Source organism: Chenopodium album, chromosome 3, assembly GCF_948465745.1.
Source record: "Chenopodium album chromosome 3, dcCheAlbu1.1, whole genome shotgun sequence".
In the NCBI taxonomy this organism is placed as follows: domain Eukaryota; kingdom Viridiplantae; phylum Streptophyta; class Magnoliopsida; order Caryophyllales; family Amaranthaceae; genus Chenopodium; species Chenopodium album.
In genome coordinates, this window is record NC_137836.1 from 61,163,872 (window position 1) to 61,235,960 (window position 72,089).

At 37.4% G+C, this 72,089-nt stretch overlaps 2 protein-coding genes across 2 annotated transcripts; both read left to right on the forward strand.

Moving 5' to 3' along the window:
• Positions 1–16,008: 16,008 nt before the first annotated feature.
• LOC145625168 (uncharacterized) lies at positions 16,009–16,935 on the forward strand. Its single transcript, XM_081678244.1, has one exon. The coding sequence runs from the start codon at positions 16,009–16,011 to the stop codon at positions 16,933–16,935; it is 927 nt and encodes a 308-aa protein (XP_081534370.1).
• A 3,525-nt stretch (positions 16,936–20,460) lies between these two features.
• On the forward strand, positions 20,461–36,201 carry LOC145614401 (uncharacterized). The gene is made up of 5 exons (XM_081669455.1): positions 20,461–21,000; positions 28,880–29,340; positions 30,897–31,518; positions 34,699–35,168; positions 35,535–36,201. Exons 1-5 carry the CDS (start codon positions 20,493–20,495, stop codon positions 36,096–36,098), a joined length of 2,625 nt encoding a protein of 874 aa, XP_081525581.1. The 5' UTR covers positions 20,461–20,492; the 3' UTR covers positions 36,099–36,201.
• The last annotated feature ends 35,888 nt before the right edge of the window (positions 36,202–72,089 follow it).

The window sequence follows — 72,089 nt, forward strand, 5'->3', positions numbered from 1 at the left end:
TGTGTGGCAGCGACCGATACAAGAAGACTTCTAAAGGTAGCTTAGTGCCTTTGAATGTTCTATTTTATTTCCCTATCACACCTAGGTTGCAAAGGCTTTTTGCAACTAAAAACATTTCTGAGGAAATGACATGGCATGCTAAAAATCCTCGAGTTCAAGGCACAATGGCACACCCTAGCGATAGTGAAGCGTGGAAACACCTAGATAGTTGCTTTCCTGAGTTTGCCTCTGAACCTCGTAATGTTCGACTTGGCCTATGTACGGATGGATTTTCTCCACATGGTCAGTTTGGGGGACAGTATTCATGTTGGCCTGTCATTTTGACCCCTTATAACTTGCCTCCGTCAATGTGTATGAAAAGACAGTTCATGTTTCTTTCGTTACTCGTTCCTGGTCCTAAAAACCCTAAGGGCAACTTGGATGTTTACATGCAGCCGCTCATACACGAGTTGAAACAGTTGTGGGAAGTTGGGGCAAATACTTACGATATTTCGAGAAAACAAAATTTCAATCTTCGAGCAGCCATCCTATGGACCGTTAGTGACTTCCCGGCTTATGGTATGTTATCTGGTTGGACCACAGCCGGTAAGAAGGCTTGTCCATATTGCATGGAGAAAAGCAAAGCATTTTGGCTCGAAAATGGTGGTAAGGTTTCTTGGTTTGACTGCCATCGTCAATTCCTTCCGACAAATCATCCTTTTCGAAATAGTAAAAATGCATTTTGTAAAAACAAAGTCGAAAAAGGTTCATTTCTCAAATGCACGCCGTCTGTCATTTCTCAAATGCAAGACCAGATGGAACACAGGGTGCAAACTCTCCAAACTCAAATGGAAGCCCGAATGGCTGAAATGGAGAGGAGATACAAGGAGAGTTTCGATGAGATGATGAGTCGTCTCAACAACAACGACTCATGTTCCACCATTCATCCTCAGCATCGATACCCTAGGAACGACCCGGGTGGTGGTGGAGCAGGCCAGGGTTTCCAGGAGATTGCGTAGCTTAGCTTTAGTCTAGCATAGAATCACTCTAACCTAGCTTTTGTTTGGTATAGATACCAAAATGTGGACTATCTTTTGTACTATGACATAATTATTATATATATATGTACATAACCATAACCCTAATTTCGTAGGTCGGTAATTAATTTTTTTAAAACAACAATTTTAGGACTCAATATTTAGTTTTAAAACATAATTATTATATTATTTGTCGATTTATCCTTAAAAAAATTCAGGTTTGAAAATGCAGAAAATTACCAAAATTAGTTTTGGGCTGGAAATACAATTTGCGACGGAATATTTCGTCGTAATTTACATATTTGCGACGGAATTTTCCGTCGTACAATATAATTTGCGACGGAATTTTCTGTCGCAAAATATGTAAATTACGACGAAATATTCCGTCGTAAATAATAACTTGCGACGGAATTTCCGTCGTAATTAATATTTTGCGAGGGAATTTTCCGTCGTAAATTATATTTTGCGACATAAAATTCCGTCGCAAATTATATTTTACGACGGAAAATTCCGTCGTAATCTAAGGTTTGCGACGGAACTTTTTCCGTCGGAAGTTTGCGACGGATCTTCATGAAAGGCCAATTCCAAGTCCGACGATTTTATTTCCGTCGTAAAGTTGGTTTACGACGGAATTTCCGTTGTAAAATGGCCATTTTCCTACAAAGGGTTTTCCGACAACCATTTACGACGGAATTCCGTCGTAAACCAATTTTACGACGGATTTTACATAGTTTACGACGAACTTTTTCCGTCGCAATTTTGCTGTTTTCTTGTAGTGAATCACGCTTAATAAGATAATTAATAATCTTGTTTAGGCTAATATAATTATAATTCAATTGATCGCCAATAATAGATTTGTTTGTACATTAATATTCAACTAACATAGATTAAACAAATTTAGGGTTAACCTATTGATTGTATGTTAGTCAGAAAGCGCACATGAATACGAGAAGAATAAAGTAGAGGCCTATTTTTAGGGCAAGTTTAATCTCTTTTAGGTTGGATTTGTACCTTCATCCCCGAACTTCCAGTCATTGTTCCAGACCTATTGGAGTTAACAATCTCCCGGATCGTTAAGGGGGTGTCACCTTCACCCTGTGAACGGTACAAGTTCCTAAAACTTGTTGACGACTCTTTTACTCTAGCTTCCTTCTCTTTAAACGCCACCATGCTTAAGTGTATGATCACAGTGGGGCTCAAGTGTGGGATGCTTGAAATATTCCCTACTGTTTTTTGGCGACTCCACTGGGGAGGATTTCTATTTTAATTCCAAAAAATTATTTTGGCAATGATTTAGAATGAGTGGATGAGACTCGAAAAGTTCTATAAGTATTTCATGTGCGTAATTTTGATTAACATTATTGGCATAAGCATAAAAAGGTTCGCATTGGAAAGACCATCCGTAATGCGTAAAAAACATAGGATTTATACACATAGAGATTCCATCTTTGTTTCTAATGCATTGATTGGCAGATGAATCTACCAGAGCTCACACCATCTTTGTTTCTAATATTTTTTAGTTCTAATGGCATTAGGATTGATAATTAATATTTTAGAAAAATAGTGAATTTGGTTTGAAATAAAAACAAATGTTTTATTATGATAAATCTGATTTAAAATTGATAAAACGGAGTTTTTATCGCTTAATTATATCAAGAAAAGGATTCCGTACAAAAGCGAGTTTATCTTTTAAGCTATCGCATAACGACAAGCCTGTCTCCAAACGACAGGGCTTGTCGCCATGCGTGATTCCCGTCGCATGGCGACAGGCTCTGTCTCTCGCGACATTAGCTGTTTTGTAACACCCCAATAATTCTCCCTTTTTCAAACCACTTACTTTAAATAAAATAGTGGAGAACCATTGACATGTTACCGCCACGTATTAAAACGTTAAGGCTTTATCAAAGTATCGCAGCGGAAAAACAAACTTAAGTATTTAAAATAACACAATTTAGAAAACGAATAAGTCAAAGCTTACAAATTGGAACCATATAAGGCCCTTATTTAAAACCAAACCAATATTAAAAATCCAAAACATAAATGAAATTGCAAAGCATAAATAATTTCAAAGAACGAATACACTCAATCACACCATCCCTTGACAATGCGATTGTCAAATCCCGAACTGCACATCATCAAGCTAACCTGTGCAATACTGCTCCCCAATAATACAAGTGTAATAATTGGATCATCACAGGGTCATTGAAAGGCGAAGGCCATGACCAAAAGAAAACACACACAAAAGCACGCAATCAGCAAAGCTGAGTACATACAAGCTACAACATACCAAACCTAGCATGCTCAATTAATTAAAGTAAATAAACATACAACACGAATTCATTAATCAAGACTCCACACTTAGACAATTTAATTGACTCAACATACTTACTAAATTCCAAACACTTGACTCATCATATTCAATTTAATTAATTTAATTTAGTTTGGAGTAAGCAATAGACCAGGTTGTCCAATCCAGGTCCCAAATGACCATTTGAAATAAAAGTTTAGCGCGATGCAAGAATGGGCGCGACTCCATTCTCACAAAGTTAGTCTAGGATAATCAACATTACTAGCTCAATTAAATAATGTAGTTCAAAACTACATAACACATTGTACTCTGAAAATAACCTTTATCAACTCAACCTCGAATAATAATACAAACCTTTACTCAACTCTTTATCCCGTAAGTGTGCCATGCTCATTGTTCTATACCTAGCCTTGGACATGGGTAATTCGAATAAAACCAACAAGTATAAAAACTTGAATACTCCCAATAACTAGAAAACACCTTGAACCAGACCACATACGGGTCAATTCCCACTGTAGGGGACCATAGAAAAATAAATAATAAAGATTGTACCTCATTCTTAACTCATGATCATTGTCTCATTACCAACATGCCAAGGACTAAGGTCTATAACGCCGAGCCTCAAACCCATAACAAAATAAATAATTCTCAACCTTTTGATCTCACACATTGATCAAATAACCATTCACAAATTAATTTATAATATCTCAATATTGGCACATGTTCCCAAACAACATAACAATTCGATTCATAATGTCTCAACTCTTAAAGCACATACTAATAACCCAAATATAATCATATCTCAACCCAAAAATAATACTCTGCATTAATAATCCTAAAACCTCAAGAACAATACTCCCTATAGCAATAACATTAAAAAAAACCCCAGAAATATAACACAATCATTCAATATAACAATAGTAGCAAGACAATTAAATCAGATCATATCATAAAATTATATACGTCAATCATATATACATACACTCAAGCATATGAATATCCAATTATACAATAATAATATAAGGTAATAATTATACAAACAATTAATCCAATAATTCAACATGTTTGCATCCATAATTCCATACAAACATAATCAATTCACCAAAACATGTCTCATAAACATAAGCACATGAATTAATTAAATGTATAACCAAACAATTTTCATCCAAGTGTTCTCTAATCATGAAACTAAGTTCTTTTCTTTGGTACCTAAACATTACTACTTACAACGAAGTAGACATGTACGTACCTCATACAAACAATCCTTTTGAGCCACTTTTAATCACTTAAAATTCTTCTAGGGAATAATCACTTCCTAGAAAACAACCAACAATTAATATTACTATCCCAAGTAATTTCCAACAATATAATATGATGAAAAACTTATTAAAATAAAAAAACACATATTTATATGCTTAATTAACTTTAAACATAATTAATTTTATTAATCAAACTCAAGGATAAAATTTTAAAAATAAAAAAACTTCGTTAAAAATGAAAAACTGCCCGAAAATCATATTTAGAGGCAGAATTTGGCCACGAGAGGGTGGTGCTCACTACCAAAGGTAGTGAGTCTTTTTTAAAACATCGTTTCCACATGGAAAACACTACTTTTTTGTCAAAATCGGATGAGTTCAGAACCTGATCGGGATTAAAACGGGATTAATATTAACGAACCGAAATCTAAACATTAAAATACGAATTTACGTGTTCAAAATAATCTGGAAACTAATTAGTAGTATAATCACCAAAATTTCAAAACATCATTACTATAAAAGCCCTAAATCAATTGTTCATAAAAACCCTAAAATCATGATTTTCAATAATTAAAAACCCTAGGTTATTAAATTTACAAAATCTGAAAATTATAACATTTATAAAATCTGAAATTATAAAGTTGAATCATCAAAATACAATTTGATACCAATTAAATTGATTCAAACAATAAAATCAAAACCCATAAATAATTATAATTACACAAATTAATAAAACAAAAGAGAAAGGAAATAAAACTAACCTTTTGTGTGGGGAAATTTTGGGGATGTATGGGGTATTTATAAGAGAGAGAGTGGTGTAGGGTTAGTTTTAAGATTGGGCCTCATAAAATTAATGGGCCAATTAAGAAAAGAAAGTGGGTTTGGTTTGTTTGCTGGATATAAATTAGTGAAGAAAGGTTCATAAAAAGTTCTTTGTAATAAAATCGTTCATCAAACCCAAAAATAATTTGAAACTTTTGAAATTAAATCCGAAAAAAATACAAATAACTATTATGAATAAAATATAATTTCATTAATAATATATTTAAAAATACGGGGGATTACAATCTACCCCTCTTAAAAGAAGTTTCGTCCCGAAACTTAGCACAAAATCCCATAAATTGCAAAACTTTTGCATAAAGCCATTTCAAAAATTACAAAATTATATCCCAATTGTGTCATAATATCGACACTAATACTTTATCACCATTCCAATTTACGCACTTCACTAGATGCGTAAACAAATAAAATCGCTATGAAAAGCATGAAAACACCATAAAATAGCATAAAATAGGGTAAAAAGCGTGAAATTATACGCATTCTACCCCCCTTAAAGAACAGGAGTTACGCCCTCGTAACTCACCTCATTAAACAACTTAGGTTATCTCTTTCTCATATCATCCTCGGCCTCCCAATGGCTCATGTTTTCCTCACTTTTCGAGTATACCAAAATATCATCAATAAAAACAACTACAAACTTGTTCATGGAATACTCGATTCATCAAGTCTATAAAAATTGCAAGTGCATTGGTCAACTCAAAAGACAAAACTGTAAACTCGTAGTGCCCATATCTAATCCTAAAAGCAGTCTTAGGTATATCCTTATCAGCCACTCTTAATTGATGATACCCCGAACGTAAATCAATCTTGAAAAACACACTAGCTCCCTTCAATTGATCAAACAAATCATCGATCTTGGGTAGTGGGTACTTATTCTTTATTGTGACATTATTTCAACTCTCTATAATCGATCCACAATCTCATGCTCCCATATTTCTTCTTCACAAAATACATCCAAAACTCATTCACAATTGGCACATCTTCCACATTCACTTACTACTCATTTTCAAGTCTTGCACACAACAAAAGAACAAAGGATGCCCCTTACGTACAAGTTTTGACAACTTTAACGCAGAAATAATCCCAATACCATTTGGTTTCCCAAAACGTCTGTAATACACAATCTCCCCCAAAGAACTCCTTAAGTAAACATTCTTTATCTCACAATCAATCTTATATTAGCTTATAAGTGGCTAACCAATCTATTCCCAAAATGACATCAAGGTCATCCAACTCAAATTCTATAAGATCAGATGGAAAATCAGTCTCTCCAATCCTCAAAGGTAAACCCTTATGTATCTTGGTGCACCTCACAACCTCACTAGTAGGCAAACTAATAAGCAAGTCAATCGAATTTGGTTCAACTAGTCCTAATAGCAGCAGCTAAAGCATCATTGTTAGCCATCCTCCTTCTCTACCTAGAAATGTAACACACTCTTAGGCTGACATCAGCGCGAAAAAAACTCTTCTTGCTTAATAAATCACATTCATAATCATCAAATATATATATTAAGGTAGAAAGGTGGACACGGCCACACAATCGCCCCTAATAAGTCACTTTCAAAGGAAATGATTATTTATTTTTAATCATTCCTACGCACACGAAAATTAAATAAAATAATTCCCTTGATTCAATTCCACCAAAATTCATGCATCAAGTGCATAACATCATTAAATTAACACACATTAGTAGACACATAATTACATGCTTCACACAAATAAATTAAATCATTTAAACATTTCACATTACACAAAGAATCTCATTCCATTCCATTCCATATGACATGCTTTAATCCTTAAACATGATACTAAGTGATCACTCAAGTTTGCACCATTACATGAACATACACAATTAAATAACTTGCATGATCACTTCATACAATATAAAAGCATTAAGTAATTAATTACAATGCATAAAGAAATAAATAATCTATTCTATACGCCCTTTCTAATGCTACCCAAATCTCACCGATAAGCAAAATAAGCACACAAGTTAGGAATAAAAATAAATAATTAAATTCATTTTATTTCAAAATAACAAAAATACTTTGAAAATATATAAAACAAATAAATAAACTTTTTTTATTAAATGCCGAAATAAATATATTAGAATAGAATAATTTTTGAAAATCTAAGTTAACTTTAAATAAGGTAGTCGAATAAACTCATTAGATTTAAAACGTTAGGCGCCTAAAAACTTTAAATTAAATTTGGTGGTAATTAAATCGAACCTAAGCTCCCAGATACCACTTTGTAACACCCCAATAATTCTCCCTTTTTCAAACCACTTACTTTAAATAAAATAGTGGAGAACCATTGACATGTTACCGCCACGTATTAAAACGTTAAGGCTTTATCAAAGTATCGCAGCGGAAAAACAAACTTAAGTATTTAAAATAACACAATTTAGAAAACGAATAAGTCAAAGCTTACAAATTGGAACCATATAAGGCCCTTATTTAAAACCAAACCAATATTAAAAATCCAAAACATAAATGAAATTGCAAAGCATAAATAATTTCAAAGAACGAATACACTCAATCACACCATCCCTTGACAATGCGATTGTCAAATCCCGAACTGCACATCATCAAGCTAACCTGTGCAATACTGCTCCCCAATAATACAAGTGTAATAATTGGATCATCACAGGGTCATTGAAAGGCGAAGGCCATGACCAAAAGAAAACACACACAAAAGCACGCAATCAGCAAAGCTGAGTACATACAAGCTACAACATACCAAACCTAGCATGCTCAATTAATTAAAGTAAATAAACATACAACACGAATTCATTAATCAAGACTCCACACTTAGACAATTTAATTGACTCAACATACTTACTAAATTCCAAACACTTGACTCATCATATTCAATTTAATTAATTTAATTTAGTTTGGAGTAAGCAATAGACCAGGTTGTCCAATCCAGGTCCCAAATGACCATTTGAAATAAAAGTTTAGCGCGATGCAAGAATGGGCGCGACTCCATTCTCACAAAGTTAGTCTAGGATAATCAACATTACTAGCTCAATTAAATAATGTAGTTCAAAACTACATAACACATTGTACTCTGAAAATAACCTTTATCAACTCAACCTCGAATAATAATACAAACCTTTACTCAACTCTTTATCCCGTAAGTGTGCCATGCTCATTGTTCTATACCTAGCCTTGGACATGGGTAATTCGAATAAAACCAACAAGTATAAAAACTTGAATACTCCCAATAACTAGAAAACACCTTGAACCAGACCACATACGGGTCAATTCCCACTGTAGGGGACCATAGAAAAATAAATAATAAAGATTGTACCTCATTCTTAACTCATGATCATTGTCTCATTACCAACATGCCAAGGACTAAGGTCTATAACGCCGAGCCTCAAACCCATAACAAAATAAATAATTCTCAACCTTTTGATCTCACACATTGATCAAATAACCATTCACAAATTAATTTATAATATCTCAATATTGGCACATGTTCCCAAACAACATAACAATTCGATTCATAATGTCTCAACTCTTAAAGCACATACTAATAACCCAAATATAATCATATCTCAACCCAAAAATAATACTCTGCATTAATAATCCTAAAACCTCAAGAACAATACTCCCTATAGCAATAACATTAAAAAAAACCCCAGAAATATAACACAATCATTCAATATAACAATAGTAGCAAGACAATTAAATCAGATCATATCATAAAATTATATACGTCAATCATATATACATACACTCAAGCATATGAATATCCAATTATACAATAATAATATAAGGTAATAATTATACAAACAATTAATCCAATAATTCAACATGTTTGCATCCATAATTCCATACAAACATAATCAATTCACCAAAACATGTCTCATAAACATAAGCACATGAATTAATTAAATGTATAACCAAACAATTTTCATCCAAGTGTTCTCTAATCATGAAACTAAGTTCTTTTCTTTGGTACCTAAACATTACTACTTACAACGAAGTAGACATGTACGTACCTCATACAAACAATCCTTTTGAGCCACTTTTAATCACTTAAAATTCTCCTAGGGAATAATCACTTCCTAGAAAACAACCAACAATTAATATTACTATCCCAAGTAATTTCCAACAATATAATATGATGAAAAACTTATTAAAATAAAAAAACACATATTTATATGCTTAATTAACTTTAAACATAATTAATTTTATTAATCAAACTCAAGGATAAAATTTTAAAAATAAAAAAACTTCGTTAAAAATGAAAAACTGCCCGAAAATCATATTTAGAGGCAGAATTTGGCCACGAGAGGGTGGTGCTCACTACCAAAGGTAGTGAGTCTTTCTTAAAACATCGTTTCCACATGGAAATCACTACTTTTTTGTCAAAATCGGATGAGTTCAGAACCTGATCGGGATTAAAACGGGATTAATATTAACGAACCGAAATCTAAACATTAAAATACGAATTTACGTGTTCAAAATAATCTGGAAACTAATTAGTAGTATAATCACCAAAATTTCAAAACATCATTACTATAAAAGCCCTAAATCAATTGTTCATAAAAACCCTAAAATCATGATTTTCAATAATTAAAAACCCTAGGTTATTAAATTTACAAAATCTGAAAATTATAACATTTATAAAATCTGAAATTATAAAGTTGAATCATCAAAATACAATTTGATACCAATTAAATTGATTCAAACAATAAAATCAAAACCCATAAATAATTATAATTACACAAATTAATAAAACAAAAGAGAAAGGAAATAAAACTAACCTTTTGTGTGGGGAAATTTTGGGGATGTATGGGGTATTTATAAGAGAGAGAGTGGTGTAGGGTTAGTTTTAAGATTGGGCCTCATAAAATTAATGGGCCAATTAAGAAAAGAAAGTGGGTTTGGTTTGTTTGCTGGATATAAATTAGTGAAGAAAGGTTCATAAAAAGTTCTTTGTAATAAAATCGTTCATCAAACCCAAAAATAATTTGAAACTTTTGAAATTAAATCCGAAAAAAATACAAATAACTATTATGAATAAAATATAATTTCATTAATAATATATTTAAAAATACGGGGGATTACATGTTTTAATTTATTTCGTTCCAAATTCTGATTTGTTTCTATCGATTCCGGACTATTTTCTTATAAATATGGGTCGTATCTCCCCGTCCTCATTCATATACAATTCACAATCATCCACAATCTCTCTTCTCTCTAAAGCTAGAAGCTTAATCTCTCTCTATTCTTTTTCTAACCCCCCCCCCCCCCCCCCCCGCCCTTTTACAAAATTCCACATTCACAAGTTCTAGGCACACCTAGCTAGCCAAGTTTGAAGTTGCCTTCGCCGTAGACTTAAAAGGTTGATAATTTCTGAGGGTTTGGTCCCAAATCACTATTTTAATTATTTAATTTAATTGTTTGATTTAATATTTTCCTTGAAGTTACTAATGCGTGTATTTTGTTATTAGAAAGAGATACGAGGCATCGAAGTAATATAAGTAATCTAATTATTCTTTTTGATATAGAAATCACGCTTTTATTATTTTAATTATTCCTAGTATCATGTTAGGATGTTTTATTGCTTCCTAGTATCATGTTTAGGGTAATAACTAAGATTTCTAATATCATGTATGTTTCTATTTTTTCTTAATATCTTGTTAGTATCATGTTATGACTAAAGCTTTAATATTTATTGTTTAGTGATATGCTAGGGTTTGTTATTAACTTGTTAGTATCATGCCTAGGATCTTGCTAATATTAATATGTTGAGAACATTATTAGTTTGATGGTGATTGTTATATTGTTTCTTGATTATTATTGTTGCTTGTTATTGCTTGATCACGCCTTTTATGAATGTTTAAAGGGAATTTGTACTTGTAATCACGCTTAATAAGATAATTAATAATCTTGTTTAGTCTAATATGATTATAATTCAAGTGATCGCCAATAATATTTTTGTTTGTGCATTAATATTCAACCAAGATAGATTAAACATGTTTAGGGTTAATATATTGATTGTATGTTAGTCAAAAAGCGTACATGAATATGAGAAGAATAAAGTAGAGGCCTATTTTTAGGGCAGATTCAATCTCTTTTAAGTTGGATTTGTACCTTCATCCCCGAATATCCAGTCATGGTTCCTGGCCACTATGGAGTTAGCGATATCATGGATCGTGAAGGGGTGTAACCTTCACCCTATGAACGGTTTACAAGTTCCTAAAACTTGTTGGCGTCACTTTTGCTCTATCTCCCTTTCCTTTGGACGCCACCATGCTTAAGTGTATGATCACGGTGGGGCTTAAGTGTGGGATGCTTGAAATATTTACTACATCTGTAAAGTCAAACTTAGTTTGTAGAGGATTGGAGGTCGAGGTTCTGTGTGATTCTTGTGCAGTGGTATGGAGCTGGAAGATGCTCAACATTTATTTATGGGTTGCTCTTTTGCAAAGTATGTTTGGAAGACTTTCCCTTTGCATATTTTCTCTGAACTTGATGAATATATTCCGCTGCATGCGACACAAGATTCAAAAATATATCGTGTTGTTTCATAGCGAGGAAGGTTGACATAGTGAATGAATTAGTATATTTGGGAGTGTTCTTTGGAGCCTTTGGTTGACAAGGAACGGAAGGGTATTTAATAACAATGGTGGTTATTTGGTGGACTTATTCATAAATAATTATACCAATGCTAGCTAGGGAATGCTTAGCTGTTTGGAAAAGGGTTGATTTAAGAAGCTCGATTACTACTCGAGATGTGGGTGTCAATGATGTACCCCCGGGTCTTGCAAGGATGGATATTGGTAATGAAGGGGATATCATTTTAAATAATCCACAAGATGTACGTTTGAATATGATTGTGATGGTTGATGGATCCTGGAAGAATAGTACGAGAAATGCAGAAATGGGATGCACATACTATGTGGACCAATCTACATTTTTAGTGGGGGGAGGCACCTTTGGAAAAACACACTCACCATTACAAGCAGAACTTTTAGCGTGTTTAAAAGTCATCCTATGGGTGAGGCTGAAGAGTTATGACAGAGTTATGGTTTGTACAGACTCTTTAGCTATTGTCCAATTGCTCCAAAACCCCAAACAAAGAAAGCATAGACTTCTTTGGACGATTGGGACCCTAATTCATGAAGGGCAAGGTTTGAAGAATTGCATTTTCTGAAAAGTTGGAAGGGAACAGGTTGCAAAGGCTCATGATATTGCTAATATGTGTAGGATTAGTTTGCACAATTTTTCTACCTAGTTTTGTTATTATTACAAATAAATGATATAGCCGATTTTTAAAATAAATGTACTCTGTAACACTTAAAAAGATAGAGAGTTTCTCTTCAACTATCATAAAACAGTTTTTTCTCTCTCTAAAAATTTGAGAGCCTCTCTCACTAAGTTGTGAGTTCTTTTCCTTGGTCAAAGAGCTAATGCATGCAATTCTATTGACCATTTCATTCTTCTCCAATCTCTGAAGCTTCCTTGCTTTATTTGCAAAGGCAAAAGCCTTTCCATATCTCCTCTTCGATTTTCTGGAGGATTAAAGCCTGCATAATTTTCTTCACCACAAGAATCACCAATCAAGTTAGCTAAATTTGTCTGCTACATTTCTAGAGCCCCGGACTCAAGTTAATTAATTGTTCTGTGCGTGCTGAGCATTTATTACATCTGTCGTGCATGCAATCGAGGAGCAAGAACTGAAGAGACGTTGTTCCTTCTATAAATGCTCTGGGTATATTGCTGCAAAGAGTATATTCCCACAAACGACAACTTTTCTAATTACTTCTCCTGCTATTTTATTCTTCTTTCTTGTTCTCTAGTAATAATTCTCTGATAATGGAGAATAATAACAACGACTCAGTGTTTAGGATGGGGGATTTAATTCCCTCGTCTAAAAATAACCAATCACATGACCGCATAAATTATTTATGGTGTGTAATTGGCAGCTTTATAGGACATAATCCACCACCTGTGGAGTATGTCCAACACATTGTTAACTCGAGGTGGGTTCGACGAGGTGATATAAGGGTCCACAAAATAGGAATTTATTTTCAGTTTGAGTGCAAGGAACCTCTTGATCGCCAAGGAATCATTAGGGAGAACACTGCGATTTTCGATGGAAGGGTGATTGTTTTCAGAAGATACCAACCTATCGATGTCCCTCAACACATCGAGTTCTCTATGGCTCATATTTGGGTAAGGGTTTATGGTTTACCTTTTCCTTTTTTAACTTCTCAATGGGCTCGTCGTATCTTTGAGCGTATAGGGCACATAGATATGTTGGATCAAGTGAGTGATCGTGCACCACGCTTTTCTGAACTCCGTGCGAGGATGGTGATTGATCTCTCGCAACCTTTAATTTCGGGATGTTTTATCCCTGTCTCGGAGGAGAAGGTGGTGTGGGTTCACTTTAGATACGAAGGTATCTTCAAGTTCTGCAAGCAGTGCGGATTAGTAGGACATTCAACCAGAAGATGCAACTTAACTTCTCAAGTTGCGAGAAGAAGGCTTCGACAGAGGATGGCAGCGAGGGAGCAAAGCGGCCTTCGCATTTTGTATGGTCCCATGGACCAACCATATTATACTAGTATGATTCGTGGGCTGCCGAATAGGTACATTTTCAGGAATACGGCCGCAAATCTTCGACGGCTAGAGGAACCTGAGGACCTATATGCGGAGATGCGTCGACAAAGAGATAATGATCTCACAGGTTAGGAGTTTGACCAATCTTCACCTATAATGATACGGAGGTGTATTATTCGGGTAATGACGATCCGGAGGTGGATTCACAAGATTACGGAGATGTGGATTTTACTCCAAATCTAACGCCTTCTCCAAGCCACCACTATGGGCTGCAGGGTGATCCCTATGCCCAATTTTATCCGCGGCAGCAACAAGGGCCCAGAAGAGGCCCAAGCGAAGGTGAAGAACCAGCCATGACTTGTCTTGGTGGCTGGTTACATATCTCAACAGGGTCACCGCCAAGATGGAGCCCAGCCCATCACCAACATAGGGTCGAACTTCCCCCACCGTTACCGCAAAACAGGTTCGCAAACTCCACCTTTGAGGTGGGGGAGTCTTCAGGGGCAGGTGGTCGACAGAATCAACAAGACGGGCAGGGCTCGAATCTGTTCAACACGCTGGGAATTTCGGAATGGGCAGCAACGCCTTTTACGCACTTAAGCTATGCAGCATCAACAGGTTTGCTACAGGATGTTGCTAATAATGGTTTGGCTTCGCCGCCACCGACTAGTGTTCCGCCGCCATCGCAATTTCTGCTTGAGCCCCCTCAACCAAGGGTAACGCGCATCTCCTCACCTAATTCTGCTATTTTACCTTATGCTAGAAATATTATTGAAGCAGGTCGTAGGCTCGTACACTCACTCACAAATAACAGAGCTACTTCAAGGGTTTTCCCGGAGCCTTTGCCGTGTAGGGAACCGTTCTTTGAGCCGGCTTTTCCCCACATGCCGACAATGGAGTTTGACCCTCCAAATTCTCCGGCATCGCAAGATCAACTCCTCAATGAGCCGCAAATGTTAAGCTCGGGTTACACGGGTGGTTGGCCGAGGAAAAGGGTAAGGGAAGAAATTCATTATATGTCTCGTTCTTGTGATGATGGGTCGGTTAGGGAAATCTCTTTTGCTTTGGATTGGGTGGCTCTAAAAAGGCGTCGGACTTTGGAAAGGTGGTCAGAAAAAGGAGGATTTAGCTTATGGAAAAGGGACAACAAAATGGGTTTTGAGTTCAAGTCGAAGGCAATATCGGATGTGGATATGGCAAGACAATGGGGGGTGAAATTGCGCTCTCCTCATCTCAAGAAAGATAAGGGGAAGCGGAGAATGCAAACCTCCTCTTCTTCCTCTTATTCTAGTCCTTCGAAAAAGAGGAGGAGCGAGGAAGTGACTTCAAGACACACTAGTGGAGATGATGACATGGAGATCGAAGTAGAAAATGCAATAATGAGTTCGATGGATGATTGTTTTGGTGAGGCGGCTGCACCAGATCAGCCCCCGATGGATATATGAAAATTCTATCTTGGAATTGTAGGGGTCTCAATGACACACAAGCCCCTACACATCCTTACCTAGTGTGGTTAATTTCTACTAAATTTCCTACTTTCTTATTCTTGTCAGAAACTAAGATGCCTTTTAATGATGTTAAGCTTTTAGTTGAACCGTTTACTCCAAATTTTTCTTATGGAGTAGACTCGGAAGGTACTAAAGGGGGACTAGCGGTTTTTAGTTGGTTTCATGGGGTTTGTAGTTGCATAGTCCTTAACCCGAACTTTATATTATGTAATCTCAAAGAAGTGAATGGAAGTAATAGAAATGTTTTATTTTTGTACGGAGAGCCTAAGGTCGAGGAGAGACCTAGAGTACGGGGTGAACTTTCTACTTTGCTTTATTTAACCCCAAATTGTCTAATAATTGGGGATTTTAACCAAATTGATTCATTACAAGACAAGTTGGGTGGTTCTACTTTAATTAGGGGTCTTAATGATTTTGTGGATTGGCGTTTGGAAAATGATATTATGGATGTTCCGTTCTCGGGTCCTCGGTATACTTGGACGAATAAGAGGTTAAATGGTGGCCTCATCATGGAAAGGTTGGATAAATCCTTATGTTTCTCAATGGTTCGATGATTTTCCAGATGGGAGAGTTTACCATGAACCGATTATGGTCTCTGATCATGCAGCAATTGTGTATGATTCGGACCCAATGCTTCCAAGGTCAAATCGACCTTATCAAATTGAAAGATGGTGTTTGCAATTCTCAAATATTTATTCGATGATTGGTAATATTTGGGAAGGTAATGTAAATGGCTCAAGTATGTTTGTTCTTGCCAAATATCTTCACTCCTTCCGTGCTCAAGCCCAAAAATGGTGCCTCGATAACAAAACTTTCTGGGGTGTAAATTGGAGAAACGTCACTAGCAACTTGACATTACAAGGATCGTCGATTACCACCCTTAGGGATGGTGAAGATTTTGTGAGGGGAATCAACAACCTAATCCCGAACTGCCCAATTGATTTCCAATACTGGAAACAACGCCTTAAGGATAAGTGGATAAGGGAGGGGGACATGCCGTCTCCGATGTTGTATAAAAGGGTCAAACAGAAGCAAAAAAAGAGAGAAATTATCTCCATCCGGAATGAGGAGAATCAGTGGGTTTCGGGGCATGATCAGGTGGCCTCGGTTATTCAAGATTCCTTGAAAAATGTCTTCATTCCGAGCTTGACTGGTAGAGGAAGTACGGAGGAAGACATTGATCTCCTATTCCGAGAAATGGCTTTTCCACAGTTAGGTGTAGCTGAGGCTGTTGCCCTTATCAAACCTTTCGATCCTCCGGAAATAAGAAATGCTATGTTGTCTATTCACCATCTTAAATCCCCGGGACCAGATGGGATTATCGCGGAATTCTTTCATGTTCATTGGAAAGTAGTTGGATCCTCTGTGGTTAAGGCAGTGCAACATTTTTTTCAATACTGGTTTTCTCCTGAAAGAATTTAATGCCTCCCTTTTGATCTTGATCCCAAAAGTGGAGTGTGCGGAGATTGCGGCGCATTTTAGGCCTATTAGCCTTTGTAATACGATTTATAAATGCATTACTAAGTGCATGGTCAATCGTATGAAAAACTCGCTCCCGCTTTTGATTACAGAATTTCAACATGCTTTTGTCCCAGGATGGTATATGGAGGACAATATTCTTTTGAGTCATGAGTTAACCCATGTCATCAACAGTAATAATGTTAGATGTCCTCTTGCGGCCCTCAAGATCGATATGTCAAAAGCTTATGATCATGTAAGTTGGATTTTTATCTTAAAAATCCTAAGAGCGTATGGTTTCCCGGAACAATGGGTTAGATGGGTTGAGCAGTGCATTACGACTGTGTCTTATGAGTCCATAAATTAATGGTAGGGTGACGGATTCTTTCACCCCGGAATGCGGTTTACAACAGGGAGACCCTCTTTCTCCTTATCTTTTTCTTTTCTGTATGGATGTGTTGTCTAGGATGCTCCTATTAGCAGAAGATTTCAATTTAATCCAAGGTATCAAAGTCACTAGGAGATCCCCGTCGATTTCTCATTTGTTTTTCGTTGATGATGCTATGATCTTCTTCAAAGCTACCAATGATTCCTGCCAGCATATCGCAAACTTATTGGCTCGCTTTGAAAAGGTTTCAGGTCAACAATTAAATTTCCAAAAGTCCTTTATAAAATTCAATTGTGCTACTTCGAATCAGGAAAGGGAGATTTTTAAAAAAATTTTGAGGATGGAAAATAAGGAGAACTTGGGAATACATCTAGGAGCTCCAATTGATTTTACCAGGAAAAAAGTTGATACCTTCAGGTACCTGGTTGATAAAGTAGCTTCAAAAGTGCTAAGCTGGAGTTCTTTGAGGCTTTCACAGGCAGCAAAGCTGATCTTGATAAATTCCGTCATCATAAGTATTTCGTCCCACATAATGAAATGCTTCCATCTTCCTATTTCTATTGCAAAGGCCATCGATTCCATCATTGCGAGATTCTTCTGGGCCTCCAATGGGGATAGGGGCATTCACTGGGTCAAGAGGGATATTATCCACCTGCCAAAGGGAATGGGCGGTCTGGGTATCAGGTCAGTTGAAACTCTAAATGATGCGATGCTTTTTAGACAAGTCCAAAGAATGCATTGCAATCCACATCTTCTAGTTTCCAAGATTTTCTATAAAAAAGAGTCTAGTCCTATGTACACTGGAAGGGCCTTTTCATCAACAAGGATAAACTCGTCATGGGGAAACAAAGGGCTACAAAGGGCAGCTAATAGATTAATAGAGGGTTTTTCTGAAAAGTTGGAGACGGAAGTCAAATCAAATCTGCAAATATGTAATGGGTGGGTGGGGATATCCCAATGATAGCTTCTAATCAGAATTTGAGAGGAGTTGGCACGGGTTTGGTTAGTGATTTCATATTAAGGGACCCAAAGAGATGGGATATCCAGAAGGTGAGAAACTACTTTGAGTGGGATAGTGCAAAAGATATTCTGAACTTGGAATTATCAGATTCACAGGAGGAAGATGTCCTATACTGGGGACACCATAAGACAGGTAATTATTCAACCAAGACGGGGTATGCCTTTCTTCAAGGTATAAAGAAGGTTGAGTTTGATAGAGGTCTGGACCAGGAATTCTACAGAATTTTGTGGCGACTTAAGATCCCACCAAAATGGAGTCTTTTCCTTTGGAAATTGGTGATGAATGGGAAAGCAGTCAACTCAAATCTACACCATAGGGGTATTACGGTCCATTTGGGTTGTGAAATGTGTGGTGGGGAAGAAGAAGACATTGAGCACCTTTTCAGAGATTGTGATTTAGCTCAGAGTGCGTGGGAAGAAAGCTCTTTTTGTCCCACTTTGGAATTAGCTGAACCAATGATGATGCGTCATTGGATTCAAAGATATATCCTGCTTTTCTATAGCGAGGATGGTATCCATAGCGATAGAATCGCTAGCTTTATAATGATGCTATGGTGTTTATGGACCAACAGGAATGGAAAGGTCTTCAGAGGAGATGGGGGCGACTTGCAAGCCTTACTTCGTCATATTGGAAAAGCAAAAGAAGACCTAGAAAAATTCAGAAACAGGCCAGTGTCCGCTACAGGGAATGAGGGAGGAACCAGACCGCCAGGCTATGACTACGCTGTAATTGGTAGAGAAAGCTTCATCTTAAGGTCTGGTGGGGTGTGCTCTCAGGGAGTCACAATTCTCATTGATGGTTCGTGGCAGAGAAATACCGGAAATGCTGGAATGGGCTGGGTTATTCAGCAAGATACAGGGGACCAGACGATAGGAAGAGGGCACTTTTGTAGGGTAGCTTCTGCCCTTCATGCAGAAGCTATGGCTTGCCTTGTGGCAATCAGGTGGGCTTCCTCTAAACAGTGGCAGCGGATAGTGATCTTCATAGACTCGTCTATGCTGGTCAATTTCATTGGAAATCGGCAGAATCCAACCATCGACATCTTGTGGACAATAAGGGATATTCAGGAAGAGGCTAGGGGGTTTCAGTCCTGTATTGTGTGGAAGGTAAGTAGGGAACAGGTCAAACAGGCACACTTGGTGGCTAATGACTGCAGAACCTCGATGAATTCTTTTATTACTTAGTTTCTTTGCTCTTCTGTTGTCAAAAAAAAAATAAAATAAAAAAAAAAATAAAAATAAAAAGATAGAGAGTATCATTTTTTTTTTGTACGGTCCAGTCACTACAATTTATTTATTCTTACCAAGCAATGGCCTAGTGGAAAGGAATGGACCGTTCCCCCCTACTCTTAAAATGTATAAATTGCAAGGCTGGATTGATCCGTGAAAAGATACGACAAGGCAATTTATCTTACTTACCTAAAAAACTTTACTTGTTAGACCTCTGTTTTTTTTTTTTTTTTTTTTTTTTTTAATTATTTGCAACAAATAAACAGATTTATGTTTCACAAATAACGCTCTTTTATTGCAAATAATAAAAGACGCAGGTTGAATATATATATATATATATTCTTTATTAATTTATTCTTACGTTAAAAATTTTGTTTTTTTCACTATCCATAGATGCCAAACCTACATTCTTGGATTTTCTCGTTAATTAAGTTAAGCCTCATTTAAGTTTTGGCTTTTTATTTTTGCAAAAGCTCTACCATGGCCTGCCATTGCAACCTTTTAACTCTTTTAATATTCGTTGCTGCAAAAACAGTTATTGAATAAAGCACAATTATTGAATAAATCTCATGTTGCTCACGTTTCATGATTTTGAACTAGTTTTATTCTTCTCTATTATTGGATCTATGTGTCGTAAAGGATAGAAAAGACTTATTTCTTCCACTTTAATTTTAAGATATAAAGCCAATACTCATAATATATATAATCAAAAAGAGAAGCTTATTCATTAAAAAAGAATAAAAGGTTATGAACAAAGCTATGTAACAAGTAGTAATAGATACGGAATTACTTATTATATATTGTGTACGTGAAACCATGCATTATCATAAAAATATAAACTACCTTAGACACTCAAAAAAAGAAAACAATAGACAACTAAATAATGGAAACAGAGCTTTACAATGCCGCACTATCAGGTAATGTAAGCTTTCTAAACGATGCACGAAACAAAGAACTAGAGAGTGGCAGTGAGGAGTATTTTCTTAAGCAAACTGACCACAAAAATAACATCCTTCACTTAGCTATTCAATATAAGCAATTCGGGTTCGTAGAAGTTGTTTTAAAGGGCTTAATATCTAAACAAGCCATTGATAAGCTGATAAATCAGATGAACGAAGACGGAAACACCCCTGTCCATGTCGCTGCTGAGGTTGGCGACATGGATATTTTTAAGCTACTCCATGACTATGTGTACGGAGAGACGGTCCAAGAGGAGAATAGCGCGTTCGCGATGAAGAATGGAGAGGGCAACATACCATTACATGTTGCACTTATCCATGGCAATGTTGAGGTTGCTAGATTGTTGGTAGAGAACCATCCTGAAATGGTTAGTGATATCAACAATTCTAAAGAGACTCCTCTTCATCTTGCTACCATGCACCAACCTATTGGTAAGTATGAACTTCTACCGTAATTTTTTTTTTTTATTATTATTATTATTTTAAATTTTTTTATTCAACTTCTACCGTATTTTATCTTGACTGTATTTGTTAATATACAGAGGTGTATAATATATAGAAAAAACATACTTCCTCCATTTTCTTTTAGATGCAACACACCCTTTAGCGCGTTAATTAAGAAAGGTGGGTTTACATGATATAATAAACTTTAAAATAGGATGAGTGGTTGTTAGGAGTGTAATTTAGTGGGACATGTGCTTTAAATAAGGAAAATAATATAGTTTTTTTTTTCTAAAGTAACATTTCTTTTATAGTGTGTTGCAAGTATTGTGACATTTTCTTTATAGGGAAGTGTTGCAAGTAAAAGAAAACGGAGGAAGTATAAACTTTTTTTTTTTTTTTTTTTTTTTTTTTTTTGTGAAAACATACTTCCTCCGTTTTCTTTTAAACGCAACACACACTTTTTCATGGTATTTAAGAAATGTGGGGTTCACATGATATAATAAACTTTAAAATGGGATGAGTGGTTGTTAGGAGTATAATTTAGTGGGCCATGTGCTTTAAATAAGGGAAATAGTATAGTTTTTTCCTTAAAGTAACTTTCCTTTTATAGTGTGTTGCAAGTATTGTGACATTTCCTTTTTAGGGAAGTGTTGCAAGTAAAAGAAAACGGAGGAAGTATAAACTTATCAAGCTCTTATTAGATTCCTCACCAAAAAAAAAAAAAAAAAATTTAAAAAGAATAAGATTAACACAAAGTCTTATATGCGGCTAGCCGCATGGTGTGACCATCCAATATGAGGGTTACTTTGTTAGTGTTATAGGGGTTACTCGTTCAGTTTTACCAGGGTTACTTCGTCAGTATAGTAGGGGTTACTTTCTCAGTATTACAAGAGGTTATCGGGTCAGTGTTACAGGGGTTACTTTGTTTTTTAATAAGTGGCCATATGGTGTGGCCAGCCACACACAAGACGCACTGTAATATTAATATTGTACTCCCTCCGTGTTTTTTTAAGTGATACACATTGATTAGCACATAGTTTTAGGCAATTTAATTGACTTAAATAAAATAAGAGGTAAGTGGGGTAGTGGAGTATTAAAAAATTGTTAAAGAAAGATAGTGGGGTTAATAGTTTATTGAAAAGTAATGAATGTGAGAGGAAATATATAATAAAAAAGTAGTAGTGGGTTTGGGTGGGGGCCATGAGAGGAGAGATATATAATATTTTAATGTATTGTTTTGCCAAAAAAGGAAATGTATCACTTAAAAAAACACGGCCGGAAATGGAAAATGTATCACTTAAAAAAACACGGAGGGAGTATAAATTTTATATTTTAAATGTCATTATATATACTATCTTCATCAAAAATTAATGTATGAGTTGAATTTTTGTACTACACACATAACTTACTTGGATAATTTTTTTTACTAATATATAATAGTAATTGTCGAATACAAAAGCTTCTTTTTCCATTGAATTCAATAAAGTTAATAAATGAGAGAGAGTGAGATGCAATTTCTTCCCTAACTTATTAACTTGGAAAATTTGTGAACAAGATCCTTTTAAGTAGACCTTTTGGTGACAAATTGGGATATCAATGGGGCGGGGCGGGGCGGATGTTAACCTTCCCATCCCCATCCCCATCCTCGTAGCGGGTCCAGAACTCATCCCTATCCCCGTCCCGGTGATTACAAATCCAAAACCACCCTCGCCCCGCCCCCCACTTGAATATCCACCCCGGCCCCACCAAATCCCCACCAAAAACCCGCCTAATCCCCACCCAAGATCCGCCTTTCAAATACACAATTCAACATAATTAATAAGGATTACAATAATAAAAAAAAATAATCTTAATATTACACACGTTTTTATTTATAATATAAGTGTAGTATAAAGTATTATAATTAATATTTTATTTCATGTTATTATTTTATAAAGTAGTATAAAAGTATATAATTTTGTTTTTAAAGATACATATATGTAGGTATTAAGTGGGAATGGGGCAGGTACGAAGTGGGGCGAGTGGGGTGGGGCGGGTACAACTTAAAGTCCATCCCCGCCCTATCACCCATGGCGGGTATGGTTTTTATCCCCATCCCCGCCCACCACCCGCTAAATCGAGACCCATCCCCGCCCCAATGGGGCGGGGATGGGGCGGGTCTCCTACTTGACCTGCCCCACTGACATCCCTAGTGACAAAGGCCCTTTTATGAAAAAAGGTAACGCAAAATGTCCTTATATATCATGTTTGGGTTGTGAGGATGGTCTTTTGACCATTTTCCGGCGTTGACTTTTTTATTTTCAGGCCAAAAAAAGCAACGTGTAAAGCACGTGACTTATTAAGTTCCCTTTTTTCCCTGTTTTCTCTCATTGCGGGAAGGTTTAGCCTTCAATTACTTTGATTAGCCTTCAATTTTAATTTATGGGATTACAATTGAAGTTTTAGTGTTAATTATTTTCAGAAATTAGGGTTTAATAGGGGTAAAAAAGGGGAAAACGAGGGAAAAGAGGAGGGAGAAAAAGGGAACTTTGATGTGACTTTTTTCCCGGAAATTAAAAAAGTCAACGCCGAAAAAATGGTCAAAGGACCCTCCTCACAACCTAAACATGATATACGGACCTTTTGTGCCACCTTTTTAATAAAGGACATTTGTCACAAAAAGGTCCAATTAGAAGGACCTTCCTCACAAATTTTCCTATTAACTTAAGCTGCATATGACCCGACAATGTATATATATATTTTAAAAAAAACAAATCAATTTATTAATATTGGTGTATATTGCACATTTTATCTACTCTCTTTGTTTGAATTTAGTCAATAATAATAATAATAATAATAATAATAATAATAATTTGGGAAAACTCCTAAATAAAAATAAATAAATAATTAATTAAATAGATACATAAGTACATAATAAATAACACTGAAACCACAATCATTGTCTGATCTGCCATTTGTAGTTGGGATATAAAGCCCTATTGACTACCTTCACCAATTCATATTCACAAATTAACACAATTTCCACAACTGGTATATTCATATAAACATTATTATCTTTAAACATTACTTCTTTCTGATTGTATGCGTGTGATATAATTGAAATAAATAGTTACGATCTATTAACTAACAGCGCGTTTTCAATGCCCCTACCGCACCGTAGGGCAGGGTGTCATATTAGTAACCCCTAAAGTAACCCCTCAATTCAAGTAACCCCACTTAAGTAACCCCCAAAGAAACCCCTCAAGTAACCCCACTTTAGTAACCCCTCTAGTAACCCCCAAAGTAACCCCTAACCGTACAAAGTACCCCCCAAAGTAACCCCCAAAGTAACCTAGTAACCCCTTAAGTAACCCCTGACCGTACCTAGTAACCCCCTAGTAACCCTAACTAATTCTACACCACCTCAAAGCCTTAAACTCCACCACACCATCACCACCTCTCGCACTCACTACCCCACGTCACTAGCCCCAACGCCACCAGCAAACACCAACCACACCCAGCAACCCACACACCAACCACCACGCGCAGCAACCCTAACCAACCACGCCACTACTAAAATTCGGCCAAATTGCGACTGTCTCTGACGGTCGCAGATTATAGTAAAAACGGTCGCAATTAGTAATTGCTACCGTCAACGGTCGTAAGGTGGTGGTCGTTATTCACGTGGTCGCAAAAAATCATTTTTGCGACCGTTTGACGGTCGTAGATTTTTTGCGATCGTTTTTATTATTTTCAACGACTGTTTAGAAATCGGTCGCAAAAATTAAAAATTGCGACTGGTTATGTCAGCGGTCGCAATTTTTGGAATTAGCAACCGCCATAAGCCGTCGCTAAAATTTTTTTTTTTAAAAAAAAAAAGAAAAGAAAAATCGCACTACTGCTTTTCGCATCCAGCCTCACCAACCACCGAAACCACCTTTACACACCACCACTGCCAACCCAAACCCCACCTTTACCCACCACTTCTACCCACCCTAACCACGAAAACCCACCGCCGCTCACCTGAAACCACCTAACCCACCACGACCGCCAACCCAAACCACCTTTACCCACCACAACTCCTCACCCTAACCAATAAATCAACTACCGCTCACCTGAAACAACCTCAACCCAACGCCGTTCACCTAAAACCATCTCAACCCAACGCCGCTCAATCGAAACCACCTCAACACCACTCACCCGAAACCACCTCAACCCAATGCCGCCCACAAAAATTAAGAAAATTACCCACAAAATCAGAAATAAAATTATACAAATTACAGAAATTTACCCAAAAATCAGAAATAAAACAATAATATAGATCTTTCAAAAATTATAAACTAAAATTACAATAAACAACACAAATTAGAAATAAAACAATAATATAGATCTTTCAAAATTAAAAACTAAAATTACAATAAAACAATTATACATAATCAGAAATAAGAAACAATAAATCTAGATCAACAATATAACCTAAATTAATTATCAGATCTAGAAAACCTTAACTTCTCTTAGGCTCGTTCTTGTGACGGTGGAGGTCTTGTTACAGTGTGTGGTCGTGACGGTGGCGAGCAGCGTGGAGGAGAGGGAAATCGCCGGCGAAGCTTCCGATTTGAGCCGAATCTTGAATGAGCAGCGATTTCCGGCTTCTTATTCTTCAATTCTCAAGTGCTTTGCTTCATTTTCGGAAGTGAAAGAGGAGAATTAGGAGGTGAGAGTGAAAGAAGAGGGGCGTGAGAAGGATATAGTGGAGAAAAGGAAAATGGAGGGTGAAAGAGGAGGGTCGGCTGAGAAGAGAGATAGAGAGAGAGAGAGAGAGAGAGAGAGGGGGGGGGGGAGCGGCTGTTAACAAAAAAAAAAATTAGGGTTAGTTTGGGTTGGGAAGCTTAAGCCCCTTATATACCCTATTTTAAAAATTAATAAATAAACAATTACGGCCGCTAAAACGGTCGCAAATTGTTATAATCTGCGACCGCCTTATAAACGGTCGCAAATATTATAATCTGCGACCGCCTTAAGAACGGTCGCAAATGGTCGCAAATTGCGACCGTTTCTATAACGGTCGTAATGTTTGCAAATTGCGACCGTTTTTGGCGGTCGTAACAAAATTGTTTTTATTTAGAATTATTTTTAACATGTATATTATTTTAAAGAAATTTTTAAATACCTTTGCGACTGTTAAATAGCTTAAAAACGGTCGCAAATCTGCGACCGCCTTAAAAACGGTCGCAAATCTGCGACCGCCTTAAAAACGGTCGCAAATATTATAATTTGCGACCGTTTTAATGACGGTCGTAAAAAAACGGTCGCAATTTGACCGAATTTTAGTAGTGCGTGCAACAACCCTAACCACCACGCGCAGCAACCCTAACCAACCACTCCCAACAACCTAACCACCACTCGCAACAACAAACCCAAATCCAACCCACCCTAACCACCACGCGCAGCAACAAACCAAAACACAATTAAACCGGAAAAAAAATAAAATTAAATCTAAGAAATACCTTAATTATTAACAATGGCTTCAAATTTCACTTCAATTAGGTTAAAAAGGCCAAATTCGACCATGAAAACACTAGATCTAGGGTTTTCATGGCTGAATTTGGCCTTAAAAATCTCTATTCGGCGACGGAGTACTATAAGAGCTTCACGACGACCACGAGGGTGAGAAAACGGAGTACGAAGAGCTTCAAGGGTGAGAAAATGGAGGAGAAGAGGTCATCGACGATCTGAGTTTTCGGTGCTTCAAGGATGAGAAAATGGATCGGAGGAGATGAGAGGAGAGAGGAGAGAGAGAAAATTATTTTTTAAAAAAAAAATTTGCGGCTGGCAGTACGGTGCGGCCTGCCGCATATAAAACTTTGTGATTAACTAATACTAAAACAGAACATGCTTATATAATTTTTGACACATGCTAAAGTATCATTAAAAAATTTCCTGCCAAAACAATATATGATGTCATATTTTTTTATTATTTTTTTATTTTTTTTGGTTTTTGTTATTTTACTTATAATTAGCGTAGTTTTTAAAAGTATATTGTATCATTAATGCAATATAATGTATATCACGAATTAATTATGGAAAACCTCATTAAATGGAAACCAAATGCATCACCATCTTAGCTAAAATTTATTCATGCTTAATTAATCCTAATTTATATATAAATACATACATGTATTAGAATGTAGAATAAAAACCAAAAAAATCCAAAACAAATTATTAATGTCATTGTATTCTAATTTACCCAAGTTAAACAAATTAATAAGTCTTTTAAAGCTTCTAATATAAAAATGAAATTATTCAAAGTATGACCCGGGGCAAAGCCCGGGTCACACACTAGTTATATATAATATTCAAGATTATCGCACACAGCTAGCTTAGAGAAGTGAAAATATGTTCATGTCACTTACTTAATGATGTGGAAATTTTGTTAAATGCACTATTTAAAGTACTCACTTAATCGATTTAAACCTTTCAAAATAAAAAAAAATAAAAATTAATTGTAGCCCAAAAGCTTTAATAGCTTGTTAATTGATACTCATTATCGTCTTTCTGTCATAATTTCAAGAAAATTATCATGCATTTTGTCACAGCTCATGAATTTTGTTGAGTGGAGGAAAACTCCCTGCAAATGGGCAATTAAAAACCATAAAGAGTTTTATTGTCGAAAAACAAAGAACATGAAAATAGGAAATCAGGTATTTCATTAGGTAATTTGCTTTCAAAAATGCTGAACTCTTAATGTAGTGGGATTCAAACCAATATTGTCTGTGGTTTTGTTCTTAAGCTTTTAATATTCTAAGAATTTGAAATAACGAAATATTATCAATAAAACAAAGACTGATTTAACTTTAACACCTGAATTAACAACTCTAGCTTGAGGTAATAACGGAGTGTAAAAGGACAAAAATTCCATTGCCAAAAAATAAAATAAAATATAGTAGCACTTTGTAATTTAATTAGAAAATAACTTGAACCCTATTTGATGTATTTTAATAAAATTTTGACTTTTACTACCTCTAAAAAATGACTTATTGGCTTTTACAATCTATATAATTTAAAGTTTTATTTTACAAACTCATAAAAAAAATAAATTAAATTTGGTTTTTTCACTAAAACCCAACTTAGGTGATGAAAAATTTATGTGGGGGCCACTTTTTTCTATTTCCCTCCAAATTAAATGTTTTAAACACAATTTTCCTTTCTCTAATCTTCATTACCCTCACCTTTGTTATTCAATTCCTTTCACTTTCTCACCTTCCTCCCATTAATTTTTCTGAATTTCTAACCTCTTCTTACATTATTCATCTGTTTGTAAAATTAAAACCCTAGTCCAAGAATTAACCTTTGCCATTGGAAACTTACATTGACATCTTCTCTCTTTTGAAAGAGATACGCTTATGAAAGACATACATTTAATTTTGCAATTCACAAACAACAACTTCAATACTTGTTCCAATTTAACATAATTATCATTCCTTAGCCCTAATTTTAATAATCAATTACTATTTCAAAAACCCCCAAGTTAATTTTTATTATGATGAACCCTAATTTTTAAACTTTTATTAAAGGGGGTCAATTCATAAGTGATATAAAAATATCAATCAAACATAACATTTGGAAGAAAAATATGACATCAATTGCGACAAATAAACCTAAAAATCCATAATGTGTGTTGCGAATTGCATGAGATGCATACATGTTTCCAATTTCTTTTCATCACAAATCTAATCTGGACGAATTGATGATAGGATTATTAAATTTAAATTTCCTAAAATTTATAAACAATATTATTTGATATCTTATTAGCCTATTATGAAGGAATTTTTTTAGCCTCAATTTGTTTAATTATTTGATATCTCACTACTTTATAATGAATCAATAGATGTACCAATCGGGAAGAGAGAGGTTGAAAGTTCGCCATATCTTGACATGATAGAGCTTCTATTAAAGAAAGATAGGCGTATTGCTTGCTGGCGTGATGAAAAAAGAGCAACTCCATTACATAAGGCAGCATCAATTACATCAGCCTACAATCTACTCATTATTAGACTCATACTTGAGCATTGCCCAAATTCTGCGGAGTTGCGTGATGGTTCAAGCAAGACTATCTTACACCTTTTGAAAACAATACCAAGCTACAAAGAAGGCAAAGACTTGCTTGGTATTAAAGAAATATATGGTCTCAGGAATCATCAAGACAAAGAAGGAAACACACCATTACATATGGCTGCAAAGAATTTGAACTTTAACATGGTGCGAGTTCTATTGGATTCCTCGGCCAAACAAAGCATTCGAAACAAAGATGGAATCTCCGCTGCATCTTTAATTCAAAAACAGTCTGAGGTAAGATCAGAGCCATCTATCATTACCAATAATTCTTGTATTATTATTTTCATTTACATGAATTTGGATGTACGTAGTTCTTATAGTTATGCCCTCGTAACCTAGTTGGTAGCCCCATCATATACCTTCCCTAAAGAGTAAATTAAAGAAGACCAACAATTGGATCAAACTATAACAAGCCAAAGTTTGACTTAGTGGTAAGGATCGAGCTTTTGAGGGTTGGCATCACTAGGTGCCATTTAAGGGTAGAGATTTCCCTTACACTTCCCCCCTATTATATTAAAATTAAACTGTTGTCATTTGACTACCATAATTTTTAAAATAAGACTATTTTGATTTAATGATTTTAGAATTATTTTTAAATGCTAAATTTATTATAATTCCTTATTTCCTTAGGAATTCACTAGTTGAGTCCCATAAAAATCTTTATTATAGTCCCATAATTCCTTAGGAATTATATATATATAATAACTTATTATTCTCATATATATATATATAATTTTTTTGATGTGTATGTATAAAAAATCAAACATAAAAAATAAACTTTGATACCCAATCTAATTTGAGAAATAACACAACATTTAATACATAAAATTCATTTATTAGAGATTAAAAAGATAAATAAAACAAAATGTTTTTTTTATAAGAAATTGCTAACTATTATGTTTTTTTTTTTCCCCAAATTGTAGTGATTTTACAATTTTTTACGAAGTATCTAAAAAAACGCCTCTATGTTCTAGACTTTAAGTTAGTTCCACTTTGAGAAATTGGCAATTGTGTAAAATTAATTGCTATAGAAGTCAAAAGTTAATTTTCTTCTAAGTAACTTTATGAATTTGGTTCATCTTAATTTAATAATTTTACTTATTTTAAACCTAATCAGAAAAAATAAGTTTAAATAAAAAAATCATAAGTTCGGATCATACTTCATAGTTAATCGAATTTTGTGCATTTTTATCACTAAATATCGTTAAATTCATAATGAAAAAATTATGAAAATGAAACAATTTGTGTAGTATGTGATTGTTCTTAGCAATTTAATACTCGAATGTTTATTATCTCTTAAAAAGATTCTAGCTTATACTTTGTATAAGTTATATTTATAGGGTAATTTCGCAATATCCACGATTTTTTTGTAACCATTTTTTTTAGGATTGTTGTGCTAAATCGCAAATTTTTTTAAAAAATAAAAATAAATGATAAATTTGTTTATTTAAATGTATAATAAAACTTATTCAATATTCATTAAAAAAAAAAAGGCAACAACAACAAAAAAATGGTAAATTAAAATTGTCACAATCATATCATGATTTATATTCTAAATATAATGTGAATCTTGTGTAATAATCTTTATATAGTAATTGACTTAAAATATTTGAAAATTAAATATCTTGTGTAAACAGCTCCAAGAAATAACATATGTCATTCCGATTTCTGTTTTATTATTATATTATTTATTTTAAATATTTGAAAATTAATTACTCTAATTTTACATAAATTTTTTAAAAAATTATGAACTATAAATAATGTGCATTTGTTTATAAAATGGTATGCAGCAAACCTTGGAGAAAAATCAAATGACGTTGGAAGTATGTGAAGCAATAGACAGAGCAAATATAAGCTTTTTAAGGGAAAAAATGCATAATTTTGGAAATAATTATCTTTTCTCAAGAGATTCCAAGAGGAGGAATGTCCTTCATAAGTTAATGCACATAAGCAACGGAACTCCTGTTATACCTAATGACTTTGTTAATTTCATCGAAGAAGTTCTCGAAAGCTTTCCCATGTTTATAGGTCAAGTAGACATAAACGGGGACACTCCTCTACATATCCTTATGCGAAATTCTCCAAACACCTTGATTCGTTATGTCTCTGTGTGGGGTGATTATCGCATGTTATCGTTGTCAGACCTGAAGTTTGTGTTGACATTATTAGAGCTTTGTTACAAATATTTTGAAAGATATAAAGCAGAAGCTAACTCGAAAAGAGCTCATTATGATCGGCCATGGTTGGTGCAAAACTCGAAAGGCAATACACCCCTTCACGAAGCGCTACTAATCAAAAATCAAGATCCTGAGGTGGTGGTAAAATTGCTAAAGTTTGATATCGATACCATTGCTAGATTAACAAACAAGCTTAATGAGACACCTCTTCATCTCGCAGCTGGAATATTCAACTGTAAGTATTTGTTCTAGTCACATAACTAAAATGTTAAAGGAGCAACTCAACCAAAAACTTAAACTGATGGTTGATGGCCAGGAATATGTTTTATACTCTATCACTCCCCCTCACATGAAAGGTCCTTTGGGCTTGAAATGTGGATGCAACACAGACCCACCCATACCTGGTGCGAATTAATTCCACTTTGAAGAAGGGGCGGATGAGATTCGAACCCGTGACCTTTGTGTCACGCTGGCTCTGATACCATGTTAAAGGACCAACTCAACCAAAAGCTTAAACTGATGGTTGATGCCCAGGAATATGTTTTATACTCTATCAATGATAGAGTATAAAACATATTCCTGGGCATCAACCATCAGTTTAAGCTTTTGGTTGATGCCCAGGAATATGTTTTATACTCTATCATAAAACACCAAAATTTTAAAATTTATATTATTCTAGCTCATTTTATTTTATTTATTTATTTATTTATTTATTTTTTTATTTTTTTGGGAATAGTAGCTCATTTATTTTTCAAATTGATTTTATAAGCTGATAACTGAAGGGCGCGCTGAACCCCAATAGAATTTTTTTTTTAAAGTACAGTTTTGGCCCCAAGTTAATTTGAGCTTCTTGATCTTAAATGATCAATGTAAAAATTTATTTTTCCTCACTTTTTTTTTTTTTAAATAGGAAAAATATTTCATTAATTAAAAGTCATACGACATCTACAATAGAGATTCGACGTTAACAAATATATAAGATATTGAATCAAATAAAATTTTCCTTCATAAAAACTACGACCGTCGAGTAGATCTTGCATAGCGGAGCATCTCCCGCTTATATCGCTGAAAATTACAGCCTTATTGGAGAGACAATCTAACGATCCTTTGTAGCCGTGAGGATGTTTTCCTTCTGATTCATATGTTCGTATTCGAAAACTTGATAACTTTTACACCAACGAAATAATTTCACGACAATCCATTAGATCTGCTACCATGGATTTAAAACTAAGAAATTTCTCCCTCAAAAAGAAGAGATAAACCTTGTCTTTCGAAGGAGATAAAAAAACCCTTGTCTTTCGAAGGAGATCAGAAACCCTTTCTTTTGAGGGAGAAAAGTTCGAAGCATTATTATAAATCTAAAAAAAAAACAATAAAGAAACAAAGATTGGGGTTTTCCACCGATTAAAATCGATGAAAGCCCCTTCAAAATTCAACAATAGAGGCCAGGGTTTTGGAGAGAGAAAGAATAGTATTGAAGGTACTTCGTATATAAGTATTATTTTTCCTTACTTGAATATTTGTTAACCGAGACTCAATTACAGAACAAAGCCTTAGTTTTTCTATTTCTGCATATTTTATTCCTTGTCACATAAAACGGAACTCAATGATTTCCAACCTGTTAAATTAGTATGTAGTTCGAATGTTGCACCGGGTTGTTATTTTAATTATTTTTTGTGATTACATGTATTTGATATTTATAGTGTTTTTTTTTTAATTAAACCTTGTGATTTGCAATTATATGCATTTATTGCTTACACATTGCATGTTAAATTAGTGTGTAGTTCGAATGTTGCACCGGGTTGTTATTTTAATTATTTTTTTGTGATTATATGTATTTGATATTTATGGTGTTTTTTTTTTAAAAATTAAACCTTGTGGTTTGCATGCAATTATATGCATTTATTTTCATGTTTATAACATGGTTGATGATTGGTGGTTAAATAATCATCCTTCTTATAAGAGGTTGGGTGTTCGAATGTAGTGCATGATTGATTTAATTTTCTCAAATTATAAAGTACGTTTCTTTATGTTTAGTATAAAATAGTATCATTAATATTTTTTTAATTTATGTAATTTAAAATTTTTATTTTATAAAATTTTATAAATTTTTTATGTTAAATTAAAATTTTCAAAATATATTTGTATTGTACATTTTACAAGACTAATTGTGCTCATATGATAATCTTAAAAAAAAAATTAAAAAAAATGAAGAGATGATATTGGTTTATAATTAAAAAGCTATGGTACAAAGTCATGTTTCAAATAACTACCATAAAAAGAGGAAATACAAGTTAATCTTAATGATTGACAAAATTTGTTAATCATAAGGGTAAAATTGACTTTTCAATAAATTATTTGGGATATTTTTGTCAATGTGCTAGGATGTCCGTTACTTTAGCTTCTTCCTTCCTCTTCCTCTTCCTCTTCCTCTTCCTATTTCTTACTGCTTTCTCCATCCTTCTCCCTCCTCACTCATTTACTAACTCAACAATGACGCTTCTTCAACTTCAATTCACCACCACAACCATCATCACAATTACTGTCATTTGCTATCTCTTTCCCCTACACCGCCGACATCACTTCTTTCGTCATTTTCAAAAATTAAGCTCAATTGATGGAGCTTCAATGGAGGATTTTGTCCCCCCTAACCCTTTGGGGTTGACCATGCCCTTAATTTCACCCTTTATTCAAACGATTTTCGTTAAAGGTCGGGGAAGGTGAGTGGAGATCGAGGAAGCTTCAACGGTGTTGGTGTCGGGGAAGTTTCATTGGTGTTGGTATAGGAGATGCTTCAATGGTGGTTGAGGTTCGGGAAACTTTAATGGAGGAAGAAGCAGGAATCTTTTCAACAAAGAGAGTTTTAATGGTGGTATTGATGGAGTAACGGCAAAACAACTGTCAAATTGGCCATTAATTCAACCATGATGTGGCATCGACTACTGTTCACCAATATTACAATAATGCCATTAGATTGACGAATTTCATCAATCATTAAGATTAACTGGGGCTGGCTCCTATAAAATTGATTAGAGTGGAAACAACAATATAAAACGGAGACAATATTATTATTATTTCAGGGAAATTCCCTGTTTCTCATGGTGAGAAACGAAATTTGTTTCTTGTGGGGGCATTTTCGTGAATAAATCAACAACTTTTTCATTATTGTGGGTTCTACGTTTGAAAAAAGTTGTTGGTTTATTTACGAAAATGCCATGTGAGAAACAAAATTTGTTTCTCACTATGAGAAACTGGGGCATCCTCATTATTTCAAGCCTTTCTTGTTATAATTAACTTGTTCTTGGTTAGTTGTAGTATTTCAAATTTAAAATCAAAAGAGAGAAATTATGAACATGATCGTGAATCGAATTATTACTATCTTCCTTTGATAATAGTTATTTTTTGGTTATGTTAGACGAGGAGTCACATGTGGAAAGTGTAATCATAGATGTTTTGGCGAAGGCATATGAAGATGCGGCCTGTACACATGACGAAAACGGTCTAACACCTCTTTTAAGGGCGGCTCGAAGTGGTAATGTGATCACAATCTCAAAATTGCTCAAGTATTTCCCGGATTCAGTAATGACGTCTGATGAAAGACAAGGCCAGACATTGTGGCACCTATTAATACAACATCAACCATATTGTATTAAGTACCTCTATAAAGCACATGGAAATACAAATTTTGGAAAACAGATGTTTTTTGTGAACTATGAGGGAGACACGCCATTGCATCTAGCTATTAAAGGTGGACGCTTCTTCCATGCAAAACATTTTCTTCAAGGTATGGAGACTGGAATGATCTCGAAACTTCTTGAAAGTAAGAATAATGCTGGTGTAACTCCTAGTGATTTATTAAGATCCTCACAAGAGATTCCTGTACAGGTATGTTCATTCTTTTTACTGCAATAACTATGTTTAAACGTTTTTTTTTAATGTTTACAATATCTATACTATATTCTACTGAGTAACAAGGTGTGTCTTAGAAGTTAGAATAGTCTTAATATGTAGTTTCAACACATCAGCGTTTTATAAACTATCAAATGTATAAACTATATATACATTTGATAGTTTCAACATATCAAAGTGTGTATTAGAATTGTCACCTAGGACCATTAGAAGTTCACAATAAAATTCGGATTATTAAAAAAAAATTCAAAGCTGGAATTATTTAGGGCGAATCGAGCAAAGTTGGGATTATTTCTGTCAATTTTTCCTAATGGTAACTCAATTGGATTCCTTTTGATGCAGTTGGAGAAAATTCTAAAGAAAGATCGAAGCTTTATAGGTTATCGAAGTATGTATGGTATCGCAACAGATGATATGAATGAATATGTAAACACAATTGGTGTAATAGCAGCATTGTTGATGACAATAACGTTCACAGCAGCATTTACTGTACCTGGTGGTGCAATCCAAGACACAAATAAAAAAGATAAAGGGTCTCCAGTTCTTGTGGATGATGCGGCATTTCAGGTTTTTATGGTATTGGACATATTAACAATGAGTCTATCAACAATGGTCTTATTTTGTCTTCTTTGGATCCTGGCTGCTGGGAGTAAGCGCAACTCGATGATGTTATTGGATACAAGCATTTTATTACTCCTAATATCATTCTACACGACTCTTTTTACTTTCATGGCAGGAGTTTATGCTACGACAATTCATGTTAAACCCTGGATTGCAATCTACACTATGGTAATATGCTCTTCGCTGATGATACTCATGCAAAAATGTCTCATTGTCAGTTATATAGGATACATTGGTCCAATTCTGTGTTTTTATACCAAAAAGGTAATAGACCCACTTTTATAACAATGTAAGAAAAGAGATGAACCAAAATACCAGTAATGTTGTTTTAGCTTCAATGGTGTTGATTATATACTCTTTGTTGGAATAATATTAGACTTATAGAGTTGTAGCCATACTAAACTTCCTGAAAATAATTTTACTTGTAATAAAATGAGAACTCAATTGCATTGTTCAACTTTTTTTTACTCCCTTTTGAATTTTGATTTTGTTATTGATGAGACAACATTATTAAGTACTTCCTATTTGGTGGTAAGAGAAATCGTGCTTTATTTATTTAGTATAAAACTAGTAACTTTGTGAGAGCAATAAGGGGTTGTTTACATTTACTAAACTGAGCTAAACTGAACTGAACTAATTGGAGCTGAACTGAACTGAACTGAATAAACTGAACTGAACGAAACTGAGCTAAAATGAATATTTTATGAGAGAGAGAAATTAGGAGCTGAATTGAACTGATTGGAGATAAACTGAACTAAAATGAATTGAAATTAAGCTGAAGTGAACAGACCCTAAATTAATATAAAGAAAAAAGTATTTAACAAATAATTTGATGTAAAACATTAAATTGCCTACTTAATAAGTAAGAGAGTATAAATGATAAAAGTTTGGTGAATAGCTAAATCACCTATCAATACCCCTGCTTCAACCCGGATAAAGTATCAATAGAAACTGAGTTTGTGTTAGAGCTCTCGCAGCGGAAATGTGGCTTCTACTAGATAATATGAAACCGATACCTCACAAAGATAAGCAATATATGGGATAGACAAATAACGAACCACTATGAAGGAAATAATAAATATAAGAAAAAACTTTCTTAATGCTAAAACTTTTGACGTGAATAAAAATGAATAATTTTTTTTAATCTATTTCTACATTGTGATTCTACATATTTATAATGAATATAATGCTAATTAAACAATGATTCAGATTGTTTCTCTAACAATCACTAATATGGTTTCTTTTAATTAGCAAATTAAAAACTAAACAAAAGGTAATCATCCCTATTACCCTCCTTATATTTCTCTCTTCCTATTAGTTCCTTAATTTTCTCACAATTCTCCACCTCATTCATAATTTGAAAAACATTCAAATATTTGAGAACAAATTGCGTAGGTCGTATCCGGTTGCACCATTTTACAATGACTGCCTACGTACCCTCGACCGGGATCAAACCAATCGTAGTTCCATTTATTTCTTCATGTAGTAACTAACATGAAACAATATTGAGAAATTCCAAATAACGTTGGAACTTACTTCCTGAGACAACTTTGGTCAACATGTCTGTAGGGTTTTCATTTGTATGCACCTTCATAAGAGAAATACTACCTTCCTCTATGACATCTCGTACAAAATGATACCTTACATCTATATGTTTGGTACGAGCATGATGAACCTGGTTTCTGGCCAAATGAATAGCACTTTGGCTATCACAATTCAAATTCACACAATCCTGCTTCAACCCCAAATCATCTAGAAGTCCGCACAACCATAAAGCTTCCTTAACTCCTTCTGCCATTGCCATATACTCGGCTTCTGTCGTAGATAGAACCACTGTAGCCTGTAACATTGATCGCCAACTAACTGGAGCACCATTTATTTTAAACACATAACCAGTAGTAGATCGTATTCTATCTAAATCAGCAGCATAATCCGAGTCAACAAAGCCACTTATTTGACATGTATCTCCGCCAAAGAATAAACCTTTTTCAGTGGTACCTTTCAAGTACCATAAAATCCATTTCACTGCTTCCCAATGTGCTTTTCCTGGGTTCTCCATGAACCTACTAACAACACTAACTGCTTGTGAAATATCTGGACGTGTACACACCATAGCGTACATTAAGCTACCAACTGCACTAGCATAAGGTACATTATCCATGTATGCCTTATCTTCCGCTGTAGTGGGAGATTGTTTACCAGAGAGTCTATAATGTGGAGCCAATGGAGTCACCACTGACTTAGCACCTTTCATTCCAAACCTATCAATAACCCGCTCAATATAGCCTTTTTGGCTCAAGAACAATTTTCGGCTTGATCTCTCTCTTTTAATCTCCATACCCAGTATTTTATTTGCAGCACCCAAGTCTTTAGTCTCGAACTCTTCACCGAGTTGAGTTTTTAACCTATCTATCTCCACCTTGCTTTTTGAAGCAATAAGCATGTCGTCTACATACAATAGGAGATAAATATAATCACCTCCACAAAGTTTGCGAATGTATACACAACAATCGTAATTACTTCTGGAAAAACCTTGTTTTAACATAAAAGAATCAAATCGCTTGTACCATTGTCGAGGAGATTGTTTTAATCCATAAAGTGATTTCCTCAAGCGACATACCTGATTCTCTTTACCCTCAACCTTAAATCCCTCAGGTTGATACATATAGATTTCCTCATCCAAGTCACCGTGTAAGAAGGCCGTCTTCACATCGAGTTGTTCCAGCTCAAGATCTCCATAAGCTACAAGACTCAATAGCACCCGAATAGAAGTATGCTTTACCACTGGAGAAAATATATCATTGTAATCAACACCTTCTTTCTGTGCAAATCCCTTGGCCACTAACCTAGCCTTATACCTTATTTTATCTAACTTGGTAGGATCCTCTTTTCTTTTATACACCCACTTACAACCAATAGCAGTCTTTCCCACGAGCAATGGGACTACCTCACATGTCTTGTTTTTATGAAGAGATTGCATCTCTTCTTCCATAGCAACCAACCAACTCTCGCTATCCTTGTCTTTGACATCTTGTTTGAAGGTGACTGGCTCATCATCTTCCACCGAGAGTGCATATTCTACCAAGTTTACTTGCCCGTAATGCCTTAGAGGTTTGTCTGACCCAAAATTTTGAACTAATTTATAATTCCTCTTTGGCTTAGTGGATGCCAAAGAATCCTGCTGCTGCTGTTGTAGTACATGTGCATTTTCCTGCTAAATCTCCTCATGATCCAGATCATCCTCCTTCTCATCTTGAGAAACACCAGGATGCTCCACCTGAACATGACTAGAATCTTGTTGGTTTTTAGATTCTATCTCCACCACTTGAGTATTTGTAGTCATTCCAACATCACCATCATTAGGCACCATAGCTTTTGATAAAGCTACCATAGATCTTTCAACAAAGGTCACATCCATGCTAATTACAAATTTAGCTTATGTGTGTTGATTACACATACCTCAACAAGGCATGTCCAAAGGACAGTTATCCGCTCCCAAAGATGGACAGCTTGGTCGATTCTACAACCGGTCATGCCTTGATGAGATTTATGGATGCCTATTCCAGCGTCCATCACATACCCCTGTGTAAAAAAGATCAAGAAAAGACGGCCTTCGTCACTGATCAGGGGTTATTCAGCTATATTTGATGTCGTTTAGCTTGAAGAATGCGCCTGCTACTTTACAACGAATAATTAATACAGTATTTATTAATCAAATTGGGATGAATGTAGAAGCGTACATTGATGACATGATAGTCAAATCCAAGCAGCAGACGGATCACCTTGCTGATCTCTGAGAAACCTTCACTACACTCAGGCGGCATAAGGTCATGTTCAATCCTAAGAAATGCGTCTTTGGTGTTGAGTCTGGGATGTTTCTCGGATTCCTAATTGATCAAAGGGGAATAGAGGCTATCCCCGAGAAGATACAGGCGGTGATTGACATGAAGTCACCGCGCATTGTCAAAGAAGTACATAGACTAACCGATTGCCTGGCGGCATTAGGGAGGTTCTTCTGCAGGTCACGTGACAAATGCCTTTACTTTTTCCAAGCAATCAGGAAGAAGACTAGGTTTGAATGAGGGGATGATGCTGAGGTGGTCTTTTAAAAATTGAAAGAACACTTGCATTCTTTGCCAAGGCTTGTTAGCCCTTTTCCCGAAGAAACATTGTACATGTACCTAGCCGTCTCAGACCATGCCCTCAGTGCTGTTCTCCTTGCTCAGAGAGGCGGCATCCAGCTCTCGGTCTATTTTATTGGCCATGTACTCAGAAATGCTGAACTTTGGTACCCCATGGTTGAAAAATTAGGCTTTGCTCTATATATGGCAATCAAGAAGCTAAAACCATACTTCTTGGCACATCCGGTGGTGATCTACACCGATCAACCCCTCAAGCGGCCAATGTCTACCTTGGAGTCATCCGGCAGAATGTTGAAATGGGTTATTGAAATGCAAATTCTTGAAATCACTTACGAACCAAGAAAGGCATTGAAAGGTCAGGCGTTTGCCGATTTCATTGTTGAAATGACATGACCGGTTCCACCGAATAACCTTGATTAGGTTTGGAAAGTGTATGTAGACGCGAGCTCAATAAAGAACGGCTGTGGTGAAGGAATTATCTATGAGACTCCTAAGGGGGATAAATTTTAATATGCACTACGGTTCAAGTTTCAGACCTCAAATAACGAGGCGGAATATGAAGCCCTGCTAGCTGGAATCCGCATGTGTAAGGCAGTAGGGGTAACAAAGATTGACGCCTTATCTGATTTACGGTTGGTCGTAAGCCGGTATCAGGGTCAGTATGAAGCTACCCATCAAGCAATGATCAAATACCTTCAGGTAGTCAAAGAAGAGGCTGGGACACTTGAAGAATTTCATATGAGTCAAGTGCCCAGGTCTGGCAACAAACAAGCGGATACCTTGTCCAAATTGGCATCATCATCTTGCTGTGATACGCCTCGGTTAGTCTTTTGGGAAGTTCTTGAAAAAAGAAGCATATATGAAGAGCCCATTGGAATCCTGGACCGAAGCTCTACTTGGATGGATGGCATCCGAGCTTACCTGACAGACGGCATGCTTCCTGATTTACCATAAGAGGTAACCGTCATGAAAAAACGAGCTGCAAACTTCGAGATGAGGAATAGAGAGCTCTTCAAAGCAGGGTTTTTGAAACCTATTCCGAAGTGTGTTACCCCAGAAAAGGTAAAGGAAGTTCTCGAACAATTGCATGCGAGATATTGTGCCTCTCATATAGGCGCCAAATCCTTAGCCGTCACAGCTAGGCGGCAGGGTTACATTTGGCCCACTCTTTAGTCCGACGCTAAATAGATGGTGAAAAAATGTGACAAGTGCCAGAAATTTGGCAAGCTCATTCATCGTCCGGCTACTGACCTGACGACAATCCACAGCTCAGTCCCATTTGCTAAACGGGGCATGAACATTTTAGGTCCTTACACGCCTGCACCAGGCGGAAAATGATAAATTTTGGTGGCTGTGGATTACTTCACCAACAAGTTTTAGGAATTTGTCAACCGTTCACAGGGTGAAGGTTACACCCCTTAACGATCTAGGAGATCGTTAACTCCAATAGGTCTGGAACCATGACTGGAAGCTCGGGGATGAAGGTACAAATCCAACCTAAAAGAGATTGAATCTGCCCTAATAATAGGCCTCTACTTTATTCTTCTCGTATTCATGTGCGCTTTTTGACTAACATGCAACCAATAGGTTAACCCTAAACCTGTTATCTATGTTGGTTGAATATTAATGCACAAACAAATCTATTATTGGCGATCACTTGAATTATAATCAAATTAATCCTAAACAAGATTATTAATTATCTTATTAAGCGTGATTACAAATACAAATTCCCTTTAAACAATAAAAGGCGTAATCAAGCAATAACAATAAATAAATAAAAAGCAAAATAATAATCATCATAATAATAAAAATCATAATAATCATCATAACAATAATTATAACAATTATAATCATAAATAATAAAAATAATCATAATCATGTTAAAGCATAATATAGCAAGATCCTTGGCATGATACTAACAAGATTAATAACAAACCCTAGCATGTCACTAAACAATAAAAATCAAGGCTTTAGCCCTAACATGATACTAACATGCTATATTAGGAAAGAAAATGGGAAGCATCCTTTTAATCATACTTGATATAAGCAAATCACCCTAAACATGATACTAGGAAAAACATCCTAACATGACACTAGGAATCAAAATAACAATCTAAGCATGATTTCTATATCAAAATATCAATTAAAAAATTAAAGCACTTACTTGGATGCCTCATACCTCTTTCTAATAACAAAATACACATGTTAGTAACTTCAAGGAAAATAATTAAATAAAAACAATTAATTTAAATAATTGAAATAAAGATTAGAAAGTTTAGACTAGATTTGGGACCAAAACCTCAGAAATCAAACCTTTCACGTATAGGGCGAAGGCAACTTCGAAATTGGCTAGGTGTGTCTAGATGTTTTGAATGCGGAATTTTGTTTGTGAAAAGGTTGGTTTAGAATAAGAGAGAGAGAGTATCAAGATTTTCCTAATGATAATTGATGATTAAAAACGGAGGTCTAAGGACGCTATTTATAATGAAAAAAATCCGGAATAGATAAAAAAAAGAATCGGAGTTTGCAAAGGAATAAACACGACGTTGTCGCCAAAACTGCCCTTGTTGCCGCGCGATAAGCCTGTCGTCCGGCGGTGCAGGACAGTTTTTGCGGATTTTGTTTTTATCATATCTTTAGACCCATAAGTCCAAATAAGGCATATAATATGTCGTTGGAAATCTCTTGAAGTCTAATTTCCAACCCAATTGGAATTAGATTAAAATATTATATATATAAAAATATATGGCCGAAATAGTGGAAGTGTGTCAGTTTTGGATAGAGTTTCATATTCCATTCATATTGTTTTCGTTATAGCTTGGATTTAATATTATAATATATCATTGGAAAGATAATTTCAAGATATATCCAACCATATAAGACTTGGATATTGATTTTGAGGCACGAAAATAATATCTAAACATATTCCATCTCGTATAAAATCAGGATTCTCAAAAGGAGTAGTTTTATTCAATTTCAAATCCTTTGAAACATAATTATCAATCCTAACTCCATTAGGAATTAAGAGAACCTTCTAGAGTATTCTAGAAGACTATAATCAATCCTAATAGCTTTAGGAATGATAATTAATAATAGGCCCTCCTCAAGATCACTGGGCCGTACGTAAGAACCAAACCGGGCCCAGTTTAGTATTTTAGCCATAACTTCCTCATTATTCATCGGAATTGAGCTTATAATATATCGTTGGAAAGGACTTTTTGAGACCTATCCAACGACACTATTATTGGACCCATATCAAGGACCAAACTAAACTGGAATGCACGTTTTTTCATAAACAGGGTAAGAAAAGAAATATTTTCAAAAACAAAAAGAAGAGATATTTTAATAAAAACAACCACATCACTAGACTTTTCACACTTTCACTTCGTTCAACAATCAAATGACATGAAAGGTATTCATCACTGGGTTTGGTTTTGGGGAGACACATTTGGGTGTCTACAAAAGCCCCCACTTTGACTGAGTTTGGAGAAACGCAAGTTTCGGAAACAAAAGTGAGAGTATCGATAGGGAAGGAGAATGATTTTGAACGTTATGTGATCCTAAATAATTCTTGTAACGTCGATACCTGCAAACTAGCCTTAGTTAAAATAGATAAGAGAGTTAAGAAACGCGTATCCTGCACCGTCGAGCACACGTCTCTAAGGGTAACCGATTGTTGCATTGTTGTTGTGACAACCTTCCACAAGCTAGGGAATGCTATCTTGATGTTGATATGTCCACGCGTCTCTGAACAAAAAGCTTTGACAATCTTCCTCGAGCTAGGGGATACCGCCTGAAGACTACTACGCTTGTAATTGCCTCCAATTTCCGCTGTGATAGTCTTCTGCAAGCCAGAGAATCCTATCGAAGATTGCTTCGCCTGAAACGACCTTCAGTTTTTTATGACAACCCTCCGCAAGCTAGGGAACGCTGCCGAAGACATCTTCGCTTGAAGTCATACTCATTAGTTACGATAATACTTCGAAGAATATCATTGAAGACCAACGCTTGTCGATCCTTTAAAGTATGCTTGAACTTTGCTTTTGTTTTGCCAGTGCGTCGGCGCTTTGCTGCTTGTGAACCAGTATGTCGGTGCTTCTGTTGTTTATGAACCATTGCGTTGGTGCCTTTGCTGCTTATGATCCATTATGTTGGTGCCTTTACGATGAGCCAATGTTTAGGCGCTTTAAGCTAAGTGAGACGATCATTTATCAAGTCGATCACTTAATGTGATTGTAACTAAGCTGATTACTAAATCATGTCAAGTTGCTTAGAGGGGCTAATTGGCGTACCCAGGAACCCAAACTGCTGCAAGAGGTCCAAATTATCATTCTACGAGGCCTCACATTCTATCGCCGCTGCTGCGGCTGGCAAAAACTATTATCGCCACAATTTCTTCTTGTCGCCCGGCGCTGCACTCTGTCACGCGGTGACAAATTTGTCGCGCGGCGCTGTACTCGGGTTTTCATTCGAAATTTCGCCACGAAACTTCAAATTGTCCATTATCGCTCGTTTCTCTACCAAATTCGCTCAAATTTGTTGCAAATCGAAGCTTAATTCATCTAGTTTGCTGATCTGTATAAGTTTTCTTCAAACTCACTTGAATTTTGCTGAATTTTGCACATGTTTATTCACAAATTTCTTGAAAATTCAAAACTTATATTGCTCAATTTGCTTTGTTTGTCAAATTTTATGCCATGAAATTGCTTGATTATGCTTGTATGTTGCCTTAGGAGTATTTTGAGACTTGTTTGACTCAATTTGATGGAAAAATGAGAGATTCACCATTGTTGAACCTCTTAAGGTCGTGAGAACAATGTGCCTATTTCTTGATGTTTTTGCTAGCAATTCTTGTCCAATTTGTCACAATAATTATCATAATATTGTAAGAAATTGTTTGATTGCTTGAAAAATGCCATATATGCTTGAATTGAAATCGTTCTCTGTTTTAGTACTACGTACTCTGTTTTTTGCGAACATAGTATCATGCGGCTAGGTGAACCTTAGATACTATAGAGCCTTAATTTTTATAAATTTTGCACAATGTAGTATGGCTAGAAAGCGAGGTTCTGGTTCCTAGTCTCGAGATACACGACGGGAGCACGAGCCCGTATAGGAGGACGCGGATTCATCCACTTCTCTCGGTCCCTTCCCCGAGTGGGATGAGCGGACGTTGTTTTTTCACCCCCGAGCACCACAATTCTGAGAGGGTGCGTCGTGGGATCATTAGCGATAGGACGCGCAACCATGGTTCGGGCAACGAGACCATCGGTAAGCTGTACAACAAGTATTTACGCAGCGATGAGGGGCTGCGACGGCTTTGGGAGTCCTGTGGGCTGACTGCCCTGTTTCAGGCCACTCAAGCCATGTATTCGTTCGACGCGGGCCATCACGTGGTTCGTGCTTTGGTGGAGTTCTTCTAGGACACCACCAACACTTTTCACTTTCCCTAGGGTGAGATGACTGTCACCCCAGCCGACATCAGTCTCATTTCGGGACTGGAGTTTTGCTCGAATGTGCTGCCATTTGATATCACTATTAGTGCTTTCTCTTCGATAGTTGAGGAGTTGTTGGGTCCAATCGCTGTTTGGGCCCGCGCCGAGGTGGAGCCAGCACGACTAAGCTCCAGCTGCATTTCGCCAGTTGACTCCGGCGATGGCTTTTGAGGACGATGCGACCACCCGAGAGCAGCGGGTGCGCATCTTAGTGCTTTTTTTGTTGTCAGGGACCTTTTCCCCTAACAAGGGTAGTCGGGTGCTGCTCTACTACCTTCCTGATCTCCGCGATCTTCAGCAGATTGGGACTTACGATTGGGCCAACTTGCCTATGCTGACTTCTTGCAGGGATTGCGAGACTCCTGTCACCACAGAGCTTACATGGGAAACATCGCACTCTATAGCTTCTAAAGAGTGGTAGAGGTATACTTTATCTCTTTAAAAGTTAGCTATAGAGTTTCATTAACACTTGCTGATATTCTTCTATGTTTGTAGATTTGGTTCTACGAGTACTTTCCTTCGCTTGCGCCGGCAAGACCGTCTCCTCGCGAGCTCCCTGTTGGGGAGGTCGTTTCAGTGATCAGGCGACTACTGCCCATGTCCGAGAGCTTATCCTCTCCGTATGTTCTTTTTTAACAGTTGTCGTCTTTTGTATTGTTTTTTGATAGAGCTTTATCTTACAGACATATTTTGCAGGAGCCTAACGTAGTATACTGGCCATGGGACGGTCTAGTTATTCCTGCGCTGGCTGCGCAGTACACTGCTGAGCGTCGCTACTTTCAGGGGACGTATGAGGCGGCGGTGTACCTAGGAGAGAGAGTTGCTATTCAGCACTCTTCGGAGATCTTTGTCATCCCGATCCTCCGCCTCGCCACATGTTCCATGACGCGATGTTGATCAACTTGGCGGAGAGGTCGCCTGCTGATACCCCTTGGCGATCTTATGCAGCTCGAGACGATGTTATGAGGAGGACTTGATGCCGTTGTTAGCTCCGGCCCCTGTTTTGTCTGAAGAGGCGGCGTTATGATTTTCGTCTTTTATTTCTTTGCTAAGTAGCCCCCAAGTGGTATTTTATTCACTTTGGTTTGCTTTTTTGCCAGACTAAGCCTAATGAGTTCGTTCCTCCTCGGATGTCCATCAACTATCAGGGGATGTACGACCCTATTGAGGAGATGATCCCTTCGCTCCTGAGGATCAGCGCTTTGTAGAGCGATCCATTCCTCGCCACCAGACTCGGGTGAGTTATTTACTTGCTATTTGTTTATACTTGCCTTGTATCGTTACTGACTTTATTTCTTGACAGTTCTCGCACGAGGTGGTGTCGGCGATGGCGAGGTGCATAGACGCCTTTCGGAGCCAGCTAGTGCGAATGAGGAACGTGGCTTCCTTTTGCCGTGACGGCGCTACTCTTGAGGTAACTTTTTCCTCTTTTGCATTGTGTATTTTTCTACTTTCTTTGCATCTAACTTAATTTACTTTAGCAGGGATAACCTATCCTTTCACGTACTCGGACGAGACCCGAGGCGAGGAGAGAGCCGGCCAAGTCTGGCACGAGGCGGTGTTGCACTTCTTCTAGTGGCCGCGGTGGCCGATCCGATGCTGCTCGGACCGAGGCAGTGGAGGGCTCAGGTTCTTCATCTGAGGGTGCACGGACTGGGCCAATGGGCCAAGGAGAGGCGACATCGGCTCCTGTAGGTGGTGGGACGTATGAGGTCGACTCGTCGCCGCAGTAGCCTCCACAGCCTCAACCTTGTTGATTCATCACCAGGGCGACCTTGGGTGGACTGGTCCTGAGTTGAGTTTCCCTACTCCTGGTGAGACCAGAGCTGGTGGGGAGCATACTTTTCGATCTGCGCAGTTCTTTGATATGATGAACATTCCTCATCATTTGCGTCCTCTAGCACTGTAGCTGTACGTGTGTTGTTTTATTTTGACTTTTTGTAGGACTTTGCCGACTGACTCGTTTATTAGACATATTTGCATATACAAACTATTATCTATTATGACTGTTGTATTTATTTTTCATTTTATTATGCATATGTGTATGTGCAAAAAATTTGATTTAATTTGTGCGCAAAAATTTCCATCATATTATTACTAATGGAGGGTATCCGACTTTCTCCCCCAAAAGAAAAAAAGTGAAAAATAAATCGGATTTAAAACAAACCTAAATTTAATTAAGCTTGAATAAATCCAAAAAGAAAAGAAAATATATTGAATTAATATGTATGGGGTAATTGAACAAAGGGCGAAATTGTAAAGTCATTGTACGAATTCGAATCATTGCCATGAAAAACGAGGGTTGCATAGCACATTGAGGAAGCGCTACAGCGCCGCTTGTCGCCACAAGCTTTGCGTTGTCGACAGGCGTCAGACTCTATCGCAAGGATACAAGCTTGTCGTCTGGCGTTGCAGTGCACTGCTTCTGAATCCTTTCCGGAGTCAAACTGCATCAATTTTGTAAATAAATAGCCCCATAATATGCCGATTTTCTGTATAATTTTAACAGATTAATTATAACCTTAGCTTCTCAACAAATAAGCATGTCTTTAGTCACTAAGAGTTTTAGCAATTTTACTCGTGAATGGTGTCGGTCTTTAACTGCTAAAGAGAGAAAAGAGCTCGACTTTTTCTACATGGGAGGTATTTATGGTGTTAAGGGGGTAGATCTTGATATAGATTTTATTCATACCGCCTTAGAATACTGGGATACAGATACACATTGCTTAAGACTAGGGTGTGATGAAATTAACCCTTTACCGGAAGAATTTTGTGCCATCTTAGCCTTCCCTTCATTAGATCTTGCGATAATACCTAGAGTGAACGAATATAATTATAAAGATTTTGAGCGCTTCTTTAATTTAAAAGACAGAGATCTAACAAATATTGTAGATGGTAGCGTAGTCAGTCTAAAAGAATTTGCACGCCACTACTTTGATAGACCATATTTTGAGTCTTTTCATGTTTATAGAAGAAGGGCTTTTCTCTTTTGCATGCTTAACAAATATCTTCTCACTAGTGGTAGAACTAATGAGGGTCAAGCAATTATATTAACTGTCTTGGAGCAAATTGAATCTGGAAGAAACCCAATGCCATTAATTGTTGGAGAAACTATGCTTAGTCTAGATGAATTAAAGAAAAATCCAAAAGCACCTTTTCGGGGCTCTCCAATTTTATTACAGGTAGAAAAATAATATTTTTAATTACAGAAATCAAAAACATATTTTTGTATAGTAATACTAATTATTTGCATTGAATTTTTTTGCAGATATGGCTAATGGAGAGACTAGAGTTAATTAGTCTTCCTGACAACATTGAAAAATACACTCCAAATTGCTTTGTGAGACGAAAGAAGCGTTTCTCTAAGGTAGGTCGCCATGAGTGGAATAAAGTCTTTGCTTCTTGCAACTTTGCTATCAAGTGGGTCGTCTCATGGTGGAAAATAGAGAAGATGGTTGTTGTCAACAACCAACCCTTTTGCCATCTTCCAAGCTTAACCAAGATGACTTTTTATTATCCTTGCAGGGTAAAAAGGCAGTACGGTCTACTTCAAACAATTAAAAGCTGGGGATCTCCGTCGTCCCTATGAATTCCCTGTTTCACAAGTAGATAAATTTGACACATATTGGAGTGCTAGGCCTTTATGGGAAGTGATTACCCAAAAGGTTCCTCCTTCCTTGCACAATGATGTGAAGAAATGTCTTCTTAATAAGCCTACAAATGACATGAAGAAAAATCAGAGTAAAACCAATGTGAAGAACCGTCTAGGTGACAAAGTGATTCCTGTTAAGGAACTCTTAGGTGAAAAAATTGAATTTAAAACACCTGTAATGTCTGAGAAGAAAGACACTACAAAGGATAAAGGGAAAAGAAAAGGTGACATTTCAGAAAAGAAGGTTAGGGTAGAAAAGAAACATGGAGTCCTAGCTAAGGGAGAAACCATTTAATCTAAAATTGAATGTAGGTCCTCTAAAGGATGCCTACTAGATAAAGTCATGGATGATGAAGAGGATGCAGATAAAAAACGGAAAAGGGCAAAGAAAGAGAAGAAAGATTGAAGCATTGCTTAACTTCCAATTTATTAGACTAGTTTAAATTTAAAGTCAATTTATTTTATTAAGCTTTCATTTAAATTCCATCAATAATGTAATAATTTATTTTATTTTATTAATGTAATTTCAGCTTTTTTTTTTAATTAAATTAACTTTTAAATTTAATTTATTAATGCAATGAAAACAATTTTAATTATTTTATTTTCCTGAAATTTTCTCGAGTACGGAAGTCGAAAATTTTCCGAAATACACCGAAATTTGCCCGGATATTCCCAGAAAATTGGCGCCGCTATTTTGCGTCCGTCGCCAAACTTTGCTGCTTGTCGCCGAGCAACAGGCTCTGTCGCCTTGCGCTGCAGTCTGTCGTCTGGCGACAGACTCCTTTCTGTGGCGCTGCTATTGTGTCGAATTTCTATTGCTTCTGGGATGCGAGGTTTGCAAAAATTAAAGTGGCCTGCCAAAGCTGTTTCAAGGCCTACCACGCATTCTTCGTACTCAGCAGCGTTGTTGGTAACGTCGAAATCTAGATTTATAGATATTGGAACATGCTCTTCTTTAGGTGATACAAATAGTACTCCAACGCCACATCCCTTTTGGTTTGAGGCCCCATCGAAGTATAAAGTCCAAGTATCATCCTCTGTGACCATCAAGCCTTCATCTGGAAATTCGTTGTCATGTACTGGCGTCGAATCTTCTATTGGGAAATCCGCTAGGAAGTCTGAGACCATAGATCCTTTGATAGCCTTTTGAGGCATGAATCTTACATCAAATCGGGCTAAATTAACTATCCACCTTGATATGCGCCCATTGAGTATAGAATTTTGCAATAGATACTTAAGTGGATCCATTCAAGAAACTACAAAGACTGTAGTGCCGTAGCTTGGTTTTGGCCCACACCAACGCGAGACACAATTTATCAAGCGATGTGTAGAGTACTTCATACTCGAGCATTTTCTTGCTTAGATAGTAGATTGTATTTTCTATTCCTTCTACTTCCTATGCAAGCATAGCCCCAATTGTTTCCTTGGTGATTGTTAAGTACAACCTAAGAGGGATCCCTGGAAGCGTTGGTGCTAATACGGGAGGATTTGCGAGATAGGATTTGATCTTTTCAAAGGCTTTTTGACACTTGTTGTCCCATATTACTAGCACATTCTTTTTGAGCTTCTTGAATATTAGTTCACATATTGTTGTCAGCTTTGATATGAACCTACTTTTATATTGCAACCGGCCAATAAATCCTTAAATTTAATTCTTGGTTTTGGGCGGTGGCATTCACATGATCTCCTTGATCTTGGTTGGGTCTATCTCTATTCCTTTAGAGCTTATGATATACCCCAAGAGCTTGCCTGAGGTGACTCCAAAAGCACACATGGATAGATTCAACCTCATGTTGTATTTTCTTAGCCTTTCGAAGAATTTTCTTCAAGCTACTTGATGTCCTGGGTGATCTTTTGATTTTACGACCATATCGTCCACATATACTTCAACCTCTTTATGCTATCATATCATGGAGTAGGGCAGTTGTTGGTCGTTCGTAAGTAGCACCCGCGTTTTTCAACCCGAATGGCATTACCGTGTAATAGTAAGTACCCCAAGGTGTTATGAATGTTGTTTTCTCTATGTTTTGTTCTTCCATGAGAATCTGATTGTACCCTGCGTATCCATCCATAAATGAGAGAAACACATGATTTGCTGTATTATCTACAAAAATATCGATGTTTGGTAAAGGGACGTCGTCCTTTGGACTTGCCTTATTTAAATCTTGATTGTCGACACACATTCTTACCCTTCCATCTTTTTTCGGAACTGGGACCACATTTGCTACCCATTCGGGGTATTTGGATACCCTGATAAAACCTCCAGTTATTTGCTTTTGAATTTCTTCTTTAATTTTAAGAGCTACGTCGGGTTTCATTTGACGCAGCGTTTTTTTTAAAGGTTTCATTCCTGGAATTAGTGGTAGAGTGTGTTAAGCTATTTCTCTATTAATGCTTGGAATATCTTCATATGACCAAGCAAATACATCGATAAATTCTTTGAGTAGATTTTTTAAGTCAGTTCTTTCTTGTTTATTAAGTGTTAATCCGATTTTAACTTCTCTTTTAATGGTTGAATCATTTGAGATATCAACTGTTTCAGTATCCTCAATTACCGGTGTTTTCTTTTCGAGTGTTTCCATTGCTTTAATAATTTCTTTGTCAATTTAATTGTTAGTTAAGTAATGCTCCTCATCTTGGGTTAATGAAAAAAACGAGGAGTAAGAGGAAGAAGACATATTATTAAATTCGGAAATCATTACATCGAATAAAGAAATGTCCTCAGGGACTTGATTGCTAACTATCCTAGGAGAAGATGCTAAAATAGAAGAATTAGAAGAAGAAAGGGGTGCTACAGCTAAGGAGTTAGGAGACTCTACAGGAAAAGACTTTGACTCTGGCTCTAACGACTCTTCAAACATTGGTCCTTTCCCTGTTGTTATTGAGATTTTTCTTCCACTCGGAGTAGTCACCTTGACTGACTTGCGCCATCCTTTCACTAAACCCTCTGATGGAGTGCTGAGCTTCGAAGGGTCAAAGTTCTCGCTTTGTAGGACCGTTTGAATGAGTGAGGAATTATCCTCTATATATTTTGGCTCATCCTTTTAACGCCCAAAGAGTAGTCCCATGACATTAAAGTCAAAGCATGGGGGTGCTTTATCCTTGTGAATAGGAGTTGGAATTTCATCTAGAAAGCAACAATCCAAAAAGATTTTGAACCCAGGTTGCCTTATGCCATTTACAACGAAAGGTTCAGGAAATTCGTAGCATGGATAGTCCTCTCCTTCTCTTATGAACTGTCCATTGAGAGTAAGAGGATATTAGTCCATTGATATTGCTTTCTTTTGGCTAAGAGCGTTCCTACGCGCCTTAGGTCTTTCCTGGGCTCGCTTAAGATCTTCCCGAGTCAGTTCAAAACCAAGTCCGAAAGTATCTAACTTAGGGAGGCCAGGTAATTTCATTTGTTTTTCTATCTCCGTTTTCTTTCCTAGAGTCATTCCGGGAAAGTGTCCCTGCTTCTTGAGAATAGCATTTACCGTCATATTAGAGTGGGGCTCGTGACAAAGAGGGGTCCTTTCATCCTCCTCGATTAAGGAGACCTCTTCATTAAAGCCCCACAAGTCTTCATCATTGTCGTCGTGCTCCACATTAATGATCGGATTTTCGATGGCTTTAATCCTCATAGGTGTAGCATCGATTCGTAGTGATTTTTCCAAGAGCTTGGCAACGAGTATTGTCGTAGGCTCTTATTGCTTGCGTTGATGGGGTTAAGTCTTCATCCCTTATTCCTAACATTCTTGCCGTTCTAAGTGGACATACATTGATTGTCGATCCATTGTCTACAAGAGTCATTAGGACGTTCATCCTCTTGCGGACTACTGTGAGATTTAAAGCCTTGTAATGCTTGTCACCTTCTAAAGGTAAATCTTTGTTAGAAAAGGTGATCAAGTTGACAGGACTAGGGAGATCACTCGTAAGGAAGTTAGCCAACCCCTCGGGAGTGGTTTCGGAATCTATTCCTATCTTATCCAAGGCGTTCATTACCGCTAGCCTATGTTCTCGGGATGTAGATAGAAGTTTCCATACGTTCATTTTGACCTTAGTCTTCTTGAATTGTTTGACAACATCGTTGTCCTCTATAATTGGCATGGGAACTTGTTGCACAGTAGGAATAGTTTGTGTAGAGATGGGAGGTTGCATTCTCCCAGATCTTGTAAGGACGTCTATGGGTGAATCCTCCTCATCCCAAAAATCGCTTACAGGAAATATGACTGAAAGTGGAGGTTCTTCCATATCCTTAAGATAGATGTCTTTGTCATCGATGTCCCAAACCCCATTGATGCTAATATCTTGTTCTTGTGGGATTTGAACTAGCTTCTTGTTATCAATCATCTTCTGAATTAAATATTTGAATTTAAAATATTTCATAATGGTATGTCCCTTTGATTGATGATATGGACACTAGAACCTATCTGTCCTCTTTAGTGAATCAAAAGGTCTCGGTTCGAGAGGTTTGACCTTACCACTCTCGGAGAGCATTTTGAACATTTTAGCGTAGGAGGTCCTAATTGGAGTGTAGGGCTTGCTACTCTTCTTGAGTGTGTTAATTGTTGGGGTTTGGTGAGTCCGACTCACCGCGGAAACAACCCCGACCCGAGGAACCACTCGCAATAATTAAAATCATAAAGCATAAATAAATAATCACAAAGAAAAGATAACGAATCTTACCCTCGAAGCGAGCTTCGCCCAAAAACCGGGGCTCTTACTTGAAAGCTACGAGCACGTCAAGCGTCGCGCCTCCGACGGTATCCACCCACAAAAAGGCGAACACAACTTTAAGGTCCGCTACCTTGGGGTTAGCAAGGTCCGACCAAAACCCGAGTATTATATGAGTTTAAGAGTTTTCCCAAAAATTATGGAATGCTCTTTTTAACTCCCACTCAAGCACTTTACTCCAAATCCCAAGGTTGGTATTTATAGAGGAAAGTATGAGTGGGAATTTCTATCCCATCAATGTGGGATCATGAAATTCCACAAATTAATTTAAAGCTAAATTAAATTAAAATTGCAAACTAATAATAAATCTACAAGTGGCATTACCATGTGAGATGGGTTGGTGAGGACCACATGGAGAGTAGGGGACCATACTTGCTCCCCACTCAATACTCTCCTTGTGCCACATGTGCTCTCCCACTTGCTCCCATATTCCATGCTTCCCCTTAGTCCACGACCCTATGGCCCGAGCCAAGCCACGAGCCAAGCCCGAGCCCGGCCCGCACCCAGCTGCTGCTGTGGCGCGGTGCGGCTGCTGATGTGCTAGCGTGCCTAGCCGCGGCAGCTAGCTGTTGCACGCACCACGTGCTGCGGCTGCTAGCTGCTGCTGGCTGTGGCTGCTAGCACGGTGCGCTAGCACGCACCAGCCAGCCATGCTAGGCTCGGCTCGGTGTTTGCTAGCCACCTTTTCTAGGACATTTTTGCCCCTAGCATTCGGATGCTCGGGGCACTCCGATGCTAGGGTTATTTTGGGAATATGGTCGATTTATAATTATTTTTGCGCGTCTCGTCTTTTATTATTTTGACTCGACTTCCGACGATCGGTTTCGACGCTCTAAGCTCGAATTACCGACGTCTAAATATTTAACACTAGGGCGACGAATTAATTTCTTCCGAATTAATTCGTCGAGTTGGTTCGTATATTTTGCTTGGGTGTGACCCGAAGGGTTCAGTCAAGATTAAGCTGTAATATTAATTATATTAATATTACTGATCGGAAGCGGCCTCCACCCAGACATTTCGATCACTTGACCTTACTGAATATATTAGCTTTCTAATAATTCTGAACCCGCTATCAGAATAATACACTTGTTCGAAGGACACCATTCCTTTCGATCTCCCACTTGTCCTTCCGGACAAGTGTGCATTTAGTGTATAGCCCTTATCCTATGTCTCTTCATCTACAGAGTAAGATTACTAGTCATCTCTGTTACGTCCAGAAGTGTTTCTCAAAATCCGAGTTTGACTGTCAATAAGCAGATGATTTCTAAAATCCATCTGAGCACGACCATGCATTTTTGACAGTCTCGCTCTTCGAGAGGCCTTGTAAACAACAAGACATGTTCCCTATTGTTAGTAGGGGGACATTTCCATTCTTGTAATGTAGCTTCTCTTACTAAGAGGACTCACCCGCCTGATATCTGTCTTTATAATCCCCAGTTACGGCAGACGTTTGGCGGATACCAAAGAGGACCAGTACTCAAACAAGAGATCTCCCACTACTTATGGTCAAAGGAAAAGAGTTCCGATAGTAATAATGAGAAAATACTTATGACGATTTTTAAATCTCTTAAAGTATCCTCATAGGTCGATCCAGTATGGTTCTAAACCAATACCTGTGCAAATGATTTATATCCTCATAGCACAAGAAATGGTGCTACAAATCATACTACACACTAATCTCTGTTGGTCATCAATTGTCCACAAAATATGACCTTGATTAGGGATAATTTTCGATTAAAATATTCAATGTTCACTTAATAGGTGTTTCTTTATCCAAGCCGTTGACTTGATACCCTATTTTGAATATTTATTAAAATCGAATGGACTCATTATTTAATTCTAAACCACAATTAAATAGAGACGGAGTGATTTAAATTGCATGAAAATTTTAATTACTCCAAAACTGAATGGTTCATCATGGTGCTTTACATCAACATTGTTCAAAATTTGATTAAAACACTATTAAATGGAATTCAAAGCTAGTTCACGACATGCTTGATTCCCATTGCCTCAATTTGTTTGTTGTGCTTCACTTGAGACAAAGGTTTAGTAAGTGGATCGGCTACATTGTCATCCGTTCCAACTTTGCAAATTCTGATTTCACCTTCTGACTTCCATTCTCGAATCATATGAAATCGCCTCTGGACATGTTTGACCTTCTGATGTTCTCGTGGCTCTCTAGCCTGAGCAATAGCTCCATTGTTGTCACAATAGAGGTCGATTGGACCCTTGATGGAGGGTACAACACCAAGTTCATCAATGAACTTGCGAATCCAAACTGCCTCCTTGGCTGCCTCAGATGCTGCCAAGTACTCGGCTTCAGTTGAAGAATCAGCGGTTGTGCTTTGCTTTGCACTCTTCCAACTAAACGCTCCTCCATTGAGACAGAATATGTATCCTGATTGTGACTTGAAGTCGTCTCTGTCTGTCTGGAAGCTTGCGTCGGTATATCCCTCAACAACCAATTCATCTTTACCACCATAGACCAGGAATTTATCCTTGTTCCTTTTCAGGTACTTTAGAATATTCTTGGCCGCAGTCCAATGCGCCTCTCCTGGGTCTGATTGGTATCGGCTCGTAGAACTTAAGGCATACGATACATCCGGCCTAGTACATATCATGGCATACATGATCGATCCAATAAGCGAAGCATACGGAATTCGACTCATCCTTTCTCGCTCATCAGGTGTCTTTGGACACTGCTTCTTGCTTAAGGTTATGCCATGTGACATGGGTAGGTGCCCTCTCTTGGCTCCTTCCATTTGGAATCGAGCCAGTACCTTATCGATGTAAGTACTCTGACTCATTCCTATCATCCTTTTTGATCTATCCCTATGATCTTGATGCCTAATATTTACTGAGCCTCTCCCAAGTCTTTCATTGAAAAACATTTCTCGAGCCAAGCCTTTACAGACTCTAGCAATGGAATGCTATTTACAATGAGCAAAATGTCATCGACATATAAGACTAGGAAGGCGATGTCACTCCCACTGACCTTCTTGTAGACACAAGACTCTTCTGGATTCTTGATAAAACCAAACTTACTGATGGCTTCATCAAATCGCAGATTCCAACTTCTGCTTGCTTGCTTTAACCCATAAATGGACTTCTTAAGCTTGCATACCTTCTTAGGATTATTCTGGTCGATAAAACCTTCAGGCTGTGTCATATACACATTTTCTTCCAAAATTCCATTGAGGAAGGCGGTTTTGACGTCCATCTGCCATATTTCATAATTGTAATATGCAGCAATCGCTAGAAGAATTCAAACGGACTTAAGCATAGCAACTGGAGAAAAGGTTTCATCATAATCAACGCCGTGAATTTGCCTGTAACCTTTTGCTACCAGCCTTGCTTTGTAAATAAATACATTTCCATCTTTGTCGGTGTTCATCTTGAAAATCCATTTACATCCGATAGGTGTGTAACCTGCGGGTAAATCAACCAAGTCCCATACTTGATTTTCAAACATGGAGTCCATTTCGTATTTCATGGCCTCTTGCCATTTTGCAGAGTCGGGGCTCGTCATAGCTTGCTTGTAGGTTTCCGGCTCATCTCCATCCACTACTAGGATTTCCTGATCTTCGGTTAATACACCACCGAGATATCTGTCAGGTTGAGATCTTGGCCGAGTCGACCTACGTAGGGAAATGGACTGAGCATTTGCATTGTCGGGTTGACTTTGCATATTTTGACTTTGACCAATGTCAACAGCTGCTTGGTAAGCACTTTGATTGTTAACTTGTCCTTGTTGCTCGTCCTCTCGAACTTCGTCGAGTTCCATTTTCCTCCCACTTGTCATTTTGGAGAGATGCTCCTTCTCCAAGAAGACACCATCATGAGCAACAAACACTTTGTTCTCGGATTTGTTGTAGAAGTAATACCCTTTGGTTTCTTTTGGATAACCCACAAAGTAAACCTTGTCAGATTTCGGATGAAGTTTGTCAGAAATGAGTTTCTTGACATATGCTTCGCATCCCCAAATCTTGAGAAAAGAAAACCTTGGCGGTTTGCTTGTCCATAATTCATATGGAATCTTTTCCACTGCTTTTGACGGAGCACGATTTAGTGTGAGTGCCGCAGTTAAAAGTGCATGTCCCCAGAAAGAGATTGGAAGTTCACTAAGACCCATAGTAGATCGGACCATGTCTAACAGGGTTCGATTCCTCCTTTCAGATACTCCATTCCATTGAGGAGTTCCCGGAGGTGTCAACTCTGAAAGTATTCCATGTTCTTTCAGATGGTCATCAAACTCTTGGCTCAAATATTCGCCACCTCGATCCGATCAAAGCGCTTTGATTTTCTTGCCGAGTTGGTTTTCAACTTCTTTTTGAAATTCTTTGAATTTATCAAACGATTCAGATTTGTGCGACATTAGATAGACATAACCATATCTACTAAAGTCGTCCGTGAAGGTTATGAAATACCGATAACCACTCCTTGCGGGTGTACTCATTGGTCCACATACATCGGTGTGTATTAGTCCCAACAAGTCACCGGCCCTTTCTCCTAACTTGGAGAATGGTTTCTTTATCATCTTGCCTAATAAACATCCTTAGCAATTCTCAAAGGATTCTAAATCAAATGAGTCAAGAATACCTTCGTGTAGAAGTTTCTTGATGCGTTTGATGTTTAATGTGGTTAAGGCGACAATGCCACAAGTAAGTTTGACTAGACTGTGTAGTCTTAGCTTTCTTTGTATTGGTATTAAACATTTGTCTAAAAACACGTGAAAGTGTCATTCCATAAATATGTTCAAGACATCAGAACAAAAGGTCTTGATTTGATGAAAATGACGTCCAACGTTGGAAATACATCAAAAGTATGGTAGATAAAACTAAATAAGTTCTACTTCTTTAGAAAAAACATGAGATTACAAGTTTCTGTTGGATAAATCACTTCCATCCTACTTGTGAACTCGATTCCTCTTGAAAAAAGCACCGCTCACTTGGTTCCTAAAAAAGGAGTGTGTTGTGAGTCAATTTTCCGGTATCTAATACCTTTTAAAATTGCTTATATTCAAGTGTATAAGATGATACCTGAGGTTGAGGTTACTTTTCCTTTCGTCTCATCATCCAGATACATGCCGCATTCTCTTTTGTAGTGTCCGGGATTACCACAATAGAAGCAGCGCATCTTCCTCTTGTCTTTGAACTCCTTCTTCCTTGGTCTAAGGGCAAAGTTAGCCTTCTTGCAAGAATAGGTCTTTTGGAGCTCATGGATGACTTCCCTTAAGGACAGTGTATCCCTATTGGCGGTGAGACGCATCTTAAGCCCCAAATACCCCGAGTGAAGAGAGCTAAGAAGCATGTGAGCCGCTTGCTCGTCTTCCACTGGTTTGCCAATTAGCTCCAGATGGTTGAATAACCTTGTCATGTTAATTACATGAGCTTGAAGTGGCATTCCCGGCCTAAGTCTCGCATTGTAGACTTTTCCCCATACCTCTTGTCTTTCTTTCGAGAGACAACCTTCTTGCGGTGGCTTGATCCTTATTTTGGAGAGTGACCTAGTCACATCCTCCACATGACCATCATAATTTCCCCTAGCACTCTTGGTGACCCTCATATTGACTACATCCTCAAGAGCTTTGAGCATCATGTCCGGAAAATAGCCGGAGAAAACCCCTCTCCATTAATCCGGGATGAAGTTTGCCATGAGTTTGGAAACTCTCTTGCAATCTATACTCCATTCTTTATGAGCTTCATCACTCATGATCCCTTTCGAGTAGAAACTCGGGATCGGAGTGTCCAATATATGCTCTAGGTAGCAATTACTGAGTGTCTTTCGGAGTTCATCTTCCCATTCCTTGAAGTTCACCAAATTGATCAAAAATGGTAACTTTTCGGGAAGTTCCGGGTACATAAGGTCGTTTTCATTAGTTGAAGACATGATTCTACAATTGAAAGAATTTTAATGAAAAACCATTCAAAAATACTTAAATAAGATTGAATTTTATTCATGCAAATTTTCAATACTTATTTGACGTCTTATTCACACGTAAAATTTGTCCCTATTTTGTGAAAATAAGGCGATTCCAAGATCCGAAGAAACAAAGAGTGGTTAAGCATGCTTTGGCTTGTCTTAAACACTCAATCTTCTAGGGTAAGCATTGCCTTGCTAATGGCTCTAAGCCACTCTTGGTTAGACAATCGTCGCATCTAATGCATCTTTGACGATGTATCTCTTTTGCCACGGTATGTGAGGACTCCTCACTCATACCGATGAGTTAAACCAAAACCAACGTGCACACCCGGTGTGCCTTATGCCCCTTGGAGAAGTGATGGCACCTCGCTTTGGCGTAGCCTACCATCACCATCGTCTGGTTAGTAAGTGTTTTTTTGGAAAGGCAAGTTTGACTCAATATTATTAGGGACCTAGGATTTCTATGTTGATTGATTTAAGTGAACTTAACTAATCATCGCAACATCAAGAAAACCTAAACATGCATCTAACGAATAATTCACACACACACATATATAAGCATAAAATATAGAGCGAAATTATTGATGCATATTGGCAACTAGCATAACCCCTTGAAATCTTCATATCTTCAAAAGGTCTTCATTTGCAATTCAAGGCTTTGTCTTCCAAGATACGCCGTCTTCAAGACTTAACCAAACTATGCAAAAACTAGTGTCTACAACTAGGAATAATCTAAATATTAAAGTACAAAAATACTTAACGGTGCGTAGACCGTATTTAGATTTACAAAAATATATAACGGCACGTAGTCCGTATTTTCTATCCTAGTCGGGTCCCACTAGTTGCCATTTCATAAAACCTGTGAGAGAGAATATATATATTCCATTCATCCATTCACTATTTGTGAATGGCCCATGCAATTTACAAATTTAAAACAAAGTAAAAATGCATTTAAACAGCGCGCGCACTAGTAACTAATCTAGGTGGTTAATCCGATTAGCACGCCTAATTAAAACTAGTCAAAGTTGTTTAACCGATTATATAATTTACGTCATTAATAATTGAAGCTCCCACTAAATTCCGCATTTCCTTAATTAATCTAATTAATTAAGTCGGTAGCACCCAAACTTGTCAAAATGAAATTTTGCCAATGCCGCTCAAAACCGAGGCCTAGCCTCCCAAAATTTTAATTAAAATAAACAAAATTAATTAAAATAAGTAAAACGGCAAAATAATTAACATCAAGCCAAACTACGGCTAGTCACCTCACCGCACCAAGCATACGCACACGCCAAAAAACGAACACACGACCCACGGCACACGGCCGCGAGCTACTGCCACGGCACAGCCGCGCGTGGCTACTGCAGCCCGCGTGCTGCTGCCGTGTGTGGCTGCTGCCGCGCGTGTGGCCGCAAGCAAGGCGGCGCTGCCACCTTGGCAGCCACATATGGGCTGCTGTGCAGCCCGGCTCGCCAAGGTGGTGCATTGCCTCGTTTTGCGTGCCACGGCCTCGGATTTTGATCCCTTTTCGCGAGACAAAAATAATTAATTCTAAATTAATTTTAGAACTAATTTAGAGAGCAAAATAAAATTTTAAACAAGTCTAACTTAATAAAATTTTCAAAGTGCAAATAACCAAAATAATTCCAAGAACCATTCTTAATTAAATTGGTTTAGCTTGGTGCAACATAAAATTGAGGCAATTTCTCACTTTCAATTTAATCAATTTAAATTAAACTTGAGAATTTGACAAAGTAAAGGGAAGTTGGAAAAATATGAACTTTAATGTTCAAATGAAAATTCCAACATCTAAATTTTGTGAATCCTTGAAAATTATATCTTCCAACATGAAGATAACAAAATTTCTATCACAAAAATCGAAACTTTATGTTTCCAATCAACTCAAAATGATTAAAACAACAAAGTTTAACACAAAATAACATGGAATTTAGTGGTTTTTACAGTTTCAATCACTTATCACAAATAAAGATTGAATCTTTAACACTTAGGAAGCCTCAAAAATAAAACTTTCACACTAAAAGGCAATTAGTTTGAAATTATGTGAAAATAAATCAACCTTTAAGCATCAAATACTACCAAGTTAGTGTGCTTTAAGGGGACATAAAAATGCAGAAAATAATGCAAATAATCAACCATATAATCAACAATTTATGCCATTAATTTCAAGGTTAGAAAAGACTTAAAATTTTTCGTCAAAAACGAAAAACCCCTCGAAAAAGGCATTTCTGGTCATAATTTGGCTAAAATCACAGGCCCCTTGGGGATAAAAACCTTTTCAGAACACGTTTTCCACCCAAAATTCACTAGTCTTGGGCGAAAATCTGGGTTCTGGGCCAAACTCGACATTAAAAACGGGATTAAAATAAATAAAACCGAGCTACTAATCTAATTAGCAACTTAAACCAGAAAATTAAGCCAAAATAAACCTTAAAAAACATGATTATAAAAATAAACGAGCGGGGTTCCGATACCACTGTTGGGGTTTGGTGAGTCCGACTCACCGCGGAAACAACCCCGACCCGAGGAACCACTCGCAATAATTAAAATCATAAAGCATAAATAAATAATCACAAAGAAAAGATAACGAATCTTACCCTCGAAGCGAGCTTCGCCCAAAAACCGGGGCTCTTACTTGAAAGCTACGAGCACGTCAAGCGCCGCGCCTCCGACGGTATCCACCCACAAAAAGGCGAACACAACTTTAAGGTCCGCTACCTTGGGGTTAGCAAGGTCCGACCAAAACCCGAGTATTATATGAGTTTAAGAGTTTTCCCAAAAATTATGGAATGCTCTTTTTAACTCCCACTCAAACACTTCACTCCAAATCCCAAGGTTGGTATATATATAGGAAAGTATGAGTGGGAATTTCTATCCCATCAATGTGGGATCATGAAATTCCACAAATTAATTTAAAGCTAAATTAAATTAAAATTGCAAACTAATAATAAATCTACAAGTGGCATTACCATGTGAGATGGGTTGGTGAGGACCACATGGAGAGTAGGGGACCATACTTGCTCCCCACTCAATACTCTCCTTGTGCCACATGTCCTCTCCCACTTGCTCCCATATTCCATGCTTCCCCTTAGTCCACGGCCCTATGGCCCGAGCCAAGCCACGAGCCAAGCCCGAGCCCGGCCCGCACCCAGCCCGCACCCAGCTGCTGCTGTGGCGCGGTGCGGCTGCTGCTGTGGCGCGGCGCGGCTGCTGCTGTGCTAGCGTGCCTAGCCGCGGCACGCACCACGTGCTGCGGCTGCTAGCTGCTGCTGGCCGTCGCTGCTAGCACGGTGCGCTAGCACGCACCAGCCAGCCATGCTAGGCTCGGCTCGGTGTTTGCTAGCCACCTTTGCTAGGACATTTTTGCCCCTAGCATTCGGATGCTCGGGGCACTCCGATGCTAGGGGTATTTTGGGAATATGGTCGATTTATTATTATTTTTGCGTGTCTCGTCTTTTATTATTTTGACTCGACTTCCGACGATCGGTTTCGACGCTCTAAGCTCGAATTACCGACGTCTAAATATTTAACACTCGGGCGACGAATTAATTTCTTCCGAATTAATTCGTCGAGTTGGTTCGTATATTTTGCTTGGGTGTGACCCGAAGGGTTCAGTCAAGATTAAGCTGTAATATTAATTATATTAATATTACTGATCGGAAGCGGCCTCCACCCAGGCATTCCGATCACTTTACCTTACTGAATATATTAGCTTTCTAATAATTCTGAATCCGCTATAAGAATAATACACTTGTTCGAAGGACACCATTCCTTTCATTAATTACTTGGAGAGAAAATGGCTTCGTCTCCATAGGTGGAACTTTAACATGTTTGCTTTGAACCACCTTTTCTTGTTTCTTTGCTTATTCAATAGCTTCACGTAACAAGTCTATTCCCTCCCACATTAATTGTATGAGAATCCATACTTCTTCCTAAGTTGCAAGTTCTTGTTCAGAAGGAAAACTATCCATGGCATCAAAAAAGGTTTCCTCCTCTTCTTCAATAGCATGAATTTCTTCAACAGGTTTGATAAGGGATGAGGGATCAACATGGTCTTCCTCATCAGAGATAGCCAAAGAATCAGAGAGGGGTGCCTTGTTAATTCTTGGCTTCTTGCTTGCAGGGGCAATGGAAGTTTATTGCTCTCAATCAAATCTTGGATAGCTTCCTTAAGCTTCCAACAATTCTCAGTGAGATGGCCCTTACCTTGATGATACTTGCAATGTGCGTTTGGGTTCCAGTTAGCTGTCCTCTTTTCAACAGGTGGGTCCCCGAATGGTCCAATGGGAGTTATAGACCTTTTTCATTCAGTCGGTCGAATGACGGTGTCATAACTCATACCAATAGGAGTAAAGTTCCTCCTAAATGGTTTCTTTTGTCCTTGGTTGTTCATAGCAAGGACTTCACTCAAATTAAAGGCACTAACATTATTTGAGTGGGTGGTTTTGGAAGAAGAAGGATTGTCGTTCTTCTTACCTTTCTAGCCACTGTTGGATTTATTGTTAGCAGCTTTTTGTTTAGCAAGGTCGTCTTCAATGTTAATCCCAATATCATAGACGGCCTTGAAAGTATGAAGATTGTTTTGGTACTTAAGATGCTTGGAGTACTTTTCTTGGAGGTTCTTAATGAACATCCTCACAGATTCCTTTTTACTTGGTACTTCTATCATCCTAGCAGAGGTTTCTCTCCATTTATTGAAGAAAGAAGTGAAACCTTCATTCTCTTTTTGTTTAAGTATTTCAAGTTCCCTATGATCAGTTACAACTTGAATATTGCATTTATACGTATCAATGAAAGCGTTTACAATTGATTACCAAGTAGAGGTTTTCTCTTTATCAAGGGAAAAGAACCATTGTTGGCAAACAGTTTCAAGAGATAAGGAAAATAAAGAATGAAAATAAGGGTTATCAGTTGCCTTGAACTTTGGGATGTCGTAGGCATCGAACTTTTGCAGAAGAAGTTCCTTGTCCACCAAGATCCCTTGCGAGCTAATGCCCTGGAACCTGTAATCATTGGATATCTTGCTCAAGCTCTCTTGCATGAGCTCCATTTGTTGTTGCTTCACAGGGTCATTAATTTGGAGGGTTAAGGTCTTTAGTAACTCAGTAACACCAGCCATTTGCTTCTTAAGCTTATTGACTTCTTCTTGACTTTCCAAATTAATGATCATAATAGTATACTTCTTCTTAGCTTTCCTTTTCCAACCGATTGGTTTGTCAAAAAGTTTAACTTGAACGAATGGGTTGTCTCTGATCAAACGCCGTTCTTTTCTTGACCACGCGTTGTAAATTAAACCATTTTATTTTTTAATGACTTGACTCAAATTGACTTTGACTTGATGGGTATATAAAGAAAAAGAAAAAGCAAAAATAGGGTGTATATTTTAGGGAATCAAATATATGGGTTCAAACAAGTGGTTTAATTGGAGGGTTAATATCCGACTTACCCCCCTCAAAAAATGACGGAAAATACGAGCATACAAGACTCTCTAGACATGGTCAAAGTGTACATACATATTAGTGTGTGCTTTATTTGTGAGTGTATAGTGACATGCTTTGACTCTTGTGTAAGACCATGGGACTAAGTACTTAGACTCAATTAAGGACTAAATAAGGTTACTGTCATTAACAAAATAACCAACTGATTAATAAACTGTTTAATTAGACTCAGCTCGTCGTGATAACTCGAGCAAAATTCTGAATCGTCGCCAAAGCAATAGGACTGTCGCCACACACTGCAGTGCAGCGCCAGACAACAGGGTTGTCGCTCGGCGTTTCACGACATCGTTTGGCGCTGCAGCCCAAATTTTTCCGCCATTACTGGAACATTAATCTGGGACTACTTTAAGTATTTTTACTCTACGGGGCAGGCCTAAAGTCGTACTAAGTCAGTTCTGATTAATTTATTAAACTTTAATTACTCAAATTAATTAATTAATTAAGCAAAGTCCTTCTAGTCCAGATGCACCGCGCGGAAGCCTTACCTTTGGAAGGCTTGGCGTGTGTGGATGGGACCCCGCGAGTTAGACTCGCTTCCATGGTTTTGTGAATTCAACATTCTCGGATATACCCTTTGTTGCTCAGAGCGTTCAATCAGGTAGATGGAGCATGAATTCCTAGAGGGTTATGTCCATATGTAGAACACATATGGGTTTCAAAAAAGTGAGAAAAACTCAATAAGGAAGTAGAATTGAGCCAATAGTGCTAGAACTGGTCGAAACAAGAACGCATATTTCTGTCTCGGTATTAGAAGAACGCAGCGCCAGCCAACAGGGACTGTCGCCGGGATATTAGCCCTGTCGCCTGGCGACAGAATTGTCGCTCGACGATAGAGCCATATCTTAAGCGACTGGCTTTGTTTTCTAGACGCCAGTTCCTACATGACTCAGCAGCTGTATGTGTTCTTAGAATTTTCCAATTTTTCGCAGCATTATTTCAATTCCAGTTGTGAAAGATATTCCTCAAATTTCCTACGTGTAAAAATCCTATGTTTTTTACTCATTAGGGATGGTCTTTCCAATGAGAACCTTTTTTTTATGCATATGACAATAATGTTAATCAAAATTACGCAAATGAAATACTTAGAACTTTTCGAGTCTCATCCACTCATTCTAAATTATTGCCGAAATAATTTCAGGAATTAAAATAGAAATCCTCCCAAGTGGAGTGACCAAAAATTGTAGGGAATATTTCAAGCATTACCCCAAACTTGAACCCCCACTATGATCATACATTTAAGCATGGTGGCGTCCAAAGGGAAGGAAATTAGAGCAAAAGAGTCGCCAACAAGTTTTAAGAACTTGTAAACCGTTCACAGGGTGAAGGTTACACCCCTTAATGATCTAGGAGATTGTTAACTCCAATAGGTCTGGAACCATGACTGGAAGTTCAGGGATGAAGGTACAAATCCAACCTAAAAGAGATTGAACCTGCCCTAATAATAGGCCTCTACTTTATTCTTCTCGTATTCATGTGCGCTTTCTAACTAACATGCAATCAATAGGTTAACCCTAAACCTGTTTATCTATGTTGGTTGAATATTAATGCACAAACAAATCTATTATTGGCGATCACTTGAATTATAATAAAAATTAATCCTAAACAAGATTATTAATTATCTTATTAAGCGTGATTACAAATACAAATTCCCTTTAAACAATAAAAGGCGTGATCAAGCAGTAACAATAAATAAATATAAAGCAACATAATAATCATAATAATAATAACAATCATAATAATCATCATAAAATAATTATAAAAATTATAATCATAAATCATAAAAATAATCATAATCATGTTAAAGCATAATATAGCAAGATCCTTGGCATGATACTAACAAGATTAATAACAAACCCTAGCATGTCACTAAACAATAAAAATAAAAGCTTTAGCCCTAACATGATACTAACATGCTATATATTAGAAAAGAAAATGGGAAGCATCCTTTAAATCATATTTGATTTAAGAAAATCACCCTAAACATGATACTAGGAAAAACATCCTAACATGACGTACACTAGGAATCAAAATAACAATCTAAGCATGATTTCTATATCAAAATATCAATTAAACAAATAAAGCACTTACTTGGATGCCTCGTACCTCTTTCTAATAATAAAATACACACGTTAGTAACTTCAAGGAAAATAATTAAATCAAAACAATTGAAATAAATAAATGAAATAAAGATTAGAAAGTTTAGACTAGATTTGGGACCAATCCCTCAGAAATCAAACCTTTCTGCTATGTTTGGATAATAAATTAGAAGGGAAATGGAAGAGAGGGAAATAGGATGAAGGGGAAGGAAGGGAAAGGGGAGGAAATGAAGAGCTCCATTTTCCCTCCAAATCTCTCCAATTTTGAAGGGATGGTCTTTATTAAAGGAGGAGGGAAAGTGGATCTCTCCCCCCCTCCCCTTCCCTCCCCATAACATATTATCCAAACAAGGAAGTTTGTCTCCCTCCCTTTCCCTTCCCTTCCTTTCCTTCCATTTTTTGTTATCCAAACATAGCCTTCACATCTAGGGCGAAGGAAAATTCGAAATAGGCTAGGTGTGTGTAGATCTTTTAAATTCGGAATTTTGTTTGTGAAAAAGTTGGTTTAGAATAAGAGAGAGAAAGTATCAAGATTTTCTTGATGATAATTGATGATTAAAAACAGAGTTCTAAGGACACTATTTATAATGAAAATAATCCGGAATAGATAAAAAAAAGAATTGGAGTTTGCAAAGGAATAAAACACAACGCTGTCGCCAAAACTGCCCTTGTCGCCGCGCGACAAGCCTGACGTCCGGCACTGCAGGACAGTTTTTGCGGATTTTGTTTTTATCATATCTTTTGATCCAAAAGTCCAAATAAGGAATATAATATGTCGTTCGAAAGCTCTTGAAGTCCTATTTCCAACGCAATTAGAATCAGATTAAGATATGTTGAATATAAAAAGATATGACCGAAATAGTGGAAGAGTGTCAGATTTGGATAGAGTTTCATATTCCATTCATATATTTTTCGTTATAGCTCGGATTTAAAATTATAATATATCATTGGAAAGATAATTTCAATATATATCCAACCATATAAGATTCGGATAATGATTATAAGGCACGAAGATAATATCTGAACATATTCCATCTCGTATAAAACAAGGATTCTCAAGAGGAGTAGTTTTATTCAATTTCAAACTCTTTGAAACATAATTATCAATCCTAACTCCATCAGGATTAAAGAGAACCTTCTAGAGTATTCTAGAAGAATATTATCAATCCTAATAGCTTTAGGAATGATAATTAATAATAGGCCCTCCTCTAGATCATTGGGCTGTAGGTAAGAACCAAACTAGGCCCAGTTTAGTATTTTGACCATAACTTCCTCATTATTCATCGGAATTGGGCTTATAATATATCGTTGGAAAGGTTTTTTCGAGCCCTATCCAACTAAACTATTATTGGACCCATATTATGGACCAAAATAAACTGGAATGCACGTTTTTTCATAAACAGGGTAAGAAAAGAAATATTTTCAAAAACAGAAAGAAGAGATATTTTAATAAAAACAACCACATCACTAGACTTTTTACACTTTCACTTCGTTCGATAATCAAATGACATGAAAGGTATTCATCGCTGGGTTTGGTTTTGGGGAGACACATTTGGGCGTCTACAGGTACCTATGTATATGGGGTTTGATAATGGCCCTCAATTTGAAACGCCTCAACTCAAAACTTGGCTGGGAGATCAAGGGATGTCAAATTATTTTGCATCAGTAGGCCGACCCAAGCAAACGGCCAAGTTAAAGCCTTCAACAACCTCATCTCAGAAGGCACCAAGAAGAAAATTGAAAGAGCAGGTGGTTAATGGGTATAGAAGAATTAATTTATATCCTATGGGCCATCCGGACAACTGCAAAAGGGGCAACCGGTGAAACCCCATTTCTCATGGTATACGGTGCTGAAGCCGTCTTGCCCATAGAGAATTATAAGTCGACTCTACGAGTCATGATTTACGATGAAGAGGCAAATTGGGAGGCCATGCGGCTAGCATTGGACTCACTGCCGGAACGCAGAGGCAATGCTGCCTTGCGTCATGAGATATACCGTCTAAGGATGACAAGAGCCTACAACAAGAGAGTACACAAGCGCCCTTTGAAAGGTGGCGACTTTGTGTTACAAAAAATGGAGAAAACCGGTAGGGCCAATGAGCTTGGAAAGCTAACTCCTAATTAGGAAGGCCCCTACTGAATCTATGATGAAGTTAGGAATGGCACCTACCGCCTGGAAACTCCAGACGGCAGACGCCTGCCTAGAACTTGGAATGTAGATAACTTAAAAAAGTACTACTTCTAAGGATTGTAAATTTTTTGTAAACAAGAAGTCTATCAATGAAAAGTTGCTTTTTGTTTCAATTACATTACTGTTTTTGTTTTTATGCCGTCTGGGCAATGCATAGACGGACCTTCACATTTACTTTAAAAAGATAAGTTTGAAACTTAGCAGCAAACAAACTAAGCACAAAAAGGCTTAGTGGCTACACAACCGGTCTTGACTAAGACGTGAGGTCTATGGCCGGATGGTTGCTGAATTTACAAAATTGCATGTTCCAGTATAAAACTTGGCGTCCGGCGACACCCCTTTGGGCGCAATCGTCGCAGAGAAAACTCTATTGTTTTCTCTATGTACGCATGCAGACAGCAAAGATAGAACGACCTAATTGGTCAACTCATAGTCGTCTAACCGAAATAATCAAAGGAACGACCAAGTATGCGTGAAACCGGATGTCCTAACACATCAACCGGCTATCGACTTAAGTTCCTACTTAGATTATTTATTCCAAAATTGCACATGTTTCCCTAATGGGGCAAATGAGCTTTGTGTAATGGCTATGAAACCACCTCATACGGTTATCTACCGCCTGGGTAAGAGGCTGGAAACGCCTGCTTTAATGGCTGGCTATGCACTTGGTTTAGGGCAATCACCATTGTTATTGATTGGCTTACAAACATCTCATACTCCTTAAAGTATCAAACGTTTCCAAGCTAATCAATCAATCTAAAATGAAACCAACCACACAACCGTCCAGGGGCAAGAACAACCAGTTTACTATCTGCGCATGCTTTTCATAAGTTAGGAAAATTATCAAGTATATATATGAAAAATTAAAAATTCAAACGCAAATGCAATATATGCAAAACCGACTAAGTCGGAATACATCATAAATAGAAAATGGCGCAAAGGCCGAATAATATTGTTAACCGGATACACATCCGGTGACAAGAAAAGAAAAATTGTTAACCCGACTCCGTCGTCGGTAAAACTACAAGTTTACTCGGCACGCATGTCGAAAGGAAAGATAAATGGCATACAGCCGTAGAAAAACAGGTGGCTACCTCAAGGCTGCTGCTCTGGCTGGTCCCGTCCGGCGTGGAGGGCTCCTTTGGTTGCATCAACTGCCTGGGGTTGGTTTGTCGGTCGGGGCTTCTACATTTTCATTAGCTGTCTGGGGTTGGAGGGCCTGATTCCCTTGGCCTTTAGCATGCTCCCCCTCATCATCTGATACTTCATAGCCCAGCGCAGCTGCCTAGACCTTGAATTGTGGCGGAGCTGCCTCCCCCAACACTTGGGCATCATAAACCGCAGTGGCGTAGTCATACCTAAGCTTGTAGACTTCAAAATCTATGTCTGGGTAGAGTAGACCCTAGGCGATCTTTAGGCGGGCCTCATTGTCCCGCTCATTTTCCTCGACCAGCCGGCTCTGCTCCTTGGTGACCTCATCTCGATGCTGATTCCTCAGATTGACCAGCTCCACCCCCAATCGGACAACGTCCGCTCGGAGCTTGGAACTCTCCTGTTCAGCCCCCTCCAATGCCTTGAGATCATATTGAGAATTTTTCAGTTGTTGCTCAAGGTCATTGGCCCGGTTGTTGGCGGCTTCATTAGCAGCCGTTAGGTTCCGGATGAGCTCCTCTTGTTTCAACTCTACTGCTTAATCGATCTTTAATTCGCACATAAAGTTAGCATATTCAGTAGAGTTGAGATTTTGAGTGGCCCTCTTTTTGGCATCATTTACCTCTTCTTGCTTCCGCCTGAAGGGGCCCCGCAACCCATCCACTCTCAGCATTACCTATAAAAGGGGAGGGGTTAGTCAGAAAGTCTAATACTTAACAAAATGAGAGAAGGAAAAATAGTGTTAAGTTGAGATCAATTTACCTCTATTAAGTGGCCCATTATCAGGTTAAAGTCCACTACCTGCAAATCAGGCACAAAATTCTTCTCTGACTGGGTGAGGGTCCTCACCATCCGCTTGGCAAACCCTGGCAGGCTAGGCGCATCGAAGGTAACATCTGCACCATAAGAAGTACTTGGTGAGAAGGATGCAGCATAGTTGGCATTCATTCGTTGTCAGCTGCTAAATGAACCTCCAGAGGGGTCGACCTTAGTCTTGACTCTCATAAAGTCAAGCGGCCAAGGAAGTTCAATCCGATTCTTACCATGTGTTTGGGTTTGAGTCTGGGGTTGCGGAGTTTCCCCCTCCCTAGTCGTTGCCGCACCGACTACAACATTGGGTGGCTGGCCACCCTTCGATACCGTAGAGGCATCCGGCACATTCTTTGAAGAGCGCACTGAGTTTTAACTCAGAATCTTCATGACAGAAGGTGTTTTGTCCCCAGTCAAAGGACAATCCGGGTTGGCACAGGAGGTTATCTAGGAAGGGTTTTTCTTAGCAGCCTTAGGCCCTTAGCAGTGGGAGTTTTTTCAAACTCCTCACCCGGCGCCTTAATAAGCTTTAAGATTGAGCGGGGAATGGATTTGCCAGCACTCTGTGGAGGAAAAGCCAAAAG

Bases quoted from the DNA above. Each gene is read 5' to 3' on its own strand.
- LOC145614401 (XM_081669455.1), top strand. From the start codon at position 20,493: ATGGAAACAGAGCTTTACAATGCCGCACTATCAGGTAATGTAAGCTTT. The intron at 29,341-30,896 runs GTAAGATCAGAG...AATGGTATGCAG, and splicing joins TAATTCAAAAACAGTCTGAG to CAAACCTTGGAGAAAAATCA. The intron at 35,169-35,534 runs GTATGTTCATTC...CTTTTGATGCAG, and splicing joins CACAAGAGATTCCTGTACAG to TTGGAGAAAATTCTAAAGAA.
- LOC145625168 (XM_081678244.1), top strand. From the start codon at position 16,009: ATGGTGGCCTCATCATGGAAAGGTTGGATAAATCCTTATGTTTCTCAA.